This window comes from Lagenorhynchus albirostris, chromosome 2, assembly GCF_949774975.1.
Source record: "Lagenorhynchus albirostris chromosome 2, mLagAlb1.1, whole genome shotgun sequence".
Lineage (NCBI taxonomy): Eukaryota > Metazoa > Chordata > Mammalia > Artiodactyla > Delphinidae > Lagenorhynchus > Lagenorhynchus albirostris.
In genome coordinates this window covers 165673262-165743584 of record NC_083096.1, presented here as the reverse complement: position 1 = coordinate 165743584, position 70323 = coordinate 165673262, and the positions used below count along the sequence as shown (strand labels likewise).

The 70323-nt window shown below is 46.3% G+C and overlaps 3 protein-coding genes across 8 annotated transcripts in view; all 3 read left to right on the top strand.

Moving 5' to 3' along the window:
• The first annotated feature begins 19413 nt into the window (after window positions 1-19413).
• Window positions 19414-31533, top strand: LIN28A (lin-28 homolog A). Its single transcript, XM_060142755.1, has 4 exons — window positions 19414-19444; window positions 19911-20095; window positions 30401-30585; window positions 31317-31533. Exons 1-4 carry the CDS (start codon window positions 19414-19416, stop codon window positions 31531-31533), a joined length of 618 nt encoding a protein of 205 aa, XP_059998738.1.
• Window positions 31534-36012: 4479 nt separating this feature from the next.
• Window positions 36013-64333, top strand: DHDDS (dehydrodolichyl diphosphate synthase subunit). Of its 5 annotated transcripts, XR_009539032.1 has the most exons (10): window positions 36013-36082; window positions 36801-36916; window positions 38972-39088; window positions 41477-41619; window positions 44388-44504; window positions 45330-45431; window positions 51696-51810; window positions 54340-54447; window positions 62036-62351; window positions 62989-64333. XR_009539032.1 is itself a non-coding variant. In XM_060140964.1 (9 exons), exons 2-9 carry the CDS (start codon window positions 36854-36856, stop codon window positions 62273-62275), a joined length of 1002 nt encoding a protein of 333 aa, XP_059996947.1. In that variant the 5' UTR covers window positions 36013-36082; window positions 36801-36853; the 3' UTR covers window positions 62276-64333. The 5 variants fall into 5 exon arrangements, 4 of the variants coding, with proteins under 4 accessions (XP_059996947.1, XP_059996944.1, XP_059996945.1 ...); XM_060140964.1 differs by having other exon boundaries at window positions 62039-64333; XM_060140961.1 differs by having other exon boundaries at window positions 62036-64333.
• A 1124-nt stretch (window positions 64334-65457) lies between these two features.
• HMGN2 (high mobility group nucleosomal binding domain 2) overlaps window positions 65458-70323 on the top strand; it is a 5529-nt gene continuing 663 nt past the window's right edge. The window contains exons 1-6 of one of the 2 annotated variants that reach the window (XM_060140960.1): window positions 65458-65677; window positions 66680-66724; window positions 66926-66955; window positions 67322-67372; window positions 67806-67901; window positions 68396-68462. In XM_060140960.1, the coding sequence (XP_059996943.1) occupies window positions 65663-65677; window positions 66680-66724; window positions 66926-66955; window positions 67322-67372; window positions 67806-67901; window positions 68396-68431 (273 nt within the window). In that variant the 5' untranslated portion in view covers window positions 65458-65662 and the 3' untranslated portion in view covers window positions 68432-68462. Of the gene's footprint in view, window positions 65678-66679; window positions 66725-66925; window positions 66956-67321; window positions 67373-67805; window positions 67902-68395; window positions 69241-70323 lie in introns of those variants that run through there. The other variant, XM_060140959.1, reaches the window with a different exon arrangement.

Here is a 70323-nt window from a genome sequence, read left to right as displayed (position 1 = left end):
GTGAATACATTCACATGGAAGCGAAAATATTTGTTGAAATGAAACAATGCATTTATGCATTGGAGATGAGTTCATGAAACTCATAGGAATTCTTGACGTGTTCATTCAGGTCCTCCAAGAAGCAAATGTCAAGAGGGGATTAGATGTGGGAGAGATTTATTGGGGAAAGTACCTAAGAGGGAAAACATGCAAGGAACCAGAGGAAGCTGGGAGAGCCAGCAGACCACAGTGCAGGTGAAATCCCCATGGAGGACAGAGGAAGGAGGGAAGGCTGGGCAGGAAACGTCTTAGACTGGAGTGCAATTCTAAGAAAGTTTCAGCAGAGCCAATGGGGAATCCTCAATGCAAAATTACCCATCACAGGACTCCCTTGCCTCCCAGGATGGCCCTACCTCCCTGTCCTTGTTGACTCAGTCACTGCCTGGGAGCCACCCACTGGAAGTGTGGCCCCAGAGATTCTGTGGTGAAGGATTCCGGCCATTATGGTTGGGGCACACAGGACACTTGGGTACGGCATACCATTTATTAAAGGTGATAAGTATGTCACAGCAAGACCAATCATAGCAACGTGTTTGGTTTTTATTACGCAAGTATTTTTCCAGTACATTTTAAGAGAAATAAAAATCACAAGCCTTAATTGTGTTTTCAGAATACTCCATGAAGTCTCAGGAAACATTTTGGAAAATTCTGGATTCCGTGAATTCCTGGCCAAGGAATAATCGGGATTGCGGAAAGAGGACACAGGACAGAGCTGGGAGATCTGGGTTCTAGCCTGATCCTGTCACTCACTTGCTGTTGGAGCTTCTTCAAGTCACTTCATTAGTTTCCACACCTTAAAATGGGTGCGAGGAAGAGGAGCTCCTACGTGTCCCTGGGAACCTGCTGTTCAGAGTCCCTTAAAGACAGACTCCTGGACAGGGGATTTTATAGCAAAGTGGCTGCTTTTGTGGCATTAAAACCTGCTGGTCATGTACCTGCACCTTGTGCCCCCATGGGTGTGCCATACAGGGACCTTGTTCCCCACCATCCTCTGCCCCTGGCTTCTCCTGAGCAGACTGGCTCAACTTCTGGTCTTGTGGTTTCCCTCTGTCAGCTGTCATAGCAACTGTGGGTGCTGGGAAGGGGGAGGCTCTGGGAGGAGCTGTGGTAGGCAGGGGGAAGGTGTCACCTTCCAAAATAACCCCCGAGGAAAGACTGGTGGCCACTTTGAAGCAGATTCTCATCACCACGCTGTTTCCAGGAAACCCCCAGAAGCTGAACAAAGGAGGGGCTTTTAAGAAATGAAGCCTGGTGGACAGATCCTTAGCCTTTCTGGACAGATGGGAGACAAGCCAAACATCTAGAAGTCCAACCAGATTTGGAGGAGGATCGGGGAGCAGAATTAGGAGGAGGGGGCAAGGTTAGTGGTGAGAAGGTCAGGGTATGAGATCCCCAAGAGGAGGGTCTGTCTCCCCCATCTGCCTAGGGGTTCCTTGAAGGCTGCGTCCTGGTCTCCCCTTGAAATGAGGAGGCCCCACAGTGTGGGCTCTGTATCGTGCGTGAGATAGGGAGTCTCAGCCAGGGCGTCTGAAATGCAGCCTCTTCCACTTGTCTGCCCAAGCCTAGCACAAAGCTTCTTCCTGTCTCCCGGAAGTCTGCCCCGCACCTCTTATCTGCCCCCTGCCCCGTCCTCCACCCAGGGGTCCAGCCCCACCACACTCTTTCGAGAGCCACTGACTGATTTCCAGCCGCAACTTCCTCTGGACTTTACTGGACTTTACTTTGGCCTCCTTCTCAGCACACTTATAGGCCAGTTGTTTTTTTTTGTTTTGTTTGTCTGTTTGGTTTAATCTGTTCAGTCAGAATCCTTCCTTCCTCTGAGAGGGGCAGAGGCCTCTAGCTAACCCATCATCAATGTACTCCTGACAGTTAGCTCTAACTCTGAACGTATGCAAATGGTCCACAAAACAGACCGCATCCAGTAAATGATAACAGTGGCCACCCCTGACTGCAGGCTGGGCGTCTGCCAGGCACAATGCTAACACTTCACACCTGGCATCTCAGGTCATTCCTTCCTTCAAGACTATTACAGAGCTCCCATTGTCCTCCAGCCCTTGCTAGGTGCTGGAGACACTGCCGTCAAAAGCAGACAATGATCCTTGCCCTTCTGGAGTTTACATCCTCACAGCAGCTCTAAGGGTGGGCATCCTTGCTCCCATTTTCTATTACCTAAGATAAGAAAGCCAGTAAGCAGACTCCATGCTCAAGCTCAGCCCTTTATAAGGCAGAAGGTTTTTTAAGAAACATGAGATTTTGGACTTTACAAACTGAAAGCACTAGACTAATAGGAACCGGCTTCTGCATAATACTTTCAGTTTATAAAACACTTGAAGAGATGGCTGATATAGTGCTGGGCTGAGGAAGTACAGGTAAGCCTGTACTTACCTGTACCTGGACAGCTTGCTTTGCCAGAAAGCCTGTACCTGGACAGCTTGCTTTGCCAGAAAGCAAGGAAGTACTCAAAGCAAGATGAGGACACAAGGACCTGGGAACCAGTTTGAAGGGGGTCCCACTGGCCAAACTGGTGGCAATTTAAACATCAGAACAACTGATGGTAATTGATCATAGCCCATTGAAAAATGAGAAATCCATGAATCCATTCTGATATAAATAAATTTATTTTTTTAAAGTCTTTATTGAATTTTGTTACAATATTGCTTCTGTTTTATGTTTTGGTTTTTTTGGCCACAAGGCATGTGGGATCTTAGCTCCCTGACCAAGGATCCAACCCGCACCCCCTGCATTGGAAGGCAAAGTCTTAATCACTGGACCTCCAGGGAAGTCCCCCATTCTATTACAAATAAATGAATGAATAAATGGAGAAGGAAAATCTCTTCTAACAAATGTAGAAAGATAACGTAATTAGAAAATCACATTCGGTAGACTTCAAAATAATAGTCAGTTTAGCCAAGGATTAATCAATGGATGCTAAAACTATGGGATGAAAGTTTGTGAGAAACCGGATCTATGTCATCACAATGTATGTCCCTACAAGATACTCATTGAATACAAAGGGAAAAAAAATAGCAACTTGGCAATGGAGGAAACTGACACCTCAACCAAGTGATTCAAGTTCAACATACAATGGTTCAAATTAATATCATTTATCCCCTGATATGATATACTGAGAAAGATATACCAACTTCTGTGATATTCCTGCCAAAAATGCAAATTTTCAATCTAATCATGAGGAAACATCAGACAAACCCAAACTGAAGGATATTCTACAAAGTAACTGGCCTACTGGACTTCCCTGGTGGTGCAGTGGTTAAGAATCTGCCTGCCAATGCAGGAGACACGGGTTCGGCCCCTGGTCCGGGAAGATCCCACACGCTGCAGAGCAACTAAAACTGTGCGCCACAGCTACTGAAGCCCGCTCACCGTATCTAGAGAAAGCACGCGCACAGCAATGAGGACCCAACACAGGCAAAAATAAATAATAAATCAACTAATTAATAAAAAAATTACTGACCTATTATTTTTTTACATGTCATGTCACAAAACACAAAAATCAAGGAATGATTCCAGATTAAAAAGACAGAGATGTGAGAATTTAATGGAATGGATGATCCTGGATTGATTCTGGACAAGAAATAACATTATTAGACCCTTAACAGGACAATTGAAAAAACTCGAGTAAGTTCTGTAGATTGCAGTGTATCATCCTGGCTTTGATAATTACGCTATGATTATGTTTGAGAATGTCCTTGTATTTTTATTTTTTTATTTTTAATTTTTTTTTTGCGCTACGCAGCCTCTCAACTGCTGTGGCCTCTCCCGCTGCGGAGCACAGGCTCTGGACGCGCAGGCTTAGCGGCCATGGCTCACGGGCCCAGCCGCTCCGCAGCATGTGGGATCTTCCCGGACCGGGGCACGAACCCGTGTCCCCTGCATTGGCAGGCGGACTCTCAACCACTGCGCCACCAGGGAAGCCCCCTCGTATTTTTAGAAAACATCCTCTGATGTGTTTAGGGATGAAGGAACATTACGTCTGCAATTTACTCTGAAATAGTTGAGTATACATATAGAGATGGGGAAGGGAGAGAGAATGATAACAAATGAGGTAACTTTTTAACAGTTGGGGAATCTCCGTGAAGGGTATACAGGAATTCTTTGATTCTTCTTGCAACTTTTCTATAAATCTGAAACAATCTCAAAATAAAAAGTTAAAAGAAAACATTTTACCATTAATTATCTCATTGGCTTTTCATGTAGAAGTTAAAAGCGAAGGTCTTATTACATCCTTATTTTACAAACGTGGGTAACAAGAGTTTGGAGAACTGAGCGTACTGGCTCAGGCTGTTCAATTAGTGGTGAATCAGAGTTTGAACCCAGATCTCTATGCCCCAGAGCTTCTTGCATGTGGGTCTGAGGGATTAGTATGAGCTAGTACCGATGGGGACGTGCCCCTCTTTTAGGCTCTATCTATCCTAAGAAATCACAACATTCAAACCATTCTCACCTCTCCCCGCCCATCTCAAAATACCTAAGCAACTCAAGTGGACTGGGCACCCTTTGTCTACAACACCACCTGGGAAAGGGTCCATGGAGACACGTCTGACTCGGGACTAACACACATCCATGAAGTAGATATCAAAGCCACTGAGGCCCTTAGAGCTGATGGATGGGTCATCGTAATGAAGGAATGAACTAGTGGGTGAATGGACATCGGCATGCACACAGACTTTCATTTCAGCCTAAATACCTTGGATAGTTGAAGGTGGCTCCTCTTCTGGGGACCAGCTAAGGAAGGGCTGAGGAGGGGCAGCTCCAATGCTCTGTAGCCCTCAACATGCTTCTCCACCCCTCTTTCCAAAGGGCCCCTCCCTGGCATTCCTATAACCCATGAGCCATCCACCCAATGTGGGCCACAGGGAGACTGATCAAAGGGAGAGGAAGGATCCTGGGGCCAGTTAAGGTCTGGAGCCAGCAGTCAGGCTCTGGGGTCCCACTCAGGCAGATGCAGGTCTTATTGGGCCTGGAGCTTTTGCAGTTTAGGAGGCCCGCTTTAAGAAAAGAAATAAAAGATTATAAATATCAAATATATAACCCAAGTGAACATTTATTTAGAATGAGAAAAGAAGTCATGATGGATCATAAATTTTATTTAACATCATAAAATATATTTGTATTAACTAATATATTTGTATTAACTAATTGTCTGGCACTCCTCTATACTACTTTTTAACAGACTAGTGGCTGGTATTTCACATTTCAGATTTCCAACTGTGATTAAATATCTCATTTGTGGGGAATTCCCCAGAGGTCCAGTTGTTAGGACTCTGCACTTCCACTGCAGGAGGCTTGCGTCTCCAATCCCTGGTCGGGGAACTGAGATCCTGCAAGCTGTGTGGCCAAAAAACAACAAAAAAAATTAATTCATTTGTTCACATTTTATAAAAATATGTCAGCATATGACTTGGCTCCCTCTACAGCCTTGGGAGGGGCCCTGAGTTTTCAACTAAATCGACTTCTGTTCCACTCCTTCTGGGCAAAATGTTTTGAGCTTAGGGAGGGCATGAACAGGAATTCTCCCTCCCAAGCTTGGTTACTCTAGAAAGGCCCCAGAGACCTGCTGGCTCTCACTCCTCCCCTTCTCCCCTGAAAATGCAGTTCTCAAGAAAACTGAGCCTTGGAAAGTTGAGGGCTCTAGCTGTGCGTGTTCCACAATAGAAGAGGTTAAACCTCTGACCAAACCTGGATATAGCCAGAAGGCAGGCTTCTTTCCTTCCTTCTGAAGGGGCCCTGATTTTTCCTGCTTCAGGTTTCTGAAGCACATTGTTCCATTTGTGTGAAACACAACCCCTGCACACCCCACCTTCACCTCTTTTCCACATTGTCACCTGGTCAAGACTTAGGCAACTGTTAAGTCTCAGTTTAAAGGGAAGTTGCTCAGGAAGCCTTTGTCTGATCCCCTTTCCCTTAAATTAAATCACAATAATTATCTATTCACTGTAATCCTACCCTGCCAGCACCACGAAGCCTAGGACCTTGTTTGTCTGTCCTTCCGTCTCCTTGGTGCCTGTATTTTTGCAGTCCATGGCGTACTGTCTGGTGCACAGTGCCTGGCACACAGTGGTGCTCAAACAGTATTTTTGAATGGGAGAAGGAAAGAAAGGACTTGACTCTGATGGGTGAGGAAAGGGGAAATGTGGGGACGGAACGCCCCCTACTGGACACGTGGAGTACCAGGGACCCAGGACTCCTCCCTGCACTGGGAAGAACAGTGTGGGGCGGTAAATTCCTTATCTGTGGGGTGGTCTTGGGAAGACTCCTACAGATTTATTCCCTCTCACTTCTATCAGCTCCACCACAGCTCTCCTCCCAAGCTTCAGAGCAGGGTCTGAGCTCTGCACCCATCCTCCCCGACACGGCAGACCAGCCCACACAGCTCCACAGGGACCATCCCCTGAGCTTCCCCAAAATTAATATCCCTCCCTCCTGGACATTTAGCTTCCAATAGAATAGGCCCAGATTCTTCCATCGATCCCTTTTTCTCCTCCTCCCTAATCAATCAATCAGGAGTGATTGGCTAGGGCACTGGGGTGGATGGATGTGGGAAAGGAATGGTGGGCAGGGAGCATGGAAAGTTGGTGGGATGGGGGTGTGGGTGGGTGAGTGTGCTTCCGAAACAGGGTCCCGCTAATATTATGGCCAGAACAATGGGGTTGTTCTTGGAGGGATGCGAGGGATGAGAAGGTACCTGGGATGAGATATTTAGAAAATGGTGAATGAGGAATTCCCATCGACTGCCTTGACTGAAAAAGCATAAAATTGCTCCACATTGGGACTTCCCTGGCTGTCCAGTGGTTCGGACTCCGCACTCCAACGCAGGAGCCGTAGGTTCAATCCCTGGTTGGGGAACTAAGATCCTGCGGGGTGCAGCCAAAAAAAAAAAGAAAAAGAAAAAAACTTGTTCCAGATTATACAGCACGGGGGTCGGGGAGGGAATCACAAGGAGTTTGGGCTAGGAGAAATATAGGGTTCCACTGAGGGAGGAATGGGGCTCAGCAACCGAGATGGGGGCTCAGATAGGAGTTTAGGGGTTCAGTGAGGGGAGTCAGGGCTCAGTGCTAAAAATATGGAAGGAGACGGAGAGGGCAGGAGGAAATCTTGGGTGACGGTAAGAAGGGGAAGAGGGTGGGGGTCAAGGTGAGATAGAGGTCTCGTTCTTCCTCTGGTGGGGAGGGGAGAACCGACCACACCTGTGTCTCTCCATAACGGTTCCCATCCCTGGCCCCTCCCCCAGCAGTGCCCCAAGTGGGGCTGGGGAAGAGTGACAGTTACTTAAGGACCCTGAGTCCCACTTGCTCTTCTAAGCATCCTGTGGTCACTGGAGGGCTAAAGGGGGCTGAACCAAAGCTAGGGTTATTGATCTCTGGCCCCAAAGGTCAGCTTCAGGGGCAGAGGGAGTGGAGTGGCCACAGTGGGAGCCTCCAGCCAGAGACCCCGCAACAGTGGGGCTGTGCTGCACAGCCTGGTTTCCATGTCTGCATCCTTGGCTTCCCATGATCCCCCAACACACACACATACACACACACACACACACACACACACACACACACACACACTCTCTCTCTCTCTCTCTCTCTCTCATACCTTCTCCATCCAGTCCTGTCTGACACTTCTGCCTCTGAGATGTCTCAGACTTTTTGTGTTTGGATTTTGGAATAACTAGAGAGTATAAAGCAGGGATTTGGATGGAATTGTTTACTACTAATCCCACCCCCAAGACAAAGCCCTAGGAGTCCATGAATGCATCGGTGAACTCAGCGGGAAAGCACCAGTCTGGTAGTCAGGAAGGATGGCCACAATTTGCAGTGTGGCCTCAGGCAAACCACTTAACCTCTATGGATGGATCTTAGTTTTCTGATGTATAAAATGAAGGGGTTTAATCAGATGAGCGCTAGCATTCCTTCCAAATAAACAATCTAAGATTCTAAGGGATTAAGTGGGAACAGGGACAGTAGGGGTTAGGGTAGGAATTAGGTTAGGTTCAGAAGATGGTAAAAAGAATTCTTGGACTTAGAAATAAAACCTGGATTCTAATTTAGGCCATTATTAACTATGGAATACTGGGCAAGTCATTCATTTATTCATTCAACAAACATTTAATAAGCAATTACTCTATTCCAAGTTTTGTGCTGTATGCTAGCCACACAACAATAAGGCAGACATAGTCCTCATGGAGTTTACATTCTAGTAGCCAGTGTGAGATAAAGATAAATTAAAAAATATAATAAAGTGGGGGCAAACAGTCTGTTAAAGAAGCGCAGGGTACTATAAGAACACGAGGGACTTCCCTGGTGGCGCAGTGGTTAAGAATCCGCCTGCCAATGCAGGGGACACAGGTTCGATCCCTGGCCCGGGAAGATCCCACATGCCGCGGAGCAACTAAGCCCGTGTGCCACAACTACTGAGCCTGCACTCTAGAGCCCGCAAGCCACAGCTACTGAGCCCGCGAACCACAGCTACTGAGCCTGCATGCCACAACTACTGAAGCCAGCACATCTAGAGCTCGTGCTCCGCAACAAGAGAAACCACCGCCATGAGAAGCCCACACACCACAAGGAAGAGTAGCCCCCGCTTGCCGCAACTAGAGAAAGTCCATATGCAGCAACAAAAACCCAACGCAGCCAAAAAATAAATAAATAAAATAAAAAATAAAAACCCTTCCCCCAAAAGCCATCAGGGAGTTTGGGTCTTTAAAAAAAAAAAAAAAAGAACACATGAGAGTGGTGTTGGGTAAGTGAGTGGGTGGAAGCAAGGAGATCCCTGGACAAAGTGTGACATCTTTGGAGCCTAAAGAATGAATAGTGATCAGCAAAGTGAGATAGGAGAAATGGTGCTGCTGGCAGAAGGTAAGCATGGGAAACGCCAGGGAGGAGAGAGCAAGGCATTCGGAGGCCCTGGAATGCTAACTGTGAGAGGAGTGAGGAGCGTTAAGTTTGGAGGTAAGTCTGGTATTGGGGTCAGAGACCTGTCTCACCTGCAAAACTGAGATAACCACATGCCAGGCATGCCTCCCTCCTTTCCAGCAGCCCTGTTTTCCAGGGTCTGGTGAGATAATGCGTGGGAAAACACTTTGTGGTTGGAAAAGCATTGTGCAAAGTAACGCACAGACAATGGAAAGGAGCTATGGATCACCGAGGATCAAGCTAGGTAAATCTGGCTTTAGGCTAACTTCCACAGGAACAGTGGGAGATTAACCAAAACTGAGGCATTGAGCCTCCAGTAAATTTGTCCAAGGTCACACAACCGGGGAGGGGTGGGACTGGGGTTTGAAGAGAAAGCTTGACCCCAGAGTCTGCCCAAGAGGGAGGGGACTTGTTCTAAAGACCCCAGTGGGTAAAGGCTATCGACCTCAGCTTCAGTTCAACAGAAGGAAGAACTTTCTAAGCGTCCTAAGTATCAGGGGATGGAGAAGGCTTCCAAAAGCAGTAAGCTCTCTGCTGCTGGCGGTTTGTAAGCTGAGTCTAGAAAATGGTTGATACCAAACTTGGGATCTGGCAGGGAGTCAGCCGATCTGTAAGGTTACTTTTGGCTCTGAGAGACATGCACTCAAGGATCCTGGGTCTCCTTTCTCTTTGTCCCACACCCCATCCTTTAACAGAACAGCAGTGGGGGCATCTCTTTGCAGAAACCTCAAAGTGCAGCTTGCATTCACGAGAGGCTGGAGGAAAGAAGGGACAGCTTCCATGCGTCTGTCTTTCTCTCGCCTGTCTTCCACCATGGCCAAACCACAGGAGCCCAGTGGTGAGGAGAGGGAAGAGGTGGTCCCCTGTTATCTGGAGGCTTTGACTCCAGAGTAGCTTATATGGAGTCTGGCTCTGTCTCAGACGTCATCACTGACATGAAGTGTGGCTTAGTAATTAGGAGCATAGCCTACAGCATCAGACACCTCCTGTTACCCCATTTGAAAATGAAGATAGGGCTTCCCTGGTGGTGCAGTGGTTGGGAGTCCGCCTGCCAATGCAGGGGAGGCGGGTTCGTGCCCCGGTCCGCGAGGATCCCACGTGCCGCGGAGCGGCTGGACCCATGCATGGGTCATGGCCACTGGGCCTGCGCGTCTGGAGCCTGTGCTCCGCAGCGGGAGAGGCCACAGCAGTGAGAGGCCCGTGTACCGCAAAAAAAAAAAAGAAAGAAAGAAAAAGAAAATGAAGATAGTCAGAAAGAGAAAGACAAATACCATATGATATCACTTATATGTGAAATCTAAAAATATGATACAAATAAACATATCTATGAAACAGAAACAGACTCACAGACATAGAGAACAGATTTGTGGTTGCCAAGGGGGAGTGGGGCATGGGGGAGGGAAGGATTGGGAGTTTGGGATTAGAAGATGCAGACTGTTATCTATAAGATGTATAAACAAGGTCCTACTATATAGCACAGGGAACTATATTCAATATCCTGTGATAAACCATAATGGAAAAGAATATGAAAAAGAATATATATATAACTGAATCACTTCACAATACAGCAGAAATTAACACAACATTGTAAATCAACTACACTTCAATAAATTTTTTAAAAATAGAAGGTTGGGGCTTCCCTGGTGGCGCAGTGGTTGAGAGTCCGCCTGCCGATGCAGGGGACACGGGTTTGTGCCCCGGTCCGGGAAGATCCCACATGCCGCCGAGCGGCTGGGCCCGTGAGCCATGGCCGCTGAGCCTGCGCGTCCGGAGCCTTTCCTCCGCAACAGGAGTGGCCACAACAGTGAGAGGCCCGCGTACCGCAAAAAAAAAAAAAAAAAAAAAAAAGAAGGTTGTTGGGGGATTACATGAGCTAATGTAGGGTCTTGACACAGTGCCTGGCATGTGGTAAACACTCAAACATTTTAGCTCTTATTTTGTTGTTGTTACTTGCTGGGAGAATTTGAGGAAGTTATTCAAACAGTCAGAGCTTCATTTTTCTCTTCTGTTAAGTGAGGGGATAACATCTCCCTCATAGGGTGGTTGGAGGGGGCTATGCTCGACACACAGCAGAAGTTAACAGATGTTATTTCCTTCCTTCCACTAATGGACGGGAGTCAAAGATACCACGACACCTTTTGTCCTATTCTTGCTCTGTAATCACAGATGCAGCAAGTACGAAAATGCCTTAGAAATCATAAATCTGTACTCCCATTTAATAGATAGGGAAACTGAGGCCCAGAGAAGAAGAGATTTGCTCAAGGTCGCACAGTGAGTTAGTGATAGATCTAGGACTAGAACCAGAACTTTCTTACCATACAATTCTATCTCTATCATTGACAAAATGTTGAATGAATGTGTGACTGAAGATTGAATGAAGGGAGTACAGGTCTCTCCGGATGTCTTCGCAGGGACGGGGAGGACTTGCTGACGTGGGAACCAAACTCCGTGGCTGTTCACTTTCAAGCCTCCTTGTTTTCATTTCTGCTGTTCCTCTTCTCTGTAATGCCCTGCCCTCCCCTGGCTTTCAAATTTCTATGCAAGGTCCAGTGCAATGCCACCTCCCCCCGGGAAGCCTTCCATAACATATAAAATGAGTCAGCTTTCATTGCTTCCACAGTGCATTACATATGTCTCTATTATATGTCCCAGGCACAATCTGATGGGATATATTGGGTTGGCCAAAAAGTTCATTCGGGTTTTCCGAACAAACTTTTTGGCCAACCCATTAGATCTTTTACACGTCCTTTCCACTAGTTTTCTCCCCACTACACAGACAGGGAAACCAAGGTACAGAAACCAATCCTGAATTTGAAGCCCCATTCCCTGACTGAAAAGGGGAATACTAGGAAACCTGACTTTCTAGTTCTTATTATTAGCTATCTATGGAACTTGAACAAGTCACTTGGACTTTAGGTCTTGTTTCCACATTTACAAAATAGGTTGGGAGAAGATAAAGTCTGAAGATACTAACTTATAAGCCTCTTCTAATAGAAGAAGTGAAGTATAGATTATTGAACCTGAATGCTAATTCCAGAGTCAACTTACCAGGGTTTTAATCCTGACTCTCACTTACTCCGTGACCTTCAGGGAGTTACTTAACCCCTCTGTGCTCAGCTTCATCTGTAAGATGGGAACAATAACCATGTCTATCTCATAAATTCGGTGTGAGAAATAAATGAGCTAATTTATGTAAAGCACTCAGCACAGTGCCTGGCACATGGAGAACCTTCGAAAAGTGTTAACAGTTGTAATTTTTTTAAAAATTTTTTTTAGTATTTATTTATTACTTATTTGTCTGCATCAGGTCTTAGCTGAGACACGCGGGATCTTTGCTGCTGCAATGTGGGATCTTTAATTGCAGCATGAGAACTTCTTAGTTGCGGCATGTGGGATCTAGTTCCCCGACCAGGGATCAAACCCAGGCCCCCTGCATTGGGAGTGTGCAGTCTTAGCCACTGGACCACCAGGGAAGTCCTCAACGGTTGTAATTTTTATCCCATTGATACCTCTGGGTTCACAACCTCAGCATCTAGAAAAGACATCTCCAACTTCGATATCCTCAAAGCAAGCCAAGTGTCTTTCTTCATTCTGCTAAGGGTCAGCAGAGCAGAGTGGTAAAGAGTATGGCTTTGAAACAATCAAAAAAGTAATGTTAAAAAGCAGTAGGCTCAGACTTGTAAGGTCCAAAATATCCCCCTCCCTTATCTCCTTTCTTTTTTTCCTTTTGTTTTTTTTGGCCATGCTGTGCAGCTTGCGGGATCTTAGTTCCCTGACCAGGGATCGAACCCCGGCCCCTGGCAGTGGAAGCGGAGTCCTAAACACTGGCTCACCAGGGAATTCCCCCATGCAGCCTTTCTTAGGTGGTTGCTTGAGGATGCTCATCAAGTGTGAAGCAAGAAAAAAAGATCCAGGAAAGAGTAGCTGTATCCACTGTAGTGAGAGGTTGTGAAGGTGACAGCTGTGAAGCAAGTCCAGAGAGCAACCAGGAGGGAGGGCTTCAGGAAAGGGCTTAGTGGAAAAGATAATATGATGGAGCCCTTGAAAAAAGTTGAGGATATTTCAATGACAAATATTGTGGAGAGAGAGAGGAGGTTAGAGAGTCCAGGGAAAATAAAACAGAGTATAAGAAAAGAAACGTTGTCCTAGTATACTACTTGGCAATGCAGTGAACATTTCCATAATCATGACAGTGTAAACACTGGTCATCAATCTAGTTGAAAATGGTGATTTAACTGTACTGGGAAGAAGAGGAAAGGAGAGGTAGGCCCTGTACACAAGGTAAGTCCTCAACCACCATAACAGGAAATCAATAGATAATATCTAAAATTGATAAATCAAGGAACAGAGGTACATGCCTATTACTTAGAGACACGGAAATATCCTCCAGAAGAAATGACCTGTGGGAGTGGAGGGGGTAGGGTAGTCAGGGTACTGTTGGTTTTCATTATAATTCTTTCAATACGAATTGATTTTTTTAACCACATGCATTAATTACTTTAACTGCTAAAAAAAAAAAAAGAAGAGGAAGAATATTTGAGAGAGTCGCTTAACTCCACTGAGTCTCAGTTCCCTCTCCAGTAAAATGGGATCATAGTAGGATGGTTGAGGATAGAAAGAGACAATATACACAAAGCATTCAGCTCATACCTGGTATATAATCAGCTCTCAAAGAGTAACTGCAGCATCAGGGAAGAATAAGTTAAGGACTAGGCTCAAGTTGTCTTGCGGAAATGACAGCACTTGGTGGGATACCCTGCTTTTTGCCTCCATGGTACATGACAATCATTGGACACATACAAATGGACACCAGGTGAAAGACAGCTGGCTGAGTTGTGATTCACAGGCCAGAGTAGAGTCACAGTGAGGAACATTGAAATGATCAGCAGCCATGAGGGAAATTACAGTTTGGCTTGGCAAGTTCCGCTGCAAGAGGACACCTGGTGAGTTACAGTCTCTGGACAGTGGGCTATAGCAGGCTCATCATTTCCTCCTCTTGCTTGTACTTTGTGGGGGATATGTCAGAAGGAAAAGATTTAGAGGCTGTCAGGGTGAGGGTCAGAGGTCAGCTGGGGTCAGGAAGTCTATTTCACTGAGGTCACTCTAGTCTCCTTTCAAAGTAATGAAGCCATTATTGGTGAAAGCAAGTGCCTGGCGTCTTGCTCTGTGAAGCAAGGCCCACATGGGGAGCAGGACTGAAAGAAGGAAGGGGACTCCCTTGGCTCATCCTCCTTCTGCCAATTCAACAGGCCTAAGAGGTGAGAGGTGCACAATCCTGCTTGATGTAGGAAGTCCTTGGAGAAGGATGAAGATGACAGCATGGGGTGAAAACAGATTGTTTCTCAGAGCAGTTAAGAATGGGGTCTCTCTCTCTCTCTCTCTTTGTCTCTCTCTCTCTCTCTCTCTCTCTCTCTCTCTCACACACACACACACACACACACACACACACACATCATATCACTTTAGAATGTCAGAAACGGGAGAAACATTTGTCTAAAAGCTAACCCATCTCCCTCATTTTACCCTTAAAGCATAAACCTAGCTGTCTTTCTTGAGATCACAGGACAAATTAACAGGCTGGAACTATATATATTATACATTTTACTTAATTATTTGTTTATTATCTGTCCCTCTCCTCTAGAATGTAAGCTCTATGAGGGCAGGAACTTCATCTGTTTTGTTTACTGATGTATCCCCAATGTTGCAAACAGTGCCACCTGACTCATAATAGATGCTCAATAAATATTTGTTAGATGACTTAGTGAATGAACCGATGAATGAATGGAAACACTGCACACATCGTATTCCCTTCCTCATGAATAACAGAGCATGTTACCATACTAAAGGCTTTACAAAGTCCTGTATAAGAAACTTACTTAACATCCCATTTTCCAAATGATTTCACTATAGAGACTTTTTTAAAATGGTAAGATGTATTAATGATCTCATGGAACTAGTATCCTGAGGGACACACTGCGGAAAATACTTTTTTCAAATGCACACCATCACTCATATTAGCATATGGTCAAGGCTTTAATTCCAAGCAACCACCCTGGACCTCACCACAGGGTTCTCAAAACACTTCAGAAATGTGAGCTGGATGTGGATGATTGCCCAAAAGAGGACCTGTTTTGGCTCTTGTCAGCTCTTTGATTTAGAAAGTCAAGGAGTTTGGGGGAGGGTGATCAGTAGAAATGGCAGACTAGAGCTCTGGCCCAGGGAAGAGGAATCACAAGCTTGGGTCCTATTTACTAATTATATAGAACATATAGTCTCCCCTCACAGCCGTTTTGTTTGCACATATCTTGTTCTTCATTGGTAAAATGGGGACAGTACCAGTCATGATAACAACATACTGGGACTGTGGAAAGAATGTGAGCTTTGGAGTTAAACATATGGGTTCAAATATGTCTCTGCCATGTATTAGCTGAGTTACATTAGCCAAGCTGTATTGATTCATTAGGCTTGTTTCCTCCCCTGTAAGGTAGAAACATTAATACCTATTACTTAGAGTTATTGACAGGCTTGAATTAGATAAGAAAAGTGCCTGTATTCTTGATAAATAATAGCTGTTATTATTATTACCTATCAGAATATAAGCTCCACAAAGGTGGGATTTTTGTTTGCATTGCTTACTCCCAACACTTAGAACAATGCCTGCCACAGACGAAGTGTTCAATAAATATAAATATTTTTTAATGTTGATGAGTTATTAATATTACTAAGACCTCTTTCAACTCTTCCTTTTATGGAGATATGAGCCTACACAAGAGAAACTTAACAAAGTACTATAAAGGGGAGATGTTCTTTGTGTTGATACTAGACAACTTTGTCTTTTCTAAAGAGCTCCTTTTTCTTCCTTTTACTTAGATAATATTATTCCCAGAAACCAATACACAAGAAATTTGCAATACTTAGCTATATCATGTCTTGTCCCCCTAACTAGACTGTAACTTCTTGGATGGCAGGAAATGTTTCTTCTTTACTTTTGGGGGTACATTTTTGGTCATTACATTACTTAGTGCATATTATGTATCTGATTCCTCCACCAAATGTGTGAGCTAGCACAATGACTGGATCATAGTGGCTACCTAATAAGTTTTCACTGAGATGGGGACCCAAGAAAGGGAGAAAGTTTAGTCAGGAGCCTCCATCTCCCACATGTAAACAACCCAATGCAGAGGAAACAGTTATGTTGGGAGCCATGTGTCCCTTCCTAAATCATCCTCTGCCTCCACATGTGCAACTTTATGGAGTCCTGAGCCTTCCTGGGTTTGTATTGCTTAGACTTGAGAGAGGCAGCCTAGAAGAATAAGTATTATGACTGTTGTAACAACGTTCATTATTTCAATCAAAACCTATTCAGACTGGTATATATAGAATGCATAAACAACAAGGTCCTGCTGTATAGAACAGGGAACTATATTCAATATCCTGTGATAAACCATAATGGAAAAGAATATGAAAAAGAATGTATGTATATGTATAACCGAGTCACTTTGCTGTACAGCAGTAATTAACACAACATTGTAATTCAACTATACTTTAATAAAAAATAAATTTAAAAAAAACCTATTCAGGAAACTCTTCTTGGGTGTCTTCTGTGGGCCAGCCACTGTGCTAAATACTGGTAAGTATGTGAGAGAAGATGCAGAAAGAAATAACACATGAATGGTCCAAATCCTCAGGGGGCAAATGGTTCAGCAAGTTCTAGATCACAGAATCAGGTGCACAATAGCTATAATAATAATAATAATTTTCATTGTTAAGAACTAACTATATGTCAGACACAATTTTAAAAGCTTTACTTAGATGATCTAACTTTATCCTCATAATAACTCTGAGAGTTAAATCCTCATTATCCCCATTGGGCAGAGGAGGAAACTGAGGCATAAAAAGATAAAGAAGTTGCCCCAGGTGTCAGAGCTATAAATAGATATTCAAACATAGACAATCTGATTTCAACGTCTGTGTTCCCATGAAAAGTGCTAATAATTAGAGAAATAATTTGAAAAAAAAAGATTAGTCTCTCTTCTAGTCTCATTTTATTTGAATCAAAAATATTATTTCCTCTTTCCTCACTCTCTATGGCTACTTGCATAGTTATACCCATTTTTCTGAAGGGGAGCTTGAGATACTTGCGCTGCTCTCACAGAATCATGTACGTCTGGAAATGCCCTCTCTTTAGCGTTCAGAAAAGTCTGTTCCTTCGTCTCAAATGTGTCAGGGTCATTGGGGAGTTGAGAAGAACCAGGTTTTCTGGGAAGGACTTGGAGGTGAGAACTCAAGAAGGCATTCTCAAAGCTGGGAGCTGGGAGCCAGGAGAGCGGGTCTCTATTCAGCACCGTGGACAGAGCTCCGGGAGCCTTCAGGACCCTGGACAGAGAAGCTGGTCGAGCCTGCCGGGAACAAGTCTGACTTGAGAGCAGACCAAGGGAAAGCAGAGCGCTAAATTCCCGTATTCCTTCTTTTCTTCAGCGAGACCTCAGTCACCTGCTCCTGAATCTTAGGAACAGGGGTACAGAGAGTGAGTATATTTTAAGGGGGCTAGTAACGGGAGGAGATAAGACTTGGGTGAGGAGTATTATATATATAAAAAATGGCTTTGGCTGATGTACTCCCACAACTCTTGGAAGATCTAAATCAGGGTCCTCAGATGGGAGTGTGGCATTGTTAGTGATATTTTTTAATGATTTGTATTTTTTTAGGCTGAGTAGCAAAGGGCCAATGTTGTCCTTTTTATCCCAAAGTCCTATCCCCCATCTCATACTGAAGTTTTAGTCTCTTGGAGAGCACTCCTGGCAGGAAAGACAGAGAAATAATCTCTTCGCAGCCCCTTGCCCTCCTCCCCATCTTCCCGTTCCCTACCCCCACTCATCCCCGTTCTCTGTTTCTCAAGTATACTCGTGCGCGCGCGTGCGCACACACCCACACACACGTGCACGCGCGCGGGCGCAGGGTGAGAAACACGAGAGCCTCCTGCACACTTAGTGGAGACGACTGAATTCCGAGCGAGCGGATGCCCCCGAAAGCAGGCTCTGTCCCTTTAAATGGGTTGTAGCAGTGGGGGAGGGGAGCTGGCCGGAGCTGGCATTGTCCAGTTTGAACTGAGCACCGGAAGTGAAGGGGCAGGGCCAGGGCCGTGCACTGAGCCCCGGGCCATTGTCCATCTCCGACCAGGGCACTAGCCACCCCCCTGGCCAACCCTCTTTATCTTCTAGAAGGGGAGGCTAACTCTTCAAATGAGGAGAGCCGCTACTCCAGTTCCCCCACCAACCTCACGATAGGGAAGAGAGCGCACTTCAGGATGGGGCTCAAACGAGGAGGGTCTGGGAACCTGAGAGTGTCGGGATCCCAGCAACGGATAGGGATAGGATGGGAATGGGGGCAGGATGAGGGCAGCTGGTGGAGAGAGGAACACCCTTCAAGCCTCTTTGGGTTCCTCCTGTTCTCTCAGGGAACTCCACGTGGGGTCAGTTTTAGACACAGGAAACAAGGAAGGATTCTTTACGAAGAATCAATTTAGGAGCGCTTTGAGAGATCCAGAAAAACTCAGTCGGAAACGCAGGGAGGCAGAGACATTCAGTTAGTCAGAGACAGACTTTGAGAGGCTGCACCTAGGTCAGGAGTGGAGATCAGCCCTGTTGGGTCTCCAACCTCCCCCCTGCTTCCCCATCCTAGGCTTCCTAGTGTCCTGAACTCCAGGTCTATCTAAGCACACGGGGGTGGGGGTGAGAGCGGGTCAGCGCTGAGCTGCCGGGTCAGCTCTGAGACCTGAAGGGGAAGGGAGGGGGAGGGGCGCTCAAGGGCTGGGGGAGGGGGAGGGCTCATCCATTTCTCCCTTGACAGGTGGTTTGTGTCTCTGATTGGCCAGCGCTGCCAGGCTCACACCTCCCTCCCCCAACTCTCTGGAATGTATAATTATCTGCAAGGGGGGTGGGGGTGGTGTGTGAGTGTGTGTGGGAGCAGTCACGTGGTTTTAAAACTACCCCCCCCCACAGGCCCCCCCACCTGTATGCTGCTTTGGGGACCCCCACTGAGTCCTTAAAGTGCAGGATCCCCAATTCCCGGGTACTCAAGACTTCTAGGGCTGACGGCCCCAATCTCCAGATGTGGGGGGGGCCGGGGGGGTGTCAAACCTCAAGGTTCTGAGAAGGGACACCCCAGAGGTGTCAGAGACCGATGGGGCGGGGGTGGGGGGTGGGGGCCGGAGCTGGAGCCGGAGGGAAAGGGAGGGGAGAGGAGAGGGAGGGGAGGGGAGGGGGCTGCCCGCGGGGGGTTGGGTCATTGTCTTTTAGAATTTGGGAGCCTTTGAAAAGCCGTGGGCCCTCCCACCGCTATTGTGCTGGGGAAGATGTAGCAGCCTCTTCTCCGAGCCACCCCTTTGCCTCCGGACTTCTCTGGGGCCAGCAGCCGGCCGACCTGGGGCCCGGGGCCGCGGGCTCAGCCGACTACCATGGGCTCTGTGTCAAACCAGCAGTTTGCAGGTTCGACCTCGGGACTTACTGGGGACAACTTAGGCTGCAGGGGCGCCCAGAAGCCACATCAAAGGGAGGTGGGGGAAGTGTCCCCCAGGCTAGCCGAAGGACCCCAAGTCTGCGGCCTCCTGTTTCAGGGGGCGATCTCTGGAGCAAGGAACCCTGGTGTCCCAGTGCCGTGCAAGCTGAAGCTACGGGGGCGGGGGGAGAGAAGAGGAGGGGCCTGTCTGGCCGTCTGTCCCCGGGCAACGTGTTGTGGGAAGATGAGCAAAACTTTCGGGGCACCACTGGCCTCAGTTTAAGCTTGGGGAGCGCGGGAGGCAGCCGGGACAGGTATTTTCTCGTCGGCATCTCGGTAGCTGCAGCGCCTTGGGTGTCCACCCGCGGGCTGCACGCTCAGGTCTCCTTGCCGGGGTCTCTGGTGGGGTCCTCCAATTCCGTGGCCCCCCCAGCTGAGCGCCCTCCCAATCTCCAGGTGGCGGCGCCAAGGCGCCGGAGGAGGCGCAGGAGGATGCGGCCCGGGCGGCCGAGGAGCCGCAGCTGCTGCACGGAGCCGGCATCTGTAAGTGGTTCAACGTGCGCATGGGATTCGGCTTCCTGTCCATGACTGCCCGCGCCGGGGTCGCACTCGACCCCCCGGTGGATGTCTTTGTGCACCAGGTGAGACCGATCCCTGTAACTTTGCCGCGGGAAGGGGATGTTGGCGCGCGGATCCAAGGGTGGGCAGACGGCCTCGGCTGTTGGGTTGAGGGAGATCAAGGGCCCTCATTGTGCGCTCCCATCTTTGCCGTGGCACCCCAGTTCTGAGTCCCCTTTAACTCCAGCGGGACGAGAGCTGGGGGCAGAGCCGAGTATCAGCACCCCTACCCCCCTCCGGGAACCCCTCTGGTTTACCACGTGTCTGTTACCTCTTTCCCCTGGGCAGGGGGCAGGGGGCAGGGGGCAGGGAGATGACCCCATGTGGCAGAACTAAGGTTGTATTGTGCTTGCCAGTGGGGGGAGGGCGAGCAGGCCGGCCAGGGAAGCACATGCCCGGTCAGAGCAGAGCCCTGAGCGCCCGCGCCTTTTACTATGGTGTGAATGGAGCTCCCGGCCTGGAAAGAGAGAGGGAAACCACTTCGGGACCCAACGGGGTAAAGCTGAGAAGTCAGTGGGGTCTCCTCACCCAGGTGGTCACCCAAAACTCAAGCTCTGGGGCCTGGGTCGGTTTGGCAGATCCTTGAAGGATCTCTCTGGGGGCTTGAAAGTTCCTCGAGAACACAGTCTCAGGCACACGGTTCACTCGCTGGGCTTTTACTGTTCATTTCCTATCAGGAAAGAAAACCCAAGGAGCCCAGGCCTTAGATTCCTGGGCCAGGCTCGGAGGGAGTTAGGTTGCAACCCCAAGTTCTCAGTTAAAGCAAGGCAGCACAGTGGGGGTGAAATTCAGTGTCGCAGGGCAGAGGGTGGAGGGAGGCTAGCCTCTGGACCTATTCTCCTCAGCTTGGCATTTATGGCCCCAGACAGCCATTGATTGCTGTCCTAACATTCCCAGCCTCAAACAAGGAACCAGAGACTTCAGGTTTCCCTCCTCCCTGGCCACCCCTTCCTGAATATCTTAGAAGCATTTCTGTGGTCCTGGGCACAAGCCACACATAACCACCACGTAAAGGAAGTTGCTGCTTGTGTTCCTTCCACCTTTGGAGGTTTGGGGCTGGACCTGAGAAGAAATTGCTAATCCCAGGCACAGTAGGTTGACACCCAGGCCGGGCATGGAGGGGTTACTTCGGAGAGGTTGGCTTTAGGAGCAGTGGGGGAGGGGAAAGGAGGATGTGGGGATTAAGGGTTGGAGCCTGAGGGATGGTATTCTGGAGGGGGAGGGGTGGAGATGCTGGGTGGAGTAGTTGGAGGCAGCGGGGAAGTCTCTGAGCATGGCCCTCAGCGAGGACACAGAATGGGGGGAACAGGGGAGATAGAGGATATGGGGAGACGTGGGCCCACCAGTTAATGTTGGGGTCACTGGGCTACTAGAACATCTTTCCAGAAGGGTCGGCAGCAGAATGCTTGGCTATCCCCTTGCTTCACCCAGTTCCTCCACCCCCAACTTTACCCCCTCCCCATCAGACAACTAATTCTGGCTGGTGGCTTTGCCCGCTTCCCCGTCTCATTTACATATGTGAATGATAACCCACAGGAAGTAATTGTGGGAAAAAGAAGGGAATTGGCCTCTTTAGATCTATTAAATCACTTTATTACAGGAACCAGCTTTGAATGGCCCTCCTCAGCGGGGTGGCCAGCTCCCCCACTCTCCCATTTATCTGATCACAAAGAGATTAAAATCTCTCCTGGTCTGGAGATGACTGGACAGCTTCCCCAATTTTGGAAGGCTTGGAATAAAAGAGTCAAACCCAACATTTTCTTGCCTCCCTTCCAAAGGCTGTTGAATAGGGAAGGACTGAGGGGAATGTAGCCCCTCTGAGGTTCTTTGGTGATATCCAACTCGCAAGGAAGGTTTTCCTGAGCAAATGCATCAGTGCCTCAGCCCACTTACCCTTAGGATCGAAAGCAGTTGGGAAATATTGGAGGGCATAAAGGAAAGCAGGGACCTTCTGGTTTGGGGAGTGGAGCCCGTACCACATTATTTCAGATGGGTTTGCTGGGAGATAACTGGACTTTGGGGTCTTGGAATGTCCAGGGACATTCCACAGTTGCATAAGTTATCAGGAGGAGTTGAGCTGGGATAAGGAATCAAGAATTTGTCTCCCTAACACCCCCTACTAACAGTCACAGAGGACAATGGTGGACATTCCCTGAGCCTCACCTGGTAGCTCTGTCTTTCGATTGTGCACTGCTGGAGCTTAGGTTGATCCTCGAACCCCACCATAGCAGTTAGACTAGTGATTCCAGTCCTGCACTTGAGAGATTTGAAATCTCTCCCTGGGGATCTAATATAGAGGAGTTAGGTAGATGCAGGACAATCCTTAAAAATCCTCCTGCGGGAGGGGAGTGTTCCCAAAGTGGAGAGAGAGTAAGACATTTGAAAACCTCTCCTTTGGCTGCTGGTGGTGGGTACCTTAGAATTGCAGGGTGGGTGGTGAGCAAGATAACTGTCCTAAGATAACATCTGCTAAGGGAGGGGGTCAGGGAGCCCCTTTCCTAAGGAAAGAGGAGTGGGGAGCAATTAAACATTTTCTTTTCCCTTCCAAGGTTGGGCCTATTTGGTTCCCAACACGCTGTTCACTATTTTTGCACTCCCTGTCAAACACGCAGTGCCCCACAGGGGTGGATGAGTGGGAAAGAAAACCTACCTTTAGCTTTTTAAAAAAATGAGTAAATAAAACCCATAAAGCAAAGAGACTTCTGTAACAACCCTTTTACTCAGCCACAGGTCTTATGCTAGAACTCTCTTCCTGTCCCTGAATTTGGGGGAATTTAAGAATCATAATAATGGCAGGTGGCCAGACCTTAAATCAAGGTTTCTCAACCTCAGCACTATTGACGTGTTTTGAGCAGGATAATTTCTCATGCTGGGCATCCCTCAGTTGCGACAACCAAAAATGTCTCCAGACATTGCCAAATGCCCCCTGGGAGGCAAACTCGCCCCCAGTTGAAAAACAGTTATACATCGCAAGGTGGAACAAGAAAGAGCTAACTACTGTCTCCTGGTTTCCTGAGGTTCACCAAGGATTCTCAATTCTCTATGGCCATTTTAAGAGTTTTGGCTTACCTCATGTTTTTCTGTGGCTCAACTCCCAAACCCCTTAGATTTGTAGAAATTTGAAAATGAGGAAAAGGTCCCCTGCTTTCTCCCACAGCTCTTTAGAACCCAAGTCTGTTTAAAATGGCTTTCTGGCAAAAATGCTGTATTACAAGGCTTGGAGGCAAAAGAAGAGCCCAGATTTGACCGAGGGACCAAGTTTGGGTTAGGAGAAGAAATTTCCAATACCGAGAAACTGCTGAAGCCACGTGGCCTGCTTTTTCTGAAAAGGATGAGTGGGGGGTAGTGAGAGCAACTCAGACCCATCTAGAGTAGGGCTCTTGGGTTTGGGGGCAGGGAGAATGTAAAGGGATCTTTCCCACCTGGTTTATAACCTCACTAGTGCCTCTGATTACCCACCTTATGTTTCATTTTTTGATGTACTTGTCTTAACCCCTCTTCTAACCTGTAAACTCTTTGAAGAGAGAGACTAGCAGTCTGGTTAGTTTTCTAGTACGCACCTGGTGGGCTGAAGAAATGAATATGGGTCCCCTGAGGAATCAGGAGTACACTAACAGTTGGGGATCCTTGTCAGCGGAAGTCTTCCTCCAGACACAAAAGGCTGGAGGTAGGGAGGGAATGTTAACTGATAGTTGCTGTCTCTTTCTGGACTAGGGCCTGAATAGGGCCTGGCACTCAGTAGAAACACCATGAAAGCTTGTAGAGTGAATGTCAGTGGATTGCAGTTGAGCTCCCGATAGGATATTGGAGGCACGGGTTTGATGGGTCATTCATTAGTTACTTCATTTCCATCTTAATAGGAAACTATTTTTTAAATGAGTGGATTTTTTCAGGAAGTTGGCAGAGAAGCACATGAGTTGGTTTGAGCATTATGGGATCTTCTTGGGTCCTTCTCTTTCTGAAGAGACCTGCTTTCTAGACAGTGTCCCAAGTAAAGGCTGTGCCACCATCATGAGCAAAGCTTGTGGTTGGTGACACCACAAGCTTGCCATACAAGTGGTTGTCAGTGATTTTCTCCAGGGCAAGGTTGTTTCTGGAACATTCCTAATCAAACTACCTATTGGAATTTGCTGGTGCTTTTTTTTTTTTTTGAGAAACAGCCCTAGGCAGATCACCCCTCCTTTCTTCCTGCAGGCAAGAATAGCAATTACTATCAGTGTTAAATCTGGAGGTCAAAGGAGGTGGGGGGGGAGGAGAAAACTTTCAAGAATAGTACGGCACTTAGTACAGAGGCAGCTTGGAGTTACTTAATTCAGACTGGAAAGGAGAGTAAATGGCTTTTGTCAACAGAGCAGAACAACAACTGGGTTACTGGTTTAAAACTCCCGGACCCTTTCTTCACTCCATGGGTAGGTAGGGGGTGGGGTGGGGAACCACCCTGGGTTGGGTCCTCATCAGAGTTCAGTCTCCTTGCGACTCCATTTTCCTAAGGACCAAGGAGAAGACGCCCACCCTAAGGAGCTGGGAAGATCAATCTAGGTGAACACTCGCGTGCAGAGTTGAGAACCGCGCGTCTCCTTCCTCTCTTCTGCTCCAGTCTCCCTCTGGCTGCCTTTGTGCCGCCTTGCTGATGAGCAGCACCATCTGGTGGAGAACTCCAGGCTGGAGCTCGTGGTCCTGGCTGTGTGAGCAGAGGCGATGTGTGTAGGGTTGTATGCTCACAGCCTTTGGTTCTGGACGGATCTCTTTCCCCCACCCTCCCTGACACACACATCAAAATAAACTGCTTCTAATAGAACCCATTGGTTTCCTAGCTCCTACCAAACCCTACCTTCAGGAATGACGCTTGGGTTGAGCTGCGAGGACACCTCGGAACCAAGTCATTAAAATTACTTTCACCTGCGGCTTTTTACTTTTTCATTGTGGCTGTTAGAAAGTTTTTAAACGGCTGTGCGTCTTGCATTATATTGCATAGTGCTGGATATAGAGTCCGGCTAGTTGCAATCAGCTCGGGGCTCTCACACTATAAATTTGGTCAAGGTGCTTCACCCCTCTGCCTCTGTGACCTCACCTGTAACACAGGGGGCATAAGGTCTACCTTACAGGCTTGGTGTGAGGGTCACATGTGTTACAACATGTAAAGTGCTTAAAACACTGCTTAGCCTATAGTAAATATTAGTAATAAAATTAAATCTTGGTCATTTTAGATAGTAGAGAACTTAGTTTCTTCTACAAATGTTTGTGCACTGCTAGGCACCTAGAACTGAGGGTATAAACATGCACTAGGTAGTCTTGAGCTGGAAGGGCCCCGGATTTTGCAGAAAAGCCAGAAACGCAAGCTTTGATCACGTCTGATCCCCTGCTTTTACAGATGATTATAGGAACCAGAACTTATTTATCCAAATTTCATAGAGCAAGTTGAGGGAAACTCGGGTTCCTGTGAGCTTTTTACTCCACGTGTCCTGAGTGACCCCTAAGGTCCCTTCTATCTCTAACTTATAAAGGCATACTTGATGTGGGGGAAGCTTAGAGTAGGCAGTGGTGAGGTATTAGGGGGGCGGAAAGACTAAGTACTGTAACTGGCCCAAATCCTTCCTTGCCATCCAAAAAAAGAGAAATGCCTCCTGTAACTGTTTTCTGTCCGATTAAATGCCATCTTCCCCTCTCTCCACTATAGGCTGCCCACCCTCCTACCTCAAACAAATTGGGAAAGGAAGATGGGAGGCCTGCATCCCTCCCACCTTTAATATAATTTATCTGAATAAATAACCCTAATTAGGTCCCTGAGTAAAAGGTTTGACTGAAAGCCCTGGAAGGGTGGGAGGGCAGGTCAGAAGGAAAGATGGCTGTTGGCGATGGTGACTTTGGCAGACCAGCAAGCTTGACTGGGGAAGAAAGGTGTCTCTGTATCCGTTTCTCTCACCGTGACCATAACCCTTATGTGGAGAGGAAGGAAGGAACTGATGAATGCGGTGAATGTGGGGTGGGGGGGAGTCGGGGGAATCTGCAGCCTCTGGAACTCCAGGAATCTGACCACCAGAACCAGCCAGTGTCAACTCTTTGTTTCCCCGGAGCTGGGCTCTATTGGGGGAGCTCAAGCCTTGCCCCTCCCCCCCAGGTCTTTTCTTTTTGGAGGGGATGGAGAGAGGGGCGGGGCCCAGGCCCCGCTTTGTGTGTGGCTGGGGGTGGGGTGGGGTGATAGCAAGAATTTCAGGCTCCTTTCCGATCAGGCCCTGTGAGGCAGGCTCCGTGGGGCTGCACGCCGATTACCTACCTGATAAGAGAGGAATTCAAACTATGTGTTTTAGAAAGGGGCGGGGTAGGCCCCCCACCCCCACCCCCGGGAGCCACCCTTGGAGACCACCAGTCTAAATCTTGACCGGTTATGGTGAGGTGCCTGCAGGGTTGGGGGTTTTTTGGTTTTGTTTTTGTTTTTTTTCACCCTTTTAAAGTCTTAAGCAGACCTCAAATCCTCCAGTGATGGAGTGGGTGAGCTGAGAGGGCTGGTCAATTTCATATGTCCCCATTTATATTATCCTCTTGTTCTCATAGTAAGCCTAGGAGGTGTGGATGGAGGAGAGTGTTGTCCTCAGTAAACTGGAGCTCAGAGAGGGGATGTTTTTCTGAGTTTCCACTGCCAGTTAGTGATAAAAACTAGAGTTAGAATTCCCAGTCTCTTGACACTTCTTTCTCACTGTTACCCTGCCCTCATCCAGTCTGAAGAGGTTGATGATAATTGCCACTCAGGATTTATGTGTGGCAGGCTATGTGTTAACTACTTTTCATGCATAAACCCTCACAGCACCACCATAAAATTATTATTTACTCCATTTTGTAGGGTAGCACAGAAAGCGGGGACAGGCTGTCAGATTCTAAACCCTGGCTCTTAGTCACTTATCTATCTGCTGAATCACAGCAAGGACTGGGAGTGTTCCAGCCTAAGAGCCCACTAGGCAAATGGGAAAAGCTGGGTTTGCCTGGGTCAAGAATGCTCTTGGTCTGGCTCCTCCAGCACCTCCTGACTCACTGGCTTGTCCCAGCTCAGTAAGAGACAAGTCAGATTTAACATCAAATTCAGTGTGGTTGTTACACAACGGGGAGGGGGAAAGAGATTTCACCTTTCTGAAATGTTTTTATTTTATGCTTTAATGCTCCACATCAAGATTGGTGGGGGGAGTCATCACAATTCTGGCTGTTCCTGTGGGAAAAAGAAGAAAGGATCCCCAACCTTTGGAATATTTCATTGATATTTATTGAGCATATATTCTTCATGTTTCCCTGCCCGCGTAATCTTCATTAAAATCTTAGGGGGCTTCCCTGGTGGCGCAGTGGTTGAGAGTCCGCCTGCCGATGCAGGGGACACGGGTTCGTGCCCCGGTCCGGGAAGATCCCACATGCCGCGGAGCGGCTGGGCCCGTGAGCCATGGCCGCTGAGACTGCGCGTCCAGGCTCCGCAACGGGAGAGGCCACAACAGTGAGAGGCCCGCGTACCGCAAAAGAAAAACAAACAAAAAACAAAAATCTTAGGTAGGGATTTCCCTGGTGGCGCAGTGGATGGGACTCTGCGCTCCCAGTGCAGTGGGACCAGCTACGATCCCTGGTCTCAGAACTAGATCCCACATGCATGCTGCAACTGAGATTCGCATGCCACAGCTAAGGAACCCTGGAGCCGTAGCTAAGGGGGCCCGCCTGCTGCGACTGGAGAGCCCACACGGTGCTGCAACTGGGAAGCCAGCGGGCCACAACTGAGGAGCCCACCTGCCACAACTAGGACCCAGTGCAACCAAAAAAAACAAAAAAAAACCCCTAAGGTAGGTTTTTATCCTGTTCTCTGAGGCCCAGAGGTGAGTGACTGACCAAGGTCACACATGATGCTGGAAATTGGTAGAAACAGCATTTCATGAACCAGGTTGTGTCTGGCACCTGAGCCTATGCTCTTAACCAATTACCTCAACGGAAGTTTTGTCTTAAGCAGTACCATTTAAATTAAAACAAAAATGTAAATGACTGAAGAATTGGGGATCGCATCTGGCAAAAGAGCATGTTTCACCTAAGTCCCAGTTTGAAATATCCACCCTGCCCCATCACTACCACCAGCAGCATGACATGCCTCTAGCCAGGACTGGGTGCACGATGATCCCTTTTGCTTCTGAACCGCATTTTCAATGAGGACTGCACCTTGTTGACGTATTTGACGTGCTCTTTGGATGTTTTGGAAGCTATCTATAATGAAGCCTATTCTGGGCAGGGTCTGGGAGAGGCTGTCACTCCACTGATGTGTTGTTGACGCAGTAAGTGGCAAGGTGAAATGGACTGTGAGCTTCAAATCGGAAACCCTGGGTTCTTCTGACGCTGGTTTTGCCATTCAACTAGCTGTGTGAATAACTCCTTTTTTTTTGGTTCAAACATGCAGTGTTTTGGTGAGATCGTTCCACACATTCGAAGTCCTTTCCTTTAACAATTTGCTCATCTTCCCAAGTAAAATAATTAAAACCTACCTCCTTGTTCATTCATCCAAAATGTGCTAGGCATTATTTAGGTGTCAAAATGCAGCAGTGAACAAAACAGGGACTTTATTTACAAGTTTACATTCTTTTTAATGGCTTCATGGTATTTTTGTTTTCTGTTGGTTTTTTTTGAACGAGTGAGATACTGAACATATGTGTCATGCTAAATCCTCCCGCAAATTACCTGCTTATATTCTGTTCTGTGATTCTTTTTATTCTTTTTTTATTCTTTTTTTTTTTGCGGTACGCGGGCCTCTCGCTGTTGTGGCCTCTCCCGTTCCGGAGCACAGGCTCCAGACGCGCAGCCTCAGCGGCCATGGCTCACGGGCCCAGCCGCTCCGCGGCATGTGGGATCTTCCTGGACCGGGGCAGGAACCCGTGTCCCCTGCATCGGCAAGCGGACTCTCAACCACTGCGCCACCAGGGAAGCCCTGTGATTCTCTTTTCTTACTGACTTACAGTAACTTTTTGTAGTTTTATCAGTTTAGTTATCTGTCTTGATTTTTAAAAAAACTGTCTCAAAGTTTTTTCCTCTTAACACTGAGATATTTAATTCTTCCGAAATATGTTTTGCATACGTATGATGCAAAGTGTAGAGTTCTGGCTTCATTTTCAAATGGATAACTGTTTTCTCAATAGTATTTATGGAATTGTTTTCCTCACCTGTTGATTTCTCCACTTAATCTTGGATCTCCCAGTAGACTTTCCCTTCTAATCCACTGATCTGTCTGCTTGGGTCATACTGCCTTTTCCCTTCAACTTTCAGAAACATTGTTTTGATATAATTTCAAACTTGGGAAAAGGTTGCAAGAATAATACTAAAAACTCCCATATAACCTTTACCCAGATTTATCGGTCCTTAATATTTTGTCCCATTTGCTTTTTTATTCTTTTTCTTTGTACAGATAGACAGATATCAAGCATCTTTAAATATTTCAGTGTTTTTTCTAAAATAGGGCCATTCTCTTACCTAATCTCAGTACAATGATCAAAATTAGGGAACTTAACATTGAAACATTTATCTATCATATGCAAATTTTGTCAGTTGTTCTAATTTTTTTTCTTGCTCTAAGATCCAATCCAGAGTCATGTGTTGCATTCAGTTTCTTTACTTCTCTGGGGTTTGTCTTTCATGACTGACATTTTTTAAGTGTATAGGCCTGTTACTTTATTTGTTTTTTATTTTTATTTATGTTTATTTATATTTAATTTTGGCTGCATTTGGGTCTTCACTGCTGCACGCGGGCTTTCTCTAGTTGCAGCGAGCAGGGCTACTCTTCCTTGTGTTGCTCGGGCTTCTCATGTTGTGGAGTACGGATTCTATGCATGCGGGCTCAGTAGTTGTGACTCACCGGCTCTAGAGCACTGGCTCAGTAGTTGTGGCGCACGGGCTTAGTTGCTCTGCGGCATGTGGGATCTTCCCGGACCAGGGCTTGAAACCCGTGTCCCCTGCATTGGCAGGCGGGTTCTTAACCACTTCGCCACCAGGGAAGCCCCAGGTCTGTTACTTTATATTTTACAATTTTACATTGGTTGATTTCTTATAAATGCTATGTTTAAGAATTTTTCTTCTGTTTTATTTTTCTTAGAACTTTGAGACTAGGTGCAAAAAATGCTATGGCATCTGTTTATCTAATGATTGTCCCTAATGTGATGTAGATATTTTGTTCTTAATTGTGATGACTCTTTGAGTCACAGTTTCTTTACCGATAAAATGGAAGTGTTCTTCCAACCTTAGAGGAACATGTGCATGCAGGTTTTTTTGGTTTTGCTGTAATAATGGAGACTAACATTAAAATCTACCATGCTTCCCTCCCCCAGAGTAAGCTGCACATGGAGGGCTTCCGGAGCCTGAAGGAGGGTGAGGCCGTAGAGTTCACCTTTAAGAAGTCTGCCAAGGGCCTGGAATCTATCCGAGTCACCGGCCCTGGTGGGGTGTTCTGTATTGGGAGTGAGAGGCGGCCCAAAGGGAAGAACATGCAGAAACGCAGATCAAAGGGAGACAGGTATGGATTGCAAGGCAGCTTGTGTGTGGGTTGGGAGGGACATGCTGAGGATGAGGAAAACTCTCCTCATTTTGCCCCTTTCTTGGACCAGATTGCCAAAGGTAAAAGGAAGCCTGCGGCCCCTGGATGTGGGAGGTGAAGAGAGGGCAGTATGTGAGGAGGGTACTTCATGACCTAGCTCTTCTACTTGACAAGTAATTACGTTCTGTTAGCACTAGCCTCGATTGCTAAACGGATTTCATGATACTAACCTCACATGATTATTTTAGAACTAAAAGAGACCATGGATGTGAAAGTGTATGTGGTCAGGACAAGATGGTGTATCTGTACCTGTTGCTTCTTCACCACGTCTCCAAATGGCTGGTTTCTTCCATCTTAGTTCTGTGCTCAAACAGATCACATAGTCTGGCTCCTTTAATTTCTATATTTTTATTGAATGACAGGTACTCTTTTTAAAGGTATGGTAGTTCCCAATTGGGGTCCAGAATTTCTGTTCTTGGTATTTTCAAGTTGACATGAATCGGAAGGTATCATCTAGACAATTACGTATCTGGAAAGGACTCAGAGTCATCTAGTCATATTCCTCCTTTTGTAAGTGGGGAAATTGGTCTCTAGGAAGGGAAGTGGGTATAGTAACACTTGAACCAGAGCCCAGGTGTCCTCTCTCAGAGGAAGGCTTGTAGTCTCTTCTCGCTCCTTTCTCTCAACTTTACCATGTTGCTTGGTGCTAGGTGCTACAACTGTGGAGGTCTAGACCATCATGCCAAGGAATGCAAACTGCCACCCCAGCCCAAGAAGTGCCACTTCTGCCAGAGCATCAACCACATGGTGGCCTCGTGTCCACTGAAGGCCCAGCAAGCTCCCAGCTCCCAGGGAAAGCCAGCCTGCTTTCGGGAGGAGGAAGAAGAGATCCATAGCCCCGCCATGCTCCCCGAGGCCCAGAATTGAGCCACAGTGGGTGGGGGCTATCCGTGTGTGATCAGGAAGTTTTGAGGAACAGGCATCCATCGGCAGAGTGGAGAAAGGGGGGACAGGGTGGGTAGGGGGCAGCTGGCACTGCCATACATCTCAGGCTGGGGGCCAAAGCGTCACCCCCTCTTTCCTCTTGGTGGGGGGGAAGGGGTGAGGCAAAGAAACTCCAATCATGCTCTATCCAAATGCACGTGAGGGCTTCGGGGGGTAGCCCTTCCTGCATGCTTTATCTGAGTCTCCACCCCCAGAATCTCCAGCTTTTGAAAGTGGCCTGGATAGGGAAGTTGTTTTACTCTTCGAGGAGGATATGGAATAATATTTCCCATGCCAGAGTGAAAAGATTAAGCGTGAGACCAGCTTGATGGACCCAACCCACAAGCCACTACATTCTGTGGGAGGAAATATCTCAGGGGTAAGGCAGGGTTTTCCACATCTTGTCTGCTCACAACCTCCTCCTGGGAGAGAGTGCTGAGAGAACTGTCCCAAGCAGTGGGTTGTGATGACAGGCAAAAGGGGGGTTGAGGGAACAGCTGCAGACCTGCTGCTTCTAAGCTCACTCCCACCCCATTCTGGGCCAATACAATTTTATTTATTTGCTCCCTTGGATGACTGTACCTTGGGTCCCACTTTCTTCAGGATGCCAACTGCACTAGCTGTGTGCGAATGACGTATCTTGTGCATTTTAACTTTTTTTTTTCATAATATAAATGTTCTGGTTTTGTATTTTTGTGTATTTTAATCTAAGGCCCTCATTCCTGCACTGTGTTCTCAGGTACGTGAGCAATCTCAGGGATAAGTCGGCGACAGCTCCGGGTCTGCACAGCAGGAATACTTTTTGTTGCTCTATCACCAGAGAGAACAACTATTTGGAGCGTATAGCCTATTGAACTACCTCATTTTTGCCAATTAGAGCTGGCTTTTCTGCCACAGTGTCCTCTTGAAACCCCTCCATCTTCAATGTTTCATGGGAGACTAGGTTTTAACTGGGTTGCCCCATGGCTTGGTCTCCTTCTACTGAAAGATTGGAAATTGGTCTGAACAGGAAAAGGTGGTACAGAGAGGTTAGGAGAGGCTGGGCCAAGTAAAAGGTGCAGAGAGGGGAAGCCAAGATTAGGCAGACGTCATCTGTATGTGTGATAAAGGATTCCTGTTCCAGACCTGTAATCCCAGGGCATAGGACTCGCTTTACATACCAGGTCCATCCTTCAGTGGATTGGGCTAGGCCTAACATACACAACAGGGTGTATTGTATGTGTTTTTGTAAAAACTGTGAGTTGGTAAGGACAGGTTTTAAGAACGATGCCTCTGTACCCATCTTGAGCTGCCCAGGGATGGATATATGAAGCAAGGACAAGATCCTTAATCTTTAACAGTTCTGGACTTTTCCTCCTTGGTTTCCAGAGAGACCATCAGTGATGGCTTCTTTGTGGTTCCCAGAGCCAGTGTCCTGCCCTGCTGCAGCAGTAATTAGTGTCATGGTAGCTAAAGGAGAAAAGGGGGTTTCGTTTACATGCTGTGAGATCACTGCAAACCTACCTCACTGTGTTGTAACGGGGCAAATGCAATAGAACGCATTGGGTGATGTGTGTCTGATCCTGGGTTCTTGTCTCCCCCAATTGCTGCCCCCCTCTAGTTATTGTATTTGTCTGGACTTCGTAGGACTTCACAAGTAGCTGATTTGGTGATTGCTAGGTGGCCTAGTTTGTGTAAATATAATGTGTTGGTCTTCTCCATGTTCTTTTGGGGTTTTATTGTTTACAAACTTCTTTTTATATTGAGAAAAATAGCCAAAGCATCTTTGACAAAAGGTCTGCACCAGCCAAAAAGATCTGAAACATAAACTTGGGGGCCCCTCTTCTTGAAGTGGTAGGTCTTGAACTACACTTTCTTTTGTGTTCCCCTTCCCCTGTTTCCTATTTCGAACAAGATTTTCTGTCTTAAACACTGTATTCCTACCCCCTCTTCTTTCCCCTTCGTGCCCTCCCCAAAAATAGTCCATACACCTATACGTTTAATTTGTGGGGTGTCTGTGATTAAATGATTTGTGCAAAAATCCTGAAGAAGCTAAGAATTCGCCATCCCTTGTTCTCAATCTCCTGAGTCATGACCATTCCTTGATTTGATTCATTCCAAACAGACTGCTGTCTTTGCATGGATTAAAACCTACTTTAATCTCTAATCCTAGGGTAGAGAGGAGCAACAAGGGGGCCTTCCATGTAGAAAGTGGGGTTGGGAGACCACGAAAGGAAAGATGAATGTATAGTCAAGTCACTCAGGAACTTTTATGCAGGTGCAAGAAACTTATGTCAAAGTGGCCACAAAATTGTTTAATAGGAGACGGACGAATGTAACTCCATGTTTACTGCTAGAAACCAAAGCATTGTGTGAAATCTTGAATTTATGGGGAGGGAGGGAGGGTAGAAAAGCATGTACCTGTTCTTCATCCCTTCCCCTCATTACTGAACTGCAGGAGACTGAGCCCCCTTGGGCTTTGGCGACCCCATCTGGGCAGTGTTTATTTGTTGGTTGATTTTGCTGTGCCAGGTACTTCCTTTCCCATTTGCTATCATTTTGTAACACACATGCTGACCCCTTTCCCTTCCCCTTCTTTTCCTTGGGAAAATACAATGAATAAAGACTTATTGGTACCGAAACTGTCGTCTCCTTGGCTGATATTTAAGGTGCTTTCTTCCTACCATTATTTCCACTTTCTTGGATTGGGACTCAAGTCACAAGAACCATTAAGTTTTCTGTTCAGCCATTTTGTTAGGAGTGAATCTTGAAAGTTCAGTCTTTTTAGCACCTCATTACAGTGGATTTTTGTTTCTAGTTAAGGCCTCTTGTCCTTTCCTTGGAAGCTGCCACATTCAAGAGGGGATTAAGGGCTTGGCATGCATAAGAATGGGGTTGCCTGTGCCACTGACTGGGATGAAAGGATGGGGCCATGGCTTGGGGCATGAGACCCTAATAATACTTTGTCCCTTGCTCCTCAAAGCCCTTTACAAATCTTAATTAATTAACCCCCTGCAGCAACCCAGGGATGGAAATACAGGGGAAACTGTTGAAATTGAGGCCAGAGGAGATACACTGACCAGCTATAAACACATGTTAACAAGTTCACTAGCCTGCTGATGAACACTGTATTTTTAAACATCTAGCTCCCCCTAAGGGAAGGAGGGTTTAGAAAAGAAAGACTTGATTGGAGGCATACCAACTATCACCCAAAGTGCACGGAAACGTTAACAGAACAAGGGTAAGAAGTTTCATATATCCCTCTAGGGACTTCTTACCAAAAGTCAAAGCTGACCTTGGAAGATGTTAAAAGTAGCAAGCTACTACTGGACTTCACTAAATGGTTTTCCTGCAAAATTGAAGTAATCAGCTAGGCAGAAACTTACTAACCTACATGCAAAGCAGGAAGGATGGAAAAGCTTAAGAGACCATTCATGGGTGGGTTACTCATCTCTGGAGGGCATTCTTTGATCATTTCACTCTGTTAAAAATAACCCTTTCATCAGAAAGAGTGGAAGACAAAAGTAATGAATCGGGAGTCATGACTACAGCATCTCTTGCCTTGTTTCCTTGACACTGCAACCCAAAGTAAGAAACTACAAGAAGGTTCTCTGAAAATGGTAAAGTTTTTTTTTTCCCCTTCTCTCATTTTAAGAAAACTAAACTCCCAATATCTTTTGTGAGTTAGTGCCTCAAATTCCTGCAACCCTTTTCTTTAAAGGTTTGGTACAGAATGAATGCCCTTGATTTTTCTGTCAGGGTTAGTTGATGGCCTTTCTTAAACTTTAGAAGTCATTCTTAGAGTTCTTTCTGGCCTTAACCCTTTTTTGAGTTCTTTGGGTAGGTCCTGAGAATGCAAATCCCAAAATCTTGAGTGCCTTAAATCAGCACAAAATGGACTGATATTAAGTGCCCTCCCTGTGAGGCTAACTACGGCTAGGAACTTCGCAAACGATTAAATTCACTAAATAAGACAAAACAGTATAAAAACAGGATATTTAAGACTTCTACCAAAAAAACAAACAAAAAACACTTGTACCAGAGCTCTAAAGCCAGTGTAGCGGCCTTCCAGCTAGCAGGACGCCGCCTTACCCTTTTTCTCAAAAGTCCAAACTGCCACCAGTGGCTAAGAAGTCCCAGCATTTCTGAGGTGGGGCTCCCCTAATTCTTGCCCCGTAACCTAGCCCGCCTGTCTACAGACTTCTCGGCTCTCCCAGGTGGTCTGAACCCCGCCTTCCCCAGCCGGGTCCCTCGCACGTGGCCCGGAGCCGGGTAGCCCGCGCGGTTACCCCCTTCACCCCAATCTGCCCCGCCCCAGGAGTGCGAACAGCCGAGAACTCTAGCTCAGCTCCGCTCCTCCTCCGAGCGCGCAGGCGCAGGCCAGGGCCCCGCCCATTAGGTGACGGCAGAAGCGTGTCCCAGCGCCCAACGATGACGTGTTCTTCCAGCGCCACGTCGTGAGGAAGTGTCGGTCCCCTCGAGCTGTTGAAAGGTGCCGGCGGAGCCTGTCAAGGTGCTGGATTCAGGGGGTGGATTAGAGGAGAAGAGGAGAGAGATGACTGAGCGGGAGGCAGCTGTGGGAGAGACAAAGGGGATAGTGGAAGATACAAGTGAAGGAGTAAATAATTGGGAAATCTCTGGGGTAGGAGGTAACGGGTGCAACAACTGAAGGGGTTAGTGACCCGGAGCCCCGAGAGTGGGAAACAGCCTGGTGGAAGATGGAGAAGGAAGAAGGGGGAAGGATCAGGATGTAGGCACTACGATGTGACAGGAAGCAGACTTACATGTTCAGAAAAAGGCTGTGCAGACTCTGAGAAAAAGGGATGGGAGCAAGGTCCACCAAGCCCATAGAACCAAGGAAAGGCCTCTGCGCCCAAAGGTCCTATTGGCTTATAAATTCTGGGTAGTGAAAGACTAGAGGCTTAGAACAGTGTCTTTTTCTTTTTTTTTTGGCTCTGCCGGGTCTTAGTTGTGGCACACGGGATCTTAAGTTGCAGCATGCGAACTCTTAGTTGTGGCATGTGGGATCTAGTTCCCTAACCAGAGATCAAACCCGGGCCCCATGCATTGGGAGCGCAGAGTCTTAGACACTGGACCACTAGGGAAGTCCAGGGCCAGTGTTTTTGGATTCTAATGCTGGCTGATCTCTACCGTTTTGGTGAATCCCTGCAAGTCAGCCATAGTTGTTTGCAGGTGTGGTGACTTCTAATTCTCTGTCTTGTTTATACAAGGTTACCTGGTTGGTGACTAATTGTTCTGTGCTTCTTCTGCTGAGGCAAGAACTATGTCATGGATCAAGGAAGGAGAGCTGTCGTTTTGGGAGCGGTTCTGTGCCAACATCATAAAGGTAAGCAGTGGCCCAATGCACCAGTTGGCCTTTTGGTTCGTTGGGTAATCTTATATTAAAACCTGTTATAAAAACTGGGTAACCCATGATATTTATGGATTTGTAGTAGAATTTAGCAATGGTATCAAAGAGCCTTAGAATTGCAGGTAACTTCCAGGTCTACATTTCTGGCAGATTATTGTCGTAACTCTCACATTTTCAGGAAGCCTGAGACCTCCCAATATCATTGGGCAGCATAGACTGTTAGATCTTCCTGAAATTTGTTTCCTTAGAACTTTGATCTATTATTCCTAGTATTGTCCTCTGGGCTTTATTTTGTTTTGTTTTGTTTTTTTAATTTATTTTTGGCTGCATTGGGTCTTCATTGTTGTGTGCGGGCTTTCTCTAGTTGCGGTGAGCGGGGGCTACTCTTTGTTGCAGTGCATGGGCTTCTCACTGTGCTGGCTTCTCTTTGTTGTGGAACACGGGCTCTAGGCGTCCTGGCTTCAGTAGCTGTGGCATGCGGGCTCAGTAGTTGTGGCTTGCGGGCTCTAGAGCTCAGGCTCAGTAGTTGTGGCCCACGGGCTTAGTCGCTCCGCGGCATGTGGGATCTTCCCAGACCAGGGATCGAACCCTGTCCCTTGCATTGGCAGGCGGGTTCTTAACCACTGCGCCACCAGGGAAGTCCCTGACCTCTGGGTTTAGATAAAATAACTAATCTTTCTTTGATGTGACAGTAGAGCATAATGGTTAAGAGGGGTCTGGAGGCAAACATGAATGAAAGTTCTATTCTATCGTTTATTAACCATGTGACTTTATATGGTGATTTTGAGGATTAAATGAAACTACATAGAAAACACTCAGCACTGTGTCTAGCAGTTTTTAATTACTATTATTGGGGCTGTCTTTCAATCATTTCAAGACTACAATCACTCTGTTTCCTACACTCCACTCCCTAGATCTTCCCTCAGCTTTTTCTCTAGGAATCACAGCAATGTTATATCCTCCTCACATGAAAGGTTTGATATTGGAGCCAGTCAGCTTGGTTTTATTTTTCAGCCACAGGCTGTCAAGCAGCAAGTAGCAGTGAATTTATGAGTAAGTAAGCCTTGTACCCACACATACACTCACACACAAATGCCAGGTGATCTCAGGCAGTCCAGGAAATAGAAAAGCATCTCCTCAAGGAAACACTGCGGTCACGTGTTGGGAAGAACAAGCTGCATGACTTTACTGGAATTTTTTTTTTTTTATGGCTATATATGGGGGACAAAAGTAGAAAATGTTGGGAGATGCAGGGGAAGTGGTCTATGAAGAGCCCCTCCAGTGAGGGAAAATAGCCCAAGGAGTGAATTTTTGCTATGATAGACAACAAAAGTCTGCTCTAGGCCAGGTAAGAAGTTTTGTTTGCCCCCAAAATGTCTTTTTTGTTTGTTTTCAAATGGCTCCTGACATTTAAATTTTTATAAAAATCTTGATTAGCTTCTCTTGTAAAATAAGAAGATCCAACAATATGAGGCCCCCATTCCTGTGTGACAGGACTCGGATACAACTGAGAAGTGTATGCCTCTTGTGTGGAGGATGCCCTTTACATTTGGCCATACCCATCAATATCCTTCCTGTGCCTTCCAGTTGAAGGCTAACGAAACCAAGGTGGTGGTTAAAGGCATATGGTTAGGAGATGAACTCTGAAAGCACATAGACCTAAATTTGAATCCCCACTTTGTCTCTTCTTGGCTGTGTGACTTATGCAAGTCACTTGACCTCTCTGAGCCTCAGTTGTTTCACCTATAAAATGAAGATAACACTATTTACTTCATATGTTTGTATGATAAAAAATTAAGATGAAATGTGAAAAGCTCAGCATAGTACTTGGCATGTAGTAAGGGCTCAATAAACATATAAATAAAAATGAATAAAAGTGCTTAATGCTTATGTATTGAGCTAAAAGTACAGAATACCCAGTTCCCTTCCTCAGGGCTTTTATCATATAGCTCAAGCCTGTCAGCTTGGAATATTGTCTCCCTTTATCTCTGAGGAGTATGTGATGTGTTCATTTCTCTTCTTACTTCACAGGCAGGCCCAATGCCCAAACACATTGCGTTTATAATGGATGGGAACCGTCGCTATGCCAAGAAGTGCCAAGTGGAGAGGCAAGAGGGTCACTCACAGGGCTTCAACAAACTGGCTGAGGTGGGTACACGTTGCAGAACCCAAGGTGAATGGTCTGTGGAGAATTGGATTATAGCTAGAAAACCAGGCCCTGAGTTTGCTGTGGTTTGAGAGTGCTTTTTTATAGCTGTTTGTCTGTTTTATTGCTTGCTTGCTAGCCATAGATCTCATATCAACATTAACAGAAAATTAAGTCATCCAGTGAATCATCGCAAAATATTAGAAATAAGAACAAAATTGTCTCCTCTTACCACTTTAATCAACAATTTATGTTTTTCTGTGCCTCGTCCCAATCCTTGTAATATGTTCAACATGACTTAACATTTATAAAATTACATCTATAGCTTTGATAACCTTATTTTTTTCTTGACATTTTGGCAAGTATTTTTCTAGGTTGATCTATGGCTTTCTACCTATATGTTTTAATGGCTGTGGAACATTTTTCCTGAGGATCTGCCATAGTTTGTTTAGCTGCTCCACTATTATTGGACATCATAAATGGTACTAGTTTAGAATAAATTCTTAGAAGTGACATTTCCAGAGCAAAGGTAGAGGGTGACTACCCATCCTGAGGTTGAGGTGTTTCTCAGGACACAGGCCTTTAAGTGCTTAAACTAGGAAGAGTGCCAGACAAACCAGGACGTCACTCCAACCAAATGTCATCAACGTTTTATGGTTTTAATGCCCACTGCAAATTGGGAAACAGTAAATTTATCAATAAGAATGGAATATGTCGATCTTTGTGAAACTCTGTCGTCCACGGATCCCAGCTTCTTGGCACAAGAACACGTCCTGAAGCCAGGGCAGTGATATTTTTTGCCTTGAATGAGTGGTTGTGGGGTTCTCTCCAACACTGAGGTCTTCAGGTTTGTTGATCTCAGTTTCTCTTTTGTGACTAAGAGGCAGGTTTTGCCTAGTGCTTAGGAGCTTAAGCTCTGTAGTCACTCAGAACTCATTGGCACCCCTACTCTGCCACTTCCTGGCTCTGTGACCTGCTACAAGTTACGTAGCTTCCCTTTGCCTCAGTTCCTTCATCTGTAAAATGGGGAGATTACATGAGGATTAAACAAGATGGCACAATGAAAAGCATGTGGCACAAGACCTGGCATAAAGGATGTGCTCAAAAAATTGAAGCTGTTGTTATTAGCCTATGTTAACTGAGGTCAGTGGTGGGCTCCGACCCAGGTGTACCCACCAAGTTTGCTGCCTGGTAAGATCTTCAGGTCCCAAGCCTATTCAAGTGTCAGGTTTGCGCTGGTAATTTTCCTGAGGTGGCAGTGAATGGGTTTGTATGTCTGATAAGGGATTAGAAAGGTAGCTCTTCAGCTTTATTTCTTCCGTTCTGTTTGAATGTCTTCTGCCCCTTACCTTTAACCTCCAGGCTCCCCATCTCAACACTGTTATTCTCATCTTCAGTTTGTTCTCCACCTTTAGTGGCACTGGGTTAGAGCAGTACCGTACCAAAGGACTGAGTTTAAATTTGAGTTTCACTTCTTTTTTCGTTGAGGTATAATTTCATACAGGGAAATGCACAGATTTGGGGTTTTGACAGTTGCATTCATCTGTCTAATCCACACCCCTGTCAAGATATAGAACATTTCCATCTCTCTAGCAAGTTCCTTTGTGCCCCTTCCCAGTCAAACCCTGTCCTCCCTCCTCTTCTCCTCCCCTTCCCCCTCACCTTCTGATTTCTATCACTCTAGATGAGTTTTTGCTGTTCTAGAACCTCATATAATGGATTCATATGGTAGAGCTGTGGACTTTTGACTCGTCTTCAACTTTCTGAGCCTCAGTTTTATCATCTCTAAAGTAGGCATGAAAACAATAATTCCTTTCTCAAGGGGTAGCTTGAAGAATCAAATGAAATAATGTATGTGAAAACCCTTTGCAGACTTAAATGATACACAGCTGTGCAATTGTTGCTTTTATTCTTATAACTCATCAGCCTCTCAGTCTATTGGAATAATGATGTTATGCTGTGAGTAATAATACCTTGTGTGTTTATGTATCTTTAGCCACCTTGTGAGGGATGGATTGTGATCCTATTTTACAGATAAGGAGACTTAGGCCCTGAGAGGTTAAATGATATGCCTGCAGTCGCATAGCAAGTGCTTGATGGAGTGAGAGACTAGAACCTAGATCTTTATTCTCTCAGTGAAGAGCTCTTTCCAGTAAACCACAATAGCATCAGCATAATAGTACTCATTAGGTTCACATTTTTCAGTCTCTCAGGTGGTGGCTTTCTGCTTATTTGGTTCATTATTCTGAGAGAGGCATTGGTATTATCCTAGCTTTACCCAGTTTGGGGAGGAGAAAAGTCTGTCTCTCACTGAGTCGGGGCTGAGGCATCTCCTGTTTCCCTTCCTGCTCTTTCCTTGTACCCTAGCTCCTTGCCTTCTCCCCTCTCAGACTCTGCGTTGGTGTTTGAACCTGGGCGTCCTAGAGGTGACGGTCTACGCATTCAGCATTGAGAACTTCAAACGCTCCAAGAGTGAGGTAGATGGGCTAATGGATCTGGCCCGGCAGAAGTTCAGCCGCTTGATGGAAGAAAAGTAAGATGCTGTCAGAGGGGGAGCCTGTGTTCTTATACCACCTCCAGCCTTACCTAACCCTCAACTGTCTTTTCTGAGGCTAGTTAAGGAACTCTAAACCCTTCTACTGTTAGTTAGGCCTCTTCAGTGGCAAATATGGCAAGCTAGTTTTCCTTCCTTCCTTCCTTCCTTCCTTCCTTCCTTCCTTCCTTCCTTCCTTCCTTCCTCCCTTCCTCCCTTCCTCCCTTCCCTTCCTTTCCCTTTCCTTCCTTCCTTCCTTCCTTCCTTATTTATTTATTTGAGGATATAGAGGTATTTCACAGAATTCAAGGATACAGATAGCCAACCTCAGGCAAAACCGAAGCCAGGAATTGAAATCGATTAGGTAGAGCCTCCTCAGACATTTATTTCCTTTGCTCCACAGGCTAACTTTGTCTTCTTCAAGAGAGCTGCTCAGAATGAATTAAAACCCTTAATTGGTCCACCTTAGTTCAAATTTCTACCCCAGGACCAGTGAACTGTGACCAGGGAAGTAGAGTGAGAGAGACTTTGAAAAAGCCATTTTCTGCTATGCAGTCATCCCTAAAAAGTTACTGTACTTCCCTGCATATACCCTTGGACGGGACAGGATGATGCATAAAAGCCCTTTATGGGGATGAGTCAGTACTGTTCTTGCTATCACTAAGTTTACACTTAACTTAGGGAGCAAAGCCAGAATGGGGCAAAGTGGAAGTTTGGTGGAGATTATTTGTTTCACAGCGTGGAACCCTCTTCAGCCAGGACTGCCCCAAAGTGTTCATTACAACCATTCTCTGCCCAGCTCCTCCCCACACCAGGACCAGGAAGATGAGAGAACAGAGAGCTTAGAGCTCTAGTGGAGCTGGGCCTGGGACAGGTCTGTCATTTCCATCCCTGTGTGGGTCAGGGTGCGGGGAGCATAGCCAAGCTTCTCTCTATCCATATTAGTCTCTGGGCCACAGACATTACTCCTTCCCTTGTGGCTCAGAATTCACACCCAAGGGGCTGGGGACAGAGGTAATGGGGCCACATTCCAGGTGTTCAAATTCTTCAAATTCTTCTGTACTTCACACTAATCTTACCTTTTTTAAGTGCTTATACTATGTGTCAGACCCTGAGCCTAACATGTACTCTCATTTAAAATTCACATTATCCTGTGAGAAGGATATTATTATCCCATTTGTAGAGAGGAAGAAAGTAAAAACCAGAGAAGTTTAGGGGTGTATCCTGGGTCACACAGCTATCAGGCAGAGCCAAAACACACAGGGTCTTTCTGACTCTAGAGCTGAGCTGTTGTCTGCTGTAGAGACAAGAAGCAGTCTTAACACTTCTTGAAAGATCAAAATCCATGGCAGTAGAGGTGCTCCTGAGATTGTTCTAATCAGTCACGAGTAGAGAACTTAGGTTATTAAGTCCTAGGCAGAGCAAGAAGAAACCTTAGTGGTGGTTTTCCAGCAATGTGCCACAGAACCCCGTAGTTGTGAGGAGTGGGCATGCAAGGACCCAGAGGGAATGGGGTATACAGTGCTTGTTTGCATTTATCTATTTTATATGTTGGGCTTCTGTTTAAGATTTGATTTGAAGAAAGACTTGTTTGGCTAAAAGAAGTTTGGAAAACCACTGGCCTAGTTCAGTTTCATCAGTTGGGAAACTAATCCTGTTTCCAAACTGTGAAGAGAAGAGAAAGGTTTGCCCATGGTCACGCAGCTAGCTAGTGGCAGAGCCAGGCTGGGAGCCCAGATCTCCTGGCTCCTTGCCAGGGCTTTTACACCTCCTTACTCAGGTCATGTGCCTGATGTCTGAGAATAAGCACTTTCACAGTATGACAGTGGTGGTTATGCAAGGTCAGATAGTAATCGGTGGCACTAGGCACTAGGGCTTGAATCTAGGTATTCTTTTTTTTTTTGGCTACACCACACAGCATGCAAGGTCTTAGTTCCCCGACCAGGGATGAAACCCGTGTCCCCTGCAGTAGAACCATGGAGGAACCGTGGAATTCCTGAATCTAGGTATTCTTATTCAGAGCAACATTTGAACAAAGTAATTTGTTCAAGATCAGACAGCTGGTGAGTAGAAAGCCAGAAATCGAACTTAGGGAGTTTGGTTCCAGAGCCTGTCTTTTTAATCACAACATTACACTGCCTCCATATATATATGTCTGATCTTGAACAAATTACTTAACCTCCCTGTGCCTCAGTTTCTTCGTCTGTAAAAGGGGAATGATAATGGTGTCTGCCTCAAAGGTTGATGTAAGGATGGAATGCATGTAAAACACTTAGACCAATGTCTGGCACTTAGTAAACATATAATTAATGTTAGATGTTACAAAAGTAACCAATAATACAACTCCTGCTGTTGAGGAGTTTATTCACCCATCAAAATGGGACAAACAGCACAGAACACGTGAAATGCAACTTGTTGACAAGGACACACAAGGCGGTGTAATGTGTGGTAAAGAGGTTTGGGTTCTCAAATCAGGCAAACCTGGGATTCTGTCCCGACACAGCACTTGATGGCTGTATGACCTTGGGCAATCCCTATCTAACTATTCTATCTGAGCCTCAGTTTCCCGCTGTAGAACAGGGAGTGTAGTAAACTCCCTTCAGAGTTGTTGAGGGCATTCAGTGAAATAATACTTGTAGATCAGTGCCTGACACACAGGAAGGCACTCAAAAACTGGTAGTTGAGTATCAGCTAAGCACTTTGCTTTCTCCAGCTCAGCAGGTGCTCTGTCCCACCTCCCAAACCTGCCTCCTTTCCCCCCTGATCAGGGAGAAACTGCAGAAGCATGGGGTATGTATCCGGGTCCTGGGTGATCTGCATTTGTTGCCCTTGGATCTCCAGGAGCTGATTGCACAGGCTGTGCAGGCCACCAAGAACTACAACAAGTAAGTTTTCAGATTTCCCCTTAGGGACTGTATTAATCTATGACTCCCTGCTAACTTTAGGGAGACGTCCTGGCCCTTCCTTGGTCTGCATTTGGTACAAGAGGTAATGAGGAGTTGGTTTTGGATGCTTGAGACTTCTTCCTCCATCTGCAGGGCAGACCAGAGGTGGTTCTGCAGCACCTTGTTTTATGTGTGTATACTCACACATACAGTTTCTTATCTTCCTCCTTCATGTGCCTTGCCCCCCATGTACATATGTATTTTTATATATATGTGTGTGTGTGTGTTTAATTGACAGGGAATGGGGTGGGAATGTAGCAGGCCTTATCCCTGTCTCTGAAGACAGATCCTTCAAGAAATTCTCTTTCTGTCCCACTGCTTTAACCAATAGAGGGGATGACCTTGGAAGGGCATGCAGATGCAGAGGAGAACAGTTTAATAATCCAGACTTCATTATGTGTGGCTTTGGGATATAATGCATATTTGGCAGTGGATTTGTTTCACATCAGACTTCCTTCCTATTCTTTGCTTGTTCTAATATCACAGTGAATTCACATCCTCTGAAAGCTGGGGGTTAGCAGAAGGGAAGAAGATTAGGAGAATAATAAGGGTCAGTTAGTATTTTTCTTACTACAAAACTAATATGTTTTTTTCCCAAGAAAACTTGGAAAACTCAAAAAATTAATAATCTCGCTTTTCAGAGGTATCCATGGTTAACATTTGGTGTGTGTTTGTTCTACCACAGAAGGGGTGCTCTGTAATAAGTGACTCCACTCCTTAGTCCCTGTCCCCCTTTGGTAAATTATTCTGTTCTTCCCTTCTCAGGTGTTTCCTGAACGTCTGTTTTGCTTACACATCCCGTCATGAGATCAGCAATGCTGTGAGAGAGATGGCCTGGGGAGTGGAGCAAGGCCTGCTGGATCCCAGGTATCGCAGTTGTTGAGCATGATAGGGAAAACAGGCCTACACCGAACCATAAAATCCCTCCTAAGTCATGTACTTGAGCCAGAAGTCAAATCGGGAATGTATGTGGAAAGATTTGAGAGGGGTGGTCCCCTGCACTTAGAGCTTTGGAATGACTTATTGTAGCCTGCTTCAGAATTTCTGTGTTCACCACAAACCAAGAAGCTCCAGAAAAAATGGCATGGCTTGTAGCAACACTGTGGCATTCAATAAAACATGATGCCCTGCTGGCCCTTTGGCAGAGTTTTTCTAAGAATGATTTTTCAGGAATGCAGCTTGTTGGGGGTATTGGCCTTTAGGCCTTTCATGTTACAGTTTCATGCAAGATCCAGGTATTTTTCAAAAAGAAAGTTGTTCATCATTAGCAACACGGTAGAATTACTAGAGCTGGGAGAGACTTTAGAAGCCATCTGTCTGCTCAGTCCCTCTCCTGTTATTATTAGTGTAACCTTTGGTAATAATATTAGTAAACTAACAACAGCAGTAGTAAAATAATAGTAGCAAAAAACAAGCCAGGCAATGTGTTATGCTGTGTTTATTTGATTAAGTTAATATTCTCATGTTTAAGAGATTTGAGTCTTTTCTCCATTTTATAGATGAGAAAACTGAGCTCACATTGAAATGACTGTCCCAAGGTCATTCAGCTAGTAAGTGCCAGAGCTGGGACTTCTAACAAAAACTGTCTGATTCCAGAGCTTTTGTCCTTACCTTTATTATATATGGGATTGTGGGACCCAGGAGGTTTTCTGACTCCCTTCTTGGGTATAATTCGATTTTCCTGGGAAACTAAATTAAAAATGAAGAAGTTTCTCAGTGAGAATGAAATTAACATTATCAACATTATACAAATTAGCATAAATTTATAATGATGCTAAGCATGATAAAGGCATTGATGCATGGTTCAACAAGAATTTATAATAAGAGGAATGGACCTGGTAGGGAAGGCTCCCCAAAGGAAATGATAAATGACATAAGAAGGGGGTGAGAGGATAAGCAGTAACTGGGGAAAGAGGCAGTATTATGAGGAGCTTGTTGGTTGCACAAATACTGTTGGAATAATTCAAGTAGAGAGTACTTGGAAGGGAGCTTGGATTATGGTGGTGATGGTGGAATAGAGCAAACAGACTGCATTAAGAGCTATGAAGCAGATCAAATAGAGAGGACTTGCGCGGTGGTGGTGGGATGAATTGGGAGATTGGGATTGACGTATATACACTAATATGTATAAAATAGATAACTAAGAAGAACCTGCTGTATTAAAAAATAAAATTCAAAAAAATAAAAAAAAATATTAGAAAAAAAATCGAGAGGACTTGATGGATTGACTCTGGGACAAGGATGTGTTATGGGTGACTCCAGGGTTTTTGACTTATAAAACAGTGGACAGTGGTGCCCTTCGCTGTGCTGAGAACCCTGAGAGGCTGCAGTTTGAGGAAGAAAGTCAGGAGTTTGGTTTGGGATATATTATAGATGTTGAACACAGATATCAGGTTGACAGTAGAGAGAAGTGGGGACTGGAGATAGCAGTCTGGTAACTGAAGCAAAGAGAGAGCATGAGGAATCTAAGGGAGAGTCTAGAGTGAGAAGAGAGGGCCTAGGATGGAGTTTTGAGAAACTCATAAGTTTTACTGGCTGGGTAGAGGAAAATGAGCCTTAAGGAAAAAAGAGAATCAACAACCAGAAAGGTAGAAACAAAAGGGCTGCCAGTATTACAGAAGCCAAGAAAAGAGGGTGTTTGTTAGCGCAGGTGGTGTGGCGGGTGTGCATTGGTGGGAGCAACAGTGTCAAATGCTGTAGAGAGGTCAATTAATATGTGGATCGAAAATTAGCCATTGGGGGAGAAACATTAAGATACTGGTTAAGTTGGCGGTATGGGGGCTGGGCAGGAAGATGAGATATAAGTAGATGAGGGATATATAAGTAGATGAAAGTTATTGATAATTTTCTGATTCTTGGTTTGGGGAATGATTTCATAGTTCATTTTATTCTTAGTGCTTTACGATTAATCTTTTATATAATTTTTTGTATAAATTAAATAATATATTTAAAAAAATAAGGGACAAATGTTTATGCTAAAAAGAAAAAAAGCTATTTAGCAAGCAGATTTAATATGCATTCATGCCTGGAACTAGAACTCTGATCTTGCCTCTTAGTGCAGTGTGATTTATACTGATACCACATTGCAGTAGCCACTGACCCCCTGCTTCTTGCCCAGCTAGATTTCTCATATCCGTTTTCTCTGCCCTGCATGGTTTAGTAACTTGCCTGTGTGGGTTAGTCATGCAGACATGGCGTGGACTGGGCGGGTTGCTAGGGTAAGGAGGCTGATGTCTCAACCCATCAGCTCAGGAAGCTTGGTGTTCAACTCAGACTGGGCTGATCAGGGCCTGAGGCAGTGCTTTTTACATTATTCAGCTTTAGACAAATCCATATTTATAACAGAGAGTCAATGAGTTAATTACAGTCAGGCTCTACCCTTCCCATAACTGGAATTTTTCTATTCTCATCACCACCATCCAACTCCTCATTTTCCTTTCTTCCAGGGTAATATATTTTTTTCTACCAGTCATTTTAACAGATTGTTTTTTGAATCTCAAATTATAAAAGAAGGAATTAGATTTAGCATAAATGATAGTTAATAAACTCTCTTGAGCAGGTCTTGACCATCTGTAGGCCTCTGTCTTCCTCTTAAAACAATAGTGTTAATAATAATTGCCGGGCTTCCCTGGTGGTGCAGTGGTTGAGAGTCTGCCTGCTGATGCAGGAGACGCGGGTTCGTGCCCCGGTCCGGGAGGATCCACATGCCGCGGAGCGGCTGGGCCCGTGAGCCATGGCCGCTGAGCCTGCGCATCCGGAGCCTGTGCTCCGCAACGGGAGAGGCCACAGCAGTGAGAGGCCCGAGTACCGCAAAAAAAAAAATAAAAAAAAATAAAATAAAAAAAAAATAATAATTGCTAATGTTTACTAAGCATTTACTCTGTGCCCAGCACTTGCTAAGTATTCCATGTACATTATTTCATTTAATCCTTAGGCCCTTTGAAGTAGATACTGTTTTTATAAATTGAACCTTGCTGTGAGGTTAAATAACTTGTCCAAGTTCACACAGTTGACCAGGATTTCCAACCTGGCTCCAGAGCCTGTGTTCTCTTTCACTATGGCATACTGACTGCCTTATAGGAGGGTTGAAATGAACAAAAACACAGTATAAAAATAAAAATTAATAACTAATAGTTATCAGGGACTTCCGTGACTGTCCAGTGGGTAAGATTTCGCCTTCCAATGCACAGGATGTGGGTTTGATCCCTAGTCACGAGCTAAGATCCCACATGCCCCATGGCCAAAAAACCAAAACATAAAACAGAAGCAATATTATAACAAATTCAATAAAGACTTTAAAAAAAAAATGGTCCACATCAAAAAAATATACTAAAGGGGCTTCCCTGGTGGCGCAGTGGTTGAGAGTCTGCCTGCTGATGCAGGGGACACGGGTTCGTGCCCCAGTCCGGGAAGATCCCACATGCCGTGCAGCGGCTAGGCCCATGAGCCATGGCTGCTGAGCCTGCATGTCCAGAGCCTGTGCTCCACAACGGGAGAGGCCACAACAGTGAGAGGCCCGCGTACCGCAAAAAATGTGTGTGTGTGTGTGTGTGTGTGTGTGTGTGTGTGTGTGTGTGTGTGTGTGTACTAAAAATAAATAAATAAACAGTAGTCATCAGATCTTATTATGAGGCAGGCATGAGACTAGTAGGAGTTTACCATGCATATTCCTATCTAATTTTCATATAAGGTAGTGACTATTATTTGTCTTATTTTATAAGACCAGTTAACGAAGGTTTAAAAAGTTTCATTGACGGGCTTCCCTGGTGCTGCAGTGGTTAAGACTCCGCACTTCCACTGCAGGGCTGCGGGTTCGATCTCTGGTTGGGGAATTGAAATCTGCATGTCATTCCGATGCTGTGCGGCGCGGCCAAAAAAAAAAAATGCAGACACATTTGAAATTCAGAGGGGTTATGTGGGGATCCAAAGTCCCACAGCAAGGTAGTGGGTCTGGAAATAACCTTTATTCCTCTTATTTATGTAGTGCTTTATAGTTCCCAAGGTACACTCAAATCTGTTATTTCATTTGTTTTGACTCTCACAATAACCTATAAGTAGATAGGACAAATGTGCCATTTCAAAAATAAGAGAGCTGAGAAATTGTTGATTGCACAGGGTTTCACTTTTTTTTTTTTTTTTTGGGGGGGGCTGCTCCATGTGGCCTATAGGATCTCAATTCCCCAACCAGGGATTGAACCCAGGCCATGGCAGTGAAAGTGCCAAATCCTAACCACTAGACCACCAGGGAACTCCCAGGTTTCACATTCTTAATTAAAGAATTAAGATCATGCTATCAAGACAAGACTCAGGGAAATTATCAGGGAAATCTGAACCAGAGCCCTTCCTATTGCCCAGTCATAAGTGAATATTATTTACCATATGACGGTACAGAAAATAAAGCTCCCTCTGTGGTTTGCAAAAAGATGACTGAGAGATGGAGTAACTTACCCAAAGGCACACAGCTAGTAAGTGTAGATCCTTGTTCTGAACACTCAGCCCGGATCTCTGCTTTTTTTTGACTATGCACCCAGAAAAATGTTCCCACACAGAAATTTTGTCTTCTAGACCCTTCCTAAGATGCAGCTGTTACCACCTGGAGATTCTGAATCCTGCCTCTGGATACTTGGCAGGATAGGTAAACAGTATTCTTGGAACCACCACACACCAGTCTTGCAAATACCCTCTTTCCATGGACTGGAGAGTTTAACTTAAGATGAGTGCTGCCAGTCCCCATTCTTCCTTCATTCCATCTCCTTTCTGAGTGTCTGTCTGCTTGGGAAAGTAGCTCTGATCAAACACAAGAGGGCTCATCATTTTGCTGTTTTTTCAAATCCTAAGTAACGTGGATGTTTTGCAGTGTTTCATGGTCCATATGACTTAAATTTAAGTTTTTTTGTTTGTTTGTTTTGCGGTACGCGGGCCTCTCACTGCTGTGGCCTCTCCCGTTGCGGAGCACAGGCTCCGGACGCGCAGCCTCAGCGGCCATGGCCCACGGGCCCAGCCACTCCGCGGCATGTGGAATCTTCCTGGACCGGGGCGCGAACCGGTGTCCCCTGCATCGGCAGGCAGACTCCCAACCACTGCACCACCAGGGAAGCCCAAATGTAAGATTTTAAAAATGTTCTCTATCATAAATTCAAACAATAACAGAAGTATATAAAGTAAAAAGAGATAGTATTTCCTTCTTATCCAACCTTCCAGAGGTAATCACCATTAATAGAATGGTGTATGCCTTTCTAGATTTTGTTCTTTGTTTATATATACATGTATTCACATGTGTGAGTAAGTGTGTGTGTGTATTTTCCACACTGTATTTTTTCTGAAATGTGCTTTTTTTCATTTAATATTACATCTTAGACATCTTTTCAAGTCCATGCATTAGATTTACCTCTATTAAAAACAGTTGCATAGGGAGCTTCCCTGGTGGCGCAGTGGTTAGGAATCCGCCTGCCAACACAGGGGACACGGGTTCGAGCCCTGGGCCAGGAAGATCCCACATGCCGTGGAGCAACTAAGCCCGTGTGCCACAACTACTGAGCCTGTACTCTAGAGCCCGCGAGCCACAACTACTGAGCCCATGTGCCACAACTACTGAAGCCCGCGCGCCTACAGCCTGTGCTCCGCAACAAGAGAAGCCACTGCAATGAGAGGCCTGTGCAGCGCAACTAGAGAAAAGCCCATGCTCAGCAACGAAGACCCAATGCAGTCAAAAATAAATAAATTTATTTAAAAAAAAAAAAAACAGTTGCATAGTATTTCATCAAATTGCAGAGTCATAGGGTGTATCCATTTTAAAAACAAGTGTTTTAAGTGAAGGACAACACATATTCTGGTGGGTGCATCTGGTTTTAGGCTGCAACTAAATGGCTTTGGGCAAACATTTCATCTTCTCTGAGCCTCAGTTTCCTTATCTATAAAGTGAGGATAGAAGTACCTAATGTAGTTGTGAGGATTGAAACCATTCATTAATTTATCAAGCATTTGCTGAGGGCCTTCTACATACCAGGTAGTATTGGCTAATGTATTTGATGGTATTCTATAAACTGGGAAGCTTTATGTAAGGAAGTTCACCATGAGAATAATCCAAAAAGAGATGTGGACTTATCTTTGTCTCTTCCCCACTCACCTTAGCGATGTCTCTGAGTCTCTGCTGGATAAGTGCCTTTATACCAACCACTCTCCTCATCCTGACATCTTGATACGGACTTCTGGGGAAGTGAGGCTCAGTGACTTCCTCCTCTGGCAGGTAGGTCGTTTCCAACCATTGTTCTGTTTGTGTCGAAACTGAAAACTGTGACTGCACCCACAAAACAGATTGGAGGGTCAGCTAAAATCCAGATAAATGTCTCCAGGCTGTGCCTGGTAACTTTTGCTATCCCTTCCTCATCTGTCCCTGGCTTTGTGAGCCTGTGTAGTTCTTACTGTCTAAAGTGCCCAGGGGAAGAATCAAGGCTATCCAGCTGTGGTGAAAGCTTTACTTGAACCTCTCTTCAAGGAACTGGACTTCTGCCTTAGGTCCCTGAGCATAAGCTTCTGCCCTGGTAACCTTCCATGTCACCCAGCACCTCTGGGCTAGAACCTCGCCTTGCATTTACTAATTTCTCGCCTGTAGAATAAAGGGCGGCATCTACACAAGCACAGGCCACAGGAGATATAAACTGTATGCAGACTCTTTCTTCAGGGCCTGCCATTGCCTATCAGCTCAGTTATCCCAGTGTAGGTAGTTCTCTAAAAGCCCATATCAAAATAAGTTTGTCTTTGCTTGAAAATCTCCATCATCTGTTAAGTTGGCCCCTGAGTAGCACTTGGCTGGGGGAAATCTTGTTCAAGGAGAGGCTGAAGGGAGAAACTCAGCTTGGAAGCAATTCACGTGGTAAAGTTCTGGAAATTTTAATGGACCATAGTCTTAAGAGTGAACTAACAAGATTTAGCTACTGAAGATACTTTTAGTCTTTGGCTATATTGAAAGCAGTATAATGTGCAGCTTGTGGTTTTATGGCCCATTCTGCAGGTCAGATTATGTCTAGAGAGTTTACTTCTGGGCACTGGGTTTTAAGAGATTGCACTGGTAAACTAGAGGACTTAGCAGAAGAGGCCAGCCTGGATGGCAAGGAGTCTGAAGCTCATGTCCTATAAGGCAGGGGTCCCCAACCCCTGGGCTGCGGACCACTACCAGCCTGCGGCCTGTTAGGAACCGGGCCGCACAGCAGGAGGTGAGCAGCGGGGGAGCAAGCGAAGCTTCATCTGCCACTCCCCATCGCTCGCATTCCTGCCTGAACCATCCATCCATCCCCCCACCCCACCCTGTCCATGGAAAAATTGTCTTCCATGAAACCGGTCCCTGGCACCAGAAAGGTTGGGGACCGCTGCTATAAGGAATGAGTGAAGAATAATGGTCTGGGAGAGAAGAATGGTGATAGTTTATTCTCTTGGGAAAAAAATATTAAGTTCCTCCTTTGTGCTGGAAATATGGCAGTAACCAAGTTAGAAATAATCCCTATTATCATTTATTTATTTACTTACTTACTTACTTACTTATTTATGGCTGCGTTGGGTCTTCGTTGCTGTGCGTGGGCTTTCTCTAGTTGCCGTGAGCGGGGGATACTCTTTGTTGCAGTGCGTGGGCTTCTCATTGTGGTGGCTTCTCTTGTTGCGGAGCACGGGCTCTAGGCGCGTGGGCTTCAGTAGCTGTGGCTCGAAAACTCTAGAGCGCAGGCTTGGTAGTTGTGGCGCACGGGCTTAGTTGCTCCGAAGCATGTGGGATCTTCCCGGACCAGGGCCCGAACCCGTGTCTCCTGCATTGGCAGGCGGATTCTTAACCACTGTGCCACCAGGGAAGCCCAATCCCTACTATCTTAAAACTTACAGTTTGTTGGAAAAGACAAGTGAACAAGTCATTACAACCTTGGGAACAGATAACAGGCAGTTCTAAGCTAGCCTTCAAATATTTGAAAGAATGTCACTTTGAAGAAGAAATAAAGTTGTTCCAGAGAAACGACCTGAGACCTTGGTAGGTGACATTGGTTTAACTTAATGAGCTATCTGACAGCTAAAGTTATCCCCCTTGAGGCACTGAATTCCTCACCACTAAAGGTGTCAAGCAGTGGCTGTCAAGAATGTTCCAAAAGGGAGTCTTATATCAGTGATTATTGTTAAAAGTTCACCCAGCTCTTTGCTCTGCTTTATGTATGTTATCTTGTTAAATTTTCACAGTACCGTAAAAACTAGTTATTCTTATTACCCAGTTTTACAGTTGAGGACACTGAGGCCCAGAGAAGTTAAGTAACTTGCCTGAGGTCAAGTAGATGGTAAACGGTGGAGCCAGAATTCAAAGCCAGGCAGTCGGGCCCCAGAGCCCATGCTCTTAACCATTGTCCCATACTCTGCTACTTAAAAATAACAATGACAGCTACCATTTGTTCATTGCTAACTTTTATCAGACACTGTGTCTCCCAGATGACCTCTAAGGGCCAAGAGCCAGTAACATAATCTAGATGTTATTTCATAGTCCTAAAATTGGCTTAGAAAAATCCTGGTGGAAGTGTTGATCTAGTCTCGCTTTGGTTCTGCCTTGCTACAGGCAGGTGATTTTACTGCCTCAGATGACCCGTCCCCCTATTAGTGAGTGAATCCGGGCTGGCAGCTGCAGCTCAGGATGCCTGTCCAACCTCATCTATGGGTGTGATCAGCCTGCTCTTTCTTTGGAGCCTGACCAGGGATGTGTTCCAGTAACATGTTATTAAACCATACTCTCTTCCTTCCCCACCTTTCCCAGACCTCCCACTCCTGCTTGGTGTTCCAGCCTGTTCTGTGGCCAGAATACACGTTTTGGAACCTCTGTGAGGCCATCCTGCAGTTCCAGATGAACCATAGCATGCTTCAGGTAAGAGTTCAGGGCTGGCCTGACTGGATGGAATGGAAGAAGGGGTTAGCATTGATGACCACCCACGGCTATATATGTCAGGCACTTGCTAATAATCATGTTAATGATGAGTAGCTACCACTTACTGAGTATTTACTATGTGTCAGGCACTGTGAACAGTTTATATACACTATCTCATTCAATGTTCCCAAGAACCCAATGAGCTAGGTATTATTAGCCCCATTTGTGCAAATGAGTAAATCAAAATTATTTAGCTAAGGACACATAACCAATAAAAGATGGAACTGGGATTCAAGTTATAAATCTTTAATCTCTTTACTATGGAAACCCAGGAAAGGCTTTTCAGAGAGATTGGCCATTATTCCCTGAAGGAATTGGCCTAATAAAAGATTGTAGAAGTGGAAGTATACAAAATCCAAGATGCTTCCAGAGGGATTAAAAATGAAATAGCACTGTCTTTGTATGAAACTGTGTTCTACCAAGACTTGAAGTTCTGCTTTCAGTTTTGATCACCAGATCTTGAAACAGGTTTCATTAGGAGGCAGAGTCACCTACGTCTGATTAGGACTCTTAATAATAATGGCAGTGTGTGTGGTGGTGGCAGCTAACGTAGTGAGGGTCTATTAAGGCACTTTGGTGTTTTCATGTAAGTTTTCTTATTTAACCCTTCCAGCAATCCAGCAGGTTTGGTGTCCTTGTTTTTCAGATATGGCAACAGAGGGGCAGGGAAACTGTCCCAAGGTCACAGAATTTTAAACCCAAACCTGGTGATGCTTCTTGAGTCTGGAGAGATAATGGCCAGGAGGAAATAATGATCTAAGCCAGGGCTTTTCGGTCCCCTTGGCATCGCAGACTCCTTGGAGAAGCTAACGAAAGCCGTAGACCATCTCCCTAGAAAAATTGCAAAGATCACTCTAACACATGGCATTTTGCATAGAATTACATTAATCCCTTTAACACATAAACTACTTCTGGGGGTTCACATAACTCCTGAAATCTTTCCATGAATCCCAAGTCCAGAACTCCTGGAATAAGTCAATCAAATCATGAAGGTTTGGTCATGTGCTTGATCACTTAGTCTCAGAATTTGAAAAAGGAAGTTAAGTTCAAGTAAAAGGAAAAACAGCAAAGTCTCACTTATCCACTGTCAAAGAGGAATGAATATCAGATTTTTCCACATGACCAAGTCTCCCTTTAAGAACTAAAACTTTTTTTAATCCTATTTTGATAGAAAACCTGTTCTGAAACAGGTCTTGTGCATAATTCATTAACACCTTCTGTATACCAGGCACTTGCTAATAATGATGATGATTAGAATAATTACATTCTAATGATGCTGATAACGATAATATTGTTAGTAACTGCCCTCTTGAAGTACTTCACTGTGCAGGATGGCCTTGAAGGGTGGGACTCTTTCTCTAAGCTAGATTGTCCCAAAATACTTGGCTTTGGGATTTCTTGTATATGGTCAATGGCTAATTTTGACAGCATCCCTTCTTCCCTTCTCTTCCTATTTCCAGTTTTAAATCAGCTACAGGCAAGGAAAGCAGGCAACCAAGCTTGTTAGAGTTGTCTGTAAAGTGAGAGTAAACTGGCCTTGCATGAAGCCCAGAGGATCTTGGTGCACGAGCTTTTATGTATGGATATTCTTGTCTCTGAGTTGGCTGCTGAGAAGTCTTTTAGTAATTTCAGGTTTCTCAGATACTTTCCCACATGGCTATTGGAAGAATTACCTCAAGTTTCACTCATTTCATAAATGTCTATTACTGAGTACCTGGTCTGAGTCAGGCACTATGTTAGTATTAGGCACAAGAGAGTCAAGCAGTTAGTTGGCCAGACAAGATCCCTACCTTCATGGAGCTTGTATTTTTACTTGAGGAGACAGATAATAAGTAAACAAGTTTACACAATAATTTCAGATTGTAATAAGGCAATGAAGAAAATAGGGTGATATGCTAGAAGGTAATGAAGAGAGCAGGAGGTGCTGAATAAAGCAGTCAAGGAAGGCCTCTCTAAGGAGGTCTTTTTTAAGCCATTATATTAGAGATGAGAGATAGCCAGATGGGTAAAAATCCAGGGGGAAAGAATTATTCTCTGCAGAGGGAGCAGCAAGGGCAAGGATACTAAAGTTATAAAGTTTAGGTCTTGGAAGAACAAAGAAAGAGGTCAGCACACATGAGGGAGAAGGATGTGGGATGAGGCTGGGTAGGAGTCAGGCCTCTGATCACTGAGGGCCTTGTAGGCCATGATGACACATCTGAAGACTTTTGATCAGGGGAGTGACAGGATCTGATTTATATTTTGTAAAAATCACGCAGGATTTTCAGAGGGCAGGAGTCAGAGACCAAACTCCTACAGTAGTCCAGGTGGGAGAATGTGCCTCAAGGTGGGGTTGCAGCTGTAGAGAAGGGGAGGGCTGAGTGGACTGAGATGGAGGAAAAACAAAAGTTAAAACAGGAACAAATGAAACTAAGTTGATAATATAACCCCCAGTGAAAGGGATTAATTCCAGTTACCTGAACATAGTTCTCTGACTATATATTTTTGGTGGGATATATTCTAAGGATAATACAAACTGGAAAGGTAACTTAAACATTACTTAGGTTTATTAATGGTAATGTTGATGATGTAACTCTGAAACTCTTTTATTCATCTTGTAGGATAAAACAAATGAGTAAAATGTTAATGTTATTAGGAACCAAAACATTTAGGTTTTGGCCTGGGCAGCTGGGTAGATGGCTCTGCCGTTTCCTAGGATGGGGTGGAACGTGTTTGAGGACAGCCATTAAGAGTTTCATTTGGTATCTAAGAATCATAATTTCAAACATTTATTGAGTTCTTACGTATCAGGCATCCTTTTACTTATATTCTATGTAGTTCTGTAAGGTAGATACTATTATTAATTGCCCCCATTTTTAGAGTGAGGAAACCAAAGTAATAACAGAGATGCTGACTGCCCTGAACCTTTTTTCAGCAGACCTCATAGAGGTTTTGGCCAGATTTCCTCTACCCAGGAGCCCTCAAACTCTGTTTCTAGAAATCTTAGCACCTCAGCAGAAGCACTAAGCGTACAATCCAGACTGACAACATCCTGGCCAGTTTGGCCTCAGACCAGAGAGCTGATCTTTCTAATATCTCCCTTGTATGTATCCTGTATCATCACCAAACTGGACTCTTCACAGTTCCTTGTTCCCATACCCTTTGGTATTCTGCCTCCACATCTGTGTTCTTGACCCATCTCCCAAATTCCCATTGTTAAATTCTGAGCTGCTCTGTCTCTAAGCCCAGCCCAGTATGTCCCCATTCCCTGCAGGAAGCCAGGGCAGGGAGTTGGGTTCTTGATCTATAGTAGCTCACTGGGATGAGGGCAGCTGATGGATGCTAATGGAAACAGGGACTCAGCTACAAATTGTTGGAGGCTAGACCTTGGTATCTGAAGGGACCATGGCAGTTTCCAGGTGGTCACCCATCAGTCTTAGAGAATGGGGGCTGGCAAATGGAAGAAATCTTGACTATGACACAGTAGGACAGATAGAAAATTAGGGCAAGGAAGGGGTGGGCAGCAGTACAGAGCCACTGATCCTCAGTTACAGGCTGCATGGATGGTAGGTCCATGGGGGGGATCTTTGACAGAGATGAGGAATAAGTGTTCGGTCCACTTAATCTGTAATGATATAGAGGGAGAATATACATATTCCCACTAAACTTCCTTTGATGCATTTGTCAGAGGTTAAACGCCAGGGTGGAACAATCAACCATTTTATTTCTAGTGCTCTTCAGGTAGTCACTATCTTCTTCTCAAGAGAAGTTAAAAACTTCAGCTATTGTCTCAGACATTCCTGACTTTGAGTCATGGCACAGCTTTCTAGCTGTGTGACTGACTGGGCAATTACTTAACCCTTCAGAGAATCACTTTTCTCCTCTGTAAAATGAGGGGAGTAATGATAATAATAATACCTGCCTCACAGGTTTGTGATAAGTCTTCAGTAAGCTAATACACTAAAAGCGCTGGAACAGAGTTCATTTTCAGAGACTGGTGGCCAATATCGTTCACAGTGTATGTCTCTGGGCTCTTCAGACTTCATCTGTCTCCAGAAAAACCACAGACACTTAGCATCCCGCTCATCCCATCGCCAGTACAGTTCCCTTAGCAGGGAGACTCTGGGTGCTCGTCAAAACATCATGTTTCCAGCAAGAGGTACTGTCTCTAACAACCCTCAGAAATGCACCCCCCCATGCTACTGACCTGGGCATATTGATTGTGGCAAATGGGGACTTTTGGGAAGACTTGTCATTAGCTAATGAATGTTTTGAAACCCAAGACCTGCATCCTCTCCATGCCCCAGTGAGGTCAGAGGACTTGAGGGTTTATATACTGGAGGGGCTATTACATCTTGTTCTCTAATTCTGCTGAGGAGAGAACAAGAGCAGAGAGGCTTAATGCCCAGGAGAGATTTATATTAATAGGTTCGGGCCCCATTTCTCAAAAGGAGCTCCTTGGAGCCCTTACACCAAGACCACATAAGGTCTGCATAAGAAGTGTCTAAGGTAATTATTAACGCCCTCTCCCCTGATAGGTCATTATACAGGGAAAGTAGACAGTATGGTCAGGGAGAGAGAAATTGACTATTAGGACTTCCATTAGCCTAGATTTTCAGAGGCTGAGTACCTGAGAAGAACTTACAACACCTTTGAGATAGGGAGGTAGATCTAGACCATGTGGAGGTTGCACAGAGGTGCCCAGATGCAGGCCACTGGTTCCCCACTCCACCCCTAGAAAGTACAGCTTATCCAGAGGCACGAAACACATTTCCCAAAGATCTTTCAAGAAGTTATCTTAGGGCTTCCCTGGTGGCACAGTGGTTGAGAGTCCTCCTGCCGATGCAGGGGACGCGGGTTCGTGCCCCGGTCCGGGAAGATCCCACATGCCGCGGAGTGGCTGGGCGCGTGAGCCATGGCCACTGAGCCTGTGCGTCTGGAGCCTGTGCTCCGCAACGGGAGAGGCCACAGCAGTGAGAGGCCTGCGTACCGCAAAAAAAAAAAAAGTTATCTTAGTGGAGAAACCAAGGGAACTTCAAACCACTGTGTGACCTAGGCCAGGCCCCTCCCCACCTCAGCCTTGGTGTCCTTGTCTGTACAATGAGAAGGCTAGAGCTCATGGTCTTTACGAGCTCCCCTGACTCTGTCATCCTAACAGTGAATCGCTGATTCCTGGCAAATTAGGGGCCAGGGTCTGCTTGGCTGCAGCCTCCCTGCTCAGCACTCAGTCTAGGGCTGCCATTTGGAAAAAGCCTGAGCCTCATGGAGCAATTTTAACCAGCTCCGCATTTCCTCCTTCTGTGGCTCGGTGCCCTCCTCCTTCCTGTTCAGCCAGGACTTAGCCTACTTAGCCCTAGCCACAAGCAGTGGTGACAGAAGAAGGGCTAACTGTTAATAGCCAGGCACCAGATTGGGCATTCATTATCTCATTTTTCCTCAAACCACCCAGTGATGTGGACACTATCGTCCCCATTTTGCAGATGAAGAAAGAGGTTTGGAGAGGTGAGGGAGTCCTCTGGACAGAAACTTCTCAAACCCAGTATTCCAGGCAGACTCACACTGGCCTGATCACGCTCTTTGATTTCCTGAGTGATCTATAGTAGCCCATTATTCCCCCGCTGATATTCTCCTCCCCCCATACACTTTACCTTTATCTGAATCTTCCCCGTTGGTTAAAGCTCAGCTCAGATTCTGCCTGACCATGAGATTTCACTGCCCCCTTGACCTTCATCAACCACAGTTTCTTTCCTCTGAACTGCATGGCCCTTTCTCTTACCTCCATGATGATCCTTACCACATTCCAACTTGTATTATGGTATTTGGGTACATCTCTGTGTCCTACTCAGCCTGTAGGCACATGGATCGCGGTGACTATGTCCTGTGCATTTCCATACCCCCAATAAAGTCTTGTATGTAGGACCCCGGGTTCCTCCTGACTAAGGCCAGGAAGAAGCCCTTCTAACAAGATGAAGACCTTTACAGCAACTTTTTAAGCTTGTTTTAGTCTTCATAGCTCCACATGGGTGTTCGTTATCATAGCAGAAGAGTATCCTTGAATGCCTTGGATCATTCAACAGCCTGGAGGGGGGATTTTCCAGATTTTTCATTTGTCATCTTTATTCATGCAGTAAGTCTTTATTGCTGAGAGACCCTAGCAAATCACTTCCCTACTCTGAACCTCCATGTCTGTCTCCAGCACCTCCGTAGCTCTTTTGGGAGGGTCAAGTGAGACAACAGATGAAGTGCTTGTGTACATGTAAGATATTCCTTAAAGGATTAAAACAAAGCAATCCAGGTGTTCACAGGCTGAGTAGGACACAGACAGGTACCCAGATACCACAGTACAAGGTAGAATGTGGTAAGGGTCACAAAGGGTATAGGATACCAAATCGGCAGCAAAATGGGAGTTTCTCACACATGGAATAGGTTTGGCAGGAGGGACTCTGGTGCTAAGGTTCTGCAGCCTGTTAGAGTGGCAGGAGCAGAGCATCAGTGAGGCACAGCAAGGCCTTGGTTCTGCTCCAAAAGGGTTTTCCCCTTCTGTGCCAGGAGCATCCTCCTTGTCCTCCTGGGATCATACAGTCAGTGTACTGAGCATTTCACATGTACAGGGTGCCCCAAGTGCCAGAAAGGAAAAGCCACAGTCTCTGTCCTCTAGGAGTTTATGGTTTGTCTGAAGACACACACAGGGTATGAGAAGTGCTGCCAAGGAGTATAATCACTTACCTGGTGTCAGAACTGGTTCCAGGAGCCTGGGGGCTCCACTGAGCCTTCAAGGGTTCATTTTTCTAACAGAAAATGTGGACTGTGGACACTAATGCCTATTCTAGAGGCAGGATGAAGTAAGTGGCTTAAGAAAGCTGAACCTGCTTCTCATAATGTTCACAGGAGGGCCATTTGCTGCGCGAGTCAGCCTGGTCTCCATATGAGAGGCAGTTCTGGATCCAGACTCTGAAAGATAACTTTAGGCAGTTGGGAGGATGGCACCCTTAGAGTGACCTGGGAAACCAAAGAAATGACCCACTGCATATGCCCCAGGCAGGAATAGAACCTTCCTTGCATCAGAGTGATAACTTGTAAAATTGCTGTTTCTGTTTGAGAGCCTGCTAATATGCTGGAGGGGTTTTGCATACATTATCTCTAATCCTTAAAACCACTCTTCAGGGTAGGCACAACCCCGCTTTACAGATGAAGAAGTGAGGTTAGGAGAGGATTTGCCCAAAGCCACAAAGCTAGGTGGTGGGGGAACCAGAAGTCACACCCACATTTGCCTTGTTCCCTTCCAAGTGCAAACCTGAGAAGAATTTCAAGAAATATAGAAACTCCCACCCAAAACAAACCAAGATGGATCCAGAACTGCCACTGCCCTGCCTATACAACATGGGCGCCACCCATTGCACACCTACTCCCAAACTTTTCCAGATCTGCTACAGACTTCCCACTGTTCCACTTAACTTGGCCCGTCCTGTGCCCCACCCTTACCTCCTCCATCCCAATTCCACCCACGCCTAAAAATGATCTCCCCACCCCAATCCCCACTTTTCTCTAGCAGAAGGCCCGAGACATGTATGCAGAGGATCGGAAGAGGCAGCAGCTGGAGAGGGACCAGGCTGCAGTGACAGAACAGCTGCTGCAAGAGGGGCTCCAGGCCAGTGGGGACGCCCAGCTCCGACGGACACGCTTGCACAAACTCTCAGCCAGACGAGAAGAGCGGGTCCAAGGCTTCCTGCAGGCCTTAGAACTCAAGCGGGCTGACTGGCTGGCACATCTGGGCACTGCATCAGCCTGAGTGAGGCTGGCCTCCTGCCACTTTGCCCTGCCCTCTGCCTCCAGGGCCCCACTCCCCTTTCTTTTCTTGGTGAAAGGTACCTCCCTCCTGATGATGAATTGTGTTTCCTTTGCTTGGCAAGGGAGCCCCAGAGGCCAGGTTTGCTGGCCATAGACATCTTTGGGCTGCCTGGGACAGTGCCCCTGGAGAGGGTTGAGGGTGAGAGTCTCTCACAAGTACACTAAACCCAAACTCTGATCCAGGTCAAACTCTGATCACAAATAGGTTCAGAGAGCAGAGGGCCCCAGCTCTTCCATCTTTGCCACCTCTACCTGTACTCCTAGGTGCACTTTCTTTTTCCACCAGCACATCCTTCAACACAAAGAATTTCGGGGAAGAGTTCTCCCCAAAACCTTAGCCCTTTACCCATCCATCTTAGTCTTCACAAAAGATGTGGACCCACCTTGGATCTGCTGGTAAATAGCTAATAGGCAGCCAGCGTTATTTAGGCAAGGAAGGGGAGGGAGAGACAGAAAGAAAAGTTGCCCATCTGCTGCTCCTCCCCCTTGGCTGTCCACCTGGGATTTGCTATTGAATCTCTACCCCCTCCCACCACACAGTGCTGACTGCTCACTGAAAGCAGCGCCCCCAATGGTGCGCGGAAGCCAGGCGAGTGATTACAATCCAATTACCTATTGTTGACTCAGCCCACACAAGCTTTTCTCCTCTTGCAGGGCATGGGGCCAGGCTCCACTCCCCAGTGAGACCGGTCCCCTCCATGGCTACAGAGTGACAGAAGACCTATAGGCCCTGGTGAATCTAATCCAGCACAGGCCACCTTCCCTGGATCACATCAGGACCAAGAGCACAGAAACAAGCACTTCTCCCAACTGACTGCCTCCTGCCCTCAGCATCTCGGACTCTGCTTCCCACCTCAACACCTTTGAGGCTTTTCTCAGCTTTTGACCTGTCCCCCTAAGTAGACCGTGAGATGATTTATTCCCAGCATGGCAGAGTCTCAGCTTGTGAGGGCCAAGGTTGCCCAGCAGGGAGAAGAGGGCCGAGTCAAGGGCCGTGTCCTTTTCCTTACCTCTCCCTGCCAGGCCTCGCTGCAGAGCTGCTGAGAGGATTAGTGCCTTTGAAGAGCTGTCTGAGCAGCTCTGTGCTTCAGGTGCCCCAGAGCAGCAAGCACCAGCGGGTAATACCAACCAAAGGCTACTCTGTTTAGTCTTCCCGTTTTACTTTCTGCAAACTGTTTCCCAGCACCTCCCTCTAGGGGAGAGGTAGGATCTTGCAAGCAGTGCTAAGAGCATATTCTTTAAAACCTGTAACTTCCCTATACTCCAGTCCTCCTCCCCTTTCTGTGCCTGGATACCTGGCACAAGAGACCCTTTGGGCATCTTCCCTGCTCCCAGAATCAAACATAAATGCCCGGCACTGCGATTGAGAAGCCAATCAATGCACCCTTTGGCAAGTCCCCCTCACACACCTGGCACTCCCCACTACCAATCCCTGGCACGGGGTTCCCAGAGAGCAGGTGCTGTACATTTTCCAGCTTTACAAGGGGGCTGTTGACAGCCTTAATTAGGGAGGCATGAATTATGCGGCTATAATGCAGAGCCCTACAATTAAGGCGGGAATGAGGGGCTGGAGGCAGCAAATGGAATCTGCCCTGTGAGCATGGTTGTTGAGTCCTGTCTCCTTTCTGGGTCTGACTTTCCCTACTATGATTGGGGTACAGCAGAGGTGATTAATGGGGCTGGTATCTTTGGCCTGAGGTCCTGTATTCTGGGAAAGGTACACAGTGGGGAGGGGTGAGGAGTGGCTGCCTCTAAGGGGTGGAAAGGAGAAGAGGCGGAGGGATCGCTGCTGCTCAGGAACAGGGGCTGCAAATAGTTGATATGAACTCACAGTGATTGCTTTCTACCGGTGTGATTTGTACAAACCAGCTCAACCCTTGCCTCAAGAAATTAGGTGAGACCTATTTAAATGTCTTCCCACCTGTGAGCCAACCCCCCCCAGTTGAGGATATTTATCGTGTTGCGTTCTCTCGGGTGTCAAATAGAATTTTTAAAATTCTTAGATGTAAAACTTGTTTGCGAACAGTGCAACAGAAGATCATGTTTTGCTGCAGCAATTGTCTACCTTCCTCAGGTGCACTTGGCTACCTCCAGGATCCCTAGCTTTGGGGACGGGGTGGGGGAGCCACTGGAAGAGCCCTTTTTCCATCGCAACCCCTGTACCTCTACTTGTTTCCTAATGCCCGGACGCTTTCCTCCACCCTCCTTTTCCCTCGCGCAAGTGAAAGGAAGCCAGCCAGCCAGCCTGCCAGTGTGGAAGGAGGGATTTCGCCAGCTGCGTCTGCAGCGCCCAGGGTTAGTGGCTGCATCGGGTGGGGGCAGCTGAGCTTCATGTCTCCGTAGCGGGTAAAGATTAGAGGGAGGGGAGTGCTAGTAGGCCTTCTTGGCGGCCACTCTCTGTCATTCGGTGGCGGGGTTCTGAGGTCCAGGAGTACAAGGACCTAGGAGAGCCATCCACCCGACAGGCTTTGGGGGGCTTCGTTGGTGTTTGGGGAGGCGGCTGAGCAACGGGTGCTGAAAGGACAGCTCCTACCTGCCCCACTGCACCCGAAAGGCACCTCTGCGTGTAAAGTCTCCCCCTGGAACCCCCACCCCACCTCGAGTGGACCGCCTTCCAGGTGAGGTGCCCGAGAGGCGTCCTCCGAGTGGCAGCCTGGAAGGATGCACGTCCGGCTGCGCCGAGCTGGCTTCCCCGCTCTTTCCCCACTTCAGCGTCAGCCTTGGCCCTGGGAACTGCAGCTTGTGCCTCCAAGCCGCGCGCTTCCTCCCGCCTCCGGCGGAGAAGGGCAGTGCGGCCAGGCCTAGCAAACCCTTCTTCTGGGGCCCCCAGCGGGAACAGGAAGGAAAGCGGCTGAGATGCGCCCTAAGTGTCGCATGGCTTGGAGAAGTGGGTAGCTCGGTTGCATAAGGTGGAAGGAACTTGGTAGTTTGGAAAAGCCAGCTCTTGGCGGGAGCCGAAACCCAGAGCCCGCCGAGTCGCACCACCCTCCCTCATTTATTGCCCTCGACGCGCGCCTCCCCCACTGCGCCCCCACCCCCTAGGCGCGCCGCCGTCTCGCGCGCCCTCCCCCCCATACCCCCCTCCTCACTCCCTCCAGAGGAGGTGAGTTTAAACCCCGCCCACGTGACCCCAGCTGGGCCAATGAACGGCGGCGGGAGGTGAAATCCGGTTCTAACCGGTCCGGGGCTCCCAGCGCTATAAAAACTTTATAAACCCCCCGGAGCCCGAGCAGTGTGAAGAGGAGGCGAGAGCGACCCTTGGACTGGCCAAAGCTGCGCGCCACTGCATCCCCGTGTCCAGCGCATACGTCCCGCCGCCGTCGCCACCATGCCCAAGAGAAAGGTACGTGGCGCGAGGGCCCCAGGCGCTGGGCCGCCGCCGCCGCCACCACCGCCACCACCACCACCAATGCAGCAGCCGCCGCCGCTTCCCCGGCTTTGGGAAGCGCGAATCAGCGGCGAGCTGGAGCAGACTCAGCCGCCCGGCGCGGTAGCTCGAGGCGGTGTCAGGCGGCCCCGGGCTAACCCTGCGCGGCTTGGCTGCCCGCGGGCGCCAGAGGCCATATTGGAGGAGCGGCGGCCGCGGCGGGAGGAGCCATGTTGGCGGCTGTTTATCCCGCTCCCCTTGGGCTCGACGTGCCCGCCCCGCGCCCCCTCCCCCCATCGCTAGCCCCCCCCCCCACCTTCCCCGCGGGCGGGCAATTCAAACCCGAAAGGGCGGGAAGGCGGCATTCGGGGTTGGCGGGCGGGGGAACGCGCTGCCGCCAAAAAACCGCCGCCGTGAGGGGGCGGGGCCTTCTTCCCTGGGGGCGGGACTTCGCAGTGTGGCCCCACCTCCACCGCGCGCCGCCCACGGCCCCCGCGCACGAGACTCGCCCCGGTGCGCGCCGCTGCCGCCCACGAGTTCCCCCGGCTGCGTGCTCCTCCCGTCTCCCGCCCTCGACGGCTGCCATGGCAACGGCGCTCGGGCCCCGCCTCCGGAGGGGTTTGTTTGCTCCTAGTACAGCTGTTGCTTCTGCCTGGCGCGGCGGCGCGGGCTGCGCTTCGCGCGCCTCGCTCCAGCTTTGCGCGCGCTTCGCGGGGCCCCGCCGTCCCTGCGCGTTATGAGCCAGACCGGGTGTGAGGCTGACACATAACAGCGTTCCTAGCGCTTTCTGAGCATTTCGGGGATTTGCATAGGAGCTGGGGATGCTACAAACTGAGGATTTGTATGTCTTAGGAAAGTTGTGTGCAAGATTCCTTTCGATTTTTTTTCTCCCCCCTTTAGGACTTCGTTAAGTTTACTGAATCATTAAGAACTGCTTCAGAAACTGCAGCTTTTTTAGCTTTTGCTTGTTTTTTATAGGCTGAAGGGGATGCTAAAGGAGATAAAACCAAGGTGAAGGATGAAGTAAGTCTTATTCTCACTGCTTTTGGAGTCTCACAAAGCCTTGGGCTCCTTTAGTGGTAATTAACCATATTCATAGTCCTGAATTTGCCTCAGTAAGCTCTCTTTACTTCCTATAGTCTAGAACAATTCAGGTGCAAAACTTTTTTGTATTTAAGTGGTTCAACTGTCCTATTTGTAATTTTCTTTATTTTTTTTAAATAGCCACAGAGAAGATCTGCAAGGTTATCTGCTGTAAGTGTGTCTGCTTTTAAATTTTCATATTATTCCCTGAAACTAAAAAGCATTGAAAAACGGTTCCCTTTGCTTCCCATGAATTACGGTCAGTGGCTGGTATTGAATGACTTACTCTGCTATGGACTCTTGCCCATTTGGAATTTGCTCGTTCTGAAATTGTGATGGCTGTAGCCAAAGTGGGACACTTCCGAGTGTTACTTGAGTGGGTTTCTGAAGATATGAAGTTCTAATGGAAAGCCCGCCACAAACTTTACAAAGTAGGAGAAACTTCTATGCCAGTGGTGCTGTGGTTTGGTTGTGGGTTGTTTTCTTTGGTCCATTGTACTAATGTTCTCTGCTTTCCTTTTCTCCCCCAAATAAAAGAAACCTGTTCCTCCAAAGCCAGAGCCCAAGCCTAAAAAGGCCCCTGCAAAGGTGAGTAGGACGGTGAGACAAACATGCATCTAGGATTTACATAAAAGCCTGAACAGTTTCCCATGTTGCTGACAGGGAGACCTGCTATATAACAACTTCGTCTGTTGACACAGAGTTGAGATTTGACAGAGTTAATAGGACTGGTCCTTAACCAAGAACTCTGTCTTCAATTTACAGGAAACTGTACACTTGGGTATTAAACAAGTGCAAGTGTTTAAGCTGTCTTATTCTATTATTTACATTCAGATAAAGAATTCCGTGTATTGAAGACCACAGTTTGGCCTTGTTTTTATGAATGGGGGAGGGTATGTAGTTTATTTGTGTATCTTACATTTGATCAACAACCCTACTTTGTGCAGAGCTTTGTAGACTTGTATCCCGGTGATATGAAATGAGGAGAAACAGCTTTTTTCCCCCCATCCCCCCATTTTAGAAGGGAGAGAAGGTACCCAAAGGGAAAAAGGGGAAAGCTGATGCTGGCAAGGATGGGAATAATCCTGCAGAAAATGGAGATGCCAAAACAGACCAGGTACAACTATTTTCACTTTATGTTAAGTCTGCCCATTCAATCAGTTAATGATCCCAAAAGCTTTTATGGCCTTTTTCTTACATCTGTATCACTCCAAGTGCACCTTTTAGTCTGGAGTTTGCTTGTGTTTTTTTTCTGTGAGTTTAATCTGGATTCTTGAAGGCTCTGCCGTCCAATAAAGAGAGCTGTGGTATGAGCCTTGTCCTGTCGTTAGGTGTCGCGCTCATGCTACACCATGGTTTTCAAGTTGGGAATAACCTCAGATCTTGTAATACTGGTGTGCCCCCTTCCCCAATTTTACAGTAAGGTCCAGAGGGGAAGTGACTTAGCAAAGTTACCTGCCAAGTCATTTTCAAAAAAAGTACTGAGTCTCAGTGTCAAAGTACCTAAAACCTGAACTTTGGCCTGGGAGCAAAGTAATGCTATAAATGAAATATAAATGAAGATAGTTTCCACATCTATATATTGTATTCATCTGTCTGTTTTTCTTTTAGGCACAGAAAGCTGAAGGTGCTGGAGATGCCAAGTGAAGTGTGCATTTTTGATAACTGTGTACTTCTGGTGACTGTACAGTTTGAAATACTATTTTTTATCAAGTTTTATAAAAATGCAGAATTTTGTTTTACTTTTTTTTTTTTTAAGCTATGTTGTTAGCATACAGAACACTTCATTGTTGTTTTTTGGGGGAAGAGCACATGTCACTAATAGATTGTCTCTGAAGCTGGATTGACATGGGAGAAAAACACCTTTCCCGTCTGGTTTTGAGAGACTTCCTCTTGGTTCCCAGGAAGGAGGGGGTTCCTTGATACTGACACACAGTAGCCACCTTGGCACAAATGCCTTGTGGTGTGGAAACTACAGTTAGTTTTTATGTTCTCTTCTCCCTCTCCACCTTCAGCATAGACTTGACTCCCTTAAACCCAGAGACCTGTTGGAACCTGACCCCCCAAAATTGGTTACCAGTATGTCAGGCAATCTGGACTTTGCATTGTCACCATTGAGATGGCGTCCCTCAAAAGAGCAGCGGTTCCTTTTTTAGATTGTGGATCTTCAGATTGATACTTTTGCCATTTTCATTTCCTGAAAGTCAGGGTCGGCTTGTGAAAAGTTGTTAAACAACATACTAAATGTGAAATGTCAACCCTCACTCTAAACTTTCCCTGTTCAGAGCATCACATGAAGACTTCATGGGGTTTTATAGTGGCTTTCTGATTTTGGTAGTCCATTGCAAAAGGGAGTTTGAAAGTTGTATACTGTTAACGATTGTCTGCCCATGTCCTGCCTGAAATACCATGATTGTTTATGAAAAGTATCTTTAATAAAGCTGGATACAGTTTGACTTGGAATGCTGCCTCTAATCTTTTCCCAGGAGTGGGGGAGCCTGGTTTCTCCAAGTCTCTTGGGACAGGATGCATTCTGGTGTGAGGTGTAGAGGTTCCATGTACAGTCAGTCTTTATGGTCCATCTGTGGAACACAGTGCTACGTGGACTTGGGAAACATCCCAGGAGTAGACAGGTGGTGAGAGGCTGGGAGCAGAGAAGTGGTTTCTGTACTTGGTTATGTAGCACTACCTGAAGCGTATTTTTAAATGCAGGTATTTGGTAGATCTGAGGTTTGGGCCTGGCAGCTGATGGTACAAGAGCCTTTCCACTTCATTCACATTTAAGATCTCTGTAAAATTAGCAAGTTAATAGATAACGGCTGTATAGTCCTTGTGCGAGAAGAAAATGCCTGTGTGTCTACACGGTTGGCCATAAGATGTGTAAGGCAGATGGCGCCCTGCTGTTGAGCAGACCTGCAAATCTTCTGTGAATTGGTTAAATTCTTGTCCTTGTTGGTAAACTGCTCTAGCTCCGAAAGCAAAGACATTAATGGGGACTTTGCTGATTGCCTTATTCTGGAGACCCTTCAGAGAACCCCTTTTCTCTAGGGAAATAGCAAGAAGTTATGTTAGGAAATAGAACTTGTAATAAATTGATGCTTGCAATTTGAATTTGCTTTCATGGGTCACCTGTTTGAGAGGAATAAAGTAAATTGGAGGCTATTTTAAAAAAAAAATCTTACATTGCTTTGTTTATCCCTTTAGTCAAAACGGTAGAGCTTTCATATCAGTTAAGCTCTTCATTGATAAGTTTTCTGTGTATTATCTCCAATCTTCAGTTTTGAGATAGTTGTGTAATGCAAGTGTTTAACACCCTTTTTACGGAGAAACGGCTCACATGAAGAGACTTGTTCAAGGTTATGTGTACATCTAAAGAGAAGCGGTTATGAGTACATCTAATGAGTAGCAGAGTCCTGGTTCAAACCGCCAACTTTAGTCAAAAATAATTTCTGAGTTCGACTTTTAAGGGGCACCTTTTGGATAAAGTAACGTTTGCCCACTTGGGCAATTTCCAGGCATTTGCTTCCATTATTGCTGAA

Excerpts from the sequence above, each read along its gene's own strand:
- DHDDS (XM_060140961.1), top strand. The coding sequence starts at position 36,854 with ATGTCATGGATCAAGGAAGGAGAGCTGTCGTTTTGGGAGCGGTTCTGT. Across the intron at positions 41,620-44,387 it reads AGCCGCTTGATGGAAGAAAA|GGAGAAACTGCAGAAGCATG; the intron begins GTAAGATGCTGT and ends CCCCCTGATCAG. Across the intron at positions 44,505-45,329 it reads GCCACCAAGAACTACAACAA|GTGTTTCCTGAACGTCTGTT; the intron begins GTAAGTTTTCAG and ends TTCCCTTCTCAG.
- LIN28A (XM_060142755.1), top strand. The coding sequence starts at position 19,414 with ATGGGCTCTGTGTCAAACCAGCAGTTTGCAG. Across the intron at positions 19,445-19,910 it reads GTCAAACCAGCAGTTTGCAG|GTGGCGGCGCCAAGGCGCCG; the intron begins GTTCGACCTCGG and ends CCCAATCTCCAG. Across the intron at positions 30,586-31,316 it reads CGCAGATCAAAGGGAGACAG|GTGCTACAACTGTGGAGGTC; the intron begins GTATGGATTGCA and ends GCTTGGTGCTAG.